Source organism: Diadema setosum, chromosome 3 (genome assembly GCF_964275005.1).
Source record: "Diadema setosum chromosome 3, eeDiaSeto1, whole genome shotgun sequence".
Taxonomy (NCBI): Eukaryota; Metazoa; Echinodermata; class Echinoidea; order Diadematoida; family Diadematidae; genus Diadema; species Diadema setosum.
Genome location: NC_092687.1, coordinates 418,932 through 491,020, shown reverse-complemented (window position 1 = coordinate 491,020; position 72,089 = coordinate 418,932). Strand labels below are relative to the sequence as shown.

Below are 72,089 nucleotides of genomic sequence, written 5' to 3'. Positions count from 1 at the left end.
CGTTTTGCATTTCTTATAGCAACCTGTCGTCTGTAAACAGAATTTGCCTTATACCTAATGTTTGCAATTTTTCTCAATATTTTCTTACGCCTTTCTCTGAATGAAGCATCGTTACTATATCTAGCTTTCCTCATTTTCTTCAACCTTTCTCTGAATAAAGCATTGTTCTGATACTTAGCTTTCCTCATTTTCTTTAACTTTTCTCTGAATAAAGCATTGTTCTGATACTTAGCTTTCCTCATTTTCTTTAACTTTTCTCTGAATAAAGCATTGTTCTGATACTTAGCTTTCCTCATTTTCTTTAACTTTTCTCTGAATAAAGCATTGTTCTGATACTTAGCTTTTCTCATTTTCTTTAATTTTTCTCTGAATAAAGCATTGTTCTGATACTTAGCTTTCCTCATTTTCTTTAACTTTTCTCTGAATAAAGCATTGTTCTGATACTTAGCTTTCCTCATTTCCTTAAGCCTTTCTCTTAATGAAACACTGTTTTTATATTTGGCTTTCATCTTTGCACTCATCAATTTCTTAACATTTTCTCTGTACCTGGGATCCAAGCAATACTTGTCTTTCTGCCTCACTCTGGCTTGCTTTTTTTTCTCACTCCTGTATGTACATGTGGGGTTGTCATACTTTTCTTTCTGTCTCTCCTTCACTTTCTTTTTCTTTTCTAACCTGTGATTTATATCTGTTTGATATCTTACTCTCTTTGCAGCTGCATTTTTAAGTTTTCGGAGTAGGAAAGGCTGATCATCTGGTAGAATTTCTGTTTGTAATTGCTTTCGGTCACTTTTCGCCTTTTCCCTCTGTGCTCTCATTCGATCTCTATTTTTTTGTCTGGTAACATTAGCATTCCTTTTTCTTCTCTGATTTTTCCTTTTTGTAGTTCGCATAGTAGTTTTAACATCTTCAGATTCCTCAGTGTGCCTACTCATTTTAACTGCAGGTTCCATGTCATCCTCTAATACTTGATCATTCAAAAAATTGATTTGACAACCATTGACTTGTTTCATAACCTTCCTCCTTGTTGTGAGTTTTCTCTTTCTTGTCACAGGTGTTTCCATATCAGTAGTGTTTTGTGGTCTTGACAAGTTTTGGGATGAACTTGATGTTTGGATCCTTGGACACACAGATTCTACAACATCGTAATGATTGCCATTTGTGTGTTGCAAGTAAATACCCCTTTGTGATGTAACAATTCCAAACTGAAGTTTGCTTGCGCCAAATAATTTCCATTTTGAAAAGTTTTCTTCATATATGTAAATATCAGTATCTAGTAGATTTGATAAGGCCATTATTTCCAATTCTGTAGCCCATGTGCCATTGTTGAATACTCTTTCCTTTGCGATGTATTTCACAATATCTGTGTATCCTGATCTTAAAAGGCTTACATATTCTTGCCTGTTTTGTAAAATATGCATAACTATTGCTTTTCGAATATCACGGTGTGAATCTTCCTTGCCACATATGACATATGATATAGCTCTGTAAAAGCAATTTCCATCACCAGTAATTCTATAAATAGTCAATGGTTGTGACAGGATAGTAATATCACCCGTTTCTACCATATCTTTTTGCATATCATTACTGCTACATTTGTCATTAACCTTTATGCCACATTTGCAACAAAACCTCTCTCTATCAGATTTATTTACTGGTCTGTACATGAGACTAATCTCTTTTATTTCTCCTACTTGTTTCACCTGAGATGCATCAATGTTGGCATTTACTGTCTGTTCACATGTGTTTTGTAATGGAATTTGTGTTTCTTGCAAATTTGATACCATTATTTGTTTGGACATCATTTTCTTCACTCTAACACTGCATTTCTTTAATGTCAGGTTTTTAGTAATCTTAGATGATTCATCATGACTTTCCTTCTTGTTTTCCACACTTGTATCTGAATTCGCATGAAATACAGGTAATTTGTCATCCAAAGTACTAGATTGAACAGTAGTTACACTTTCCACTGCGTCAAAATGATTGCCTCCAGTGAACAGAATATATATGCCTCTCTCAGTTGTTACTTTGTTGTAGTACCCAGGTTTTCTTGCAGACAATATCTGCCAATTTTCTGTTCGATCATCATACACATATATATCACGATCTAGCATATGTGCCATTGAACTAATATCAGTATGACAAGCCCATGTTCCTAAATCCATCAATTTCTCTTGAAGTACAAAGTCCCTGACACTCTGATATTTCACTGTGTCTATTATATTTTCAAATAAATCACCCTTTTCCAGTAAATGTGCCGCATTGGATTTCCTGAGCGTGAAATGGTTTCTTTCGCTGCCAGTAACTACATGAGCAATACTTCTGTAAAAGCAGTTGCCATCACCCATAACTCTCTTGATATTTACAGGCTTCCCAATACACAAACTTTCACTTCTATCCTCCATTGATTCATTGGCAGTACCACTGTAACTGACATTCAGATTATTGCACAAACACTGCTTGTCTTCGTATGTAATCGGTACAAATTTGAAATTTCGATCTCTTCTTTCTGTTGTCTTCTCAACTGAAACAAATTCAACTTCATTCTCATTTCCATAGTCATCACTGAATACATTTACTCTGTTTTCCTCTGTTTCATTTCCAGTCTTACAGCTATCACTGTTAATTCCTTTAACACGATCACAATGTTTTGAAATGTTGCTATTTTGATCATTTGTATTCCTACATGCAGTGATTACTGAGTTTGAATTCTTGGAACCACTAGTTGTCAATGCATTTTTCTTAGAATTGGATTCTAATACCAGGCCGGTTAGTTCAAACTGAGTACTACGTAAATCACATGCCATTGATTTTGCCAAATTCAAACAGTGTACCTGTATACCTTGCCATGATGAAATGCTAAGCAAGACACTGTATCCATCTTGTACCAAGTATCCATTATGACTTCTGGAATGAGAATCAAATACATAATAACCATTGTCATGTGTAATGATTGCAAATGTACTCTCAGCAAAATTCATAAGACATGCATCATATCTGCACAGTTCTTGTTCTAATGCTTGGCTCAATGACAAAGCACCAAAATTGGACAAATTGTTTTGATTTCCATCCAACACACCATATTTTGATTCAGCATAGGTTATTTGAAAGTTTTCATCCATAATATGAAGTTCCTTGGGTAATTCATCTATCATTACAAGCTCTTCATTCACTGGTGAATCCTTCTTTATGTAATAATACAACTCATTGCCAAGTGTCAGAATCTGATCAAGATCACGAGGTCTCATTTCGATTCCATTCTTTGTTTGGATGTAGAGAACTGCCACAAGGGAATTACATGCACATTGTTTGCCAGCAGTGTAACCGAATCGTTGATCACCTTGATTAAAATTTCCTTGCGCAATTGTTTTGGTCATAGGATATGATTGCCTTCTGCCACATTCAGAACTTGAGAGTGAAACAGGCTTACAGACATGTTCTTCAGTCTCTGAATCACTTGCAGCTGGTTCATCATCTAATACATGTACTGTCGATTCCTGTACATCATATGAATTATGGTGGTCAGCACTTTCAGCAGAATCAACATTCATTACTGTGCAGTCAGATGGATTAGTAGTTTTTCCACATTCAGGCACGAATAGTGATTCACTACAAACTTGAGCACACATGTTATGTGTAGCTGAAACAGGTCTGTGACATGGAGAGTGAACACTTACATCTGTACTCGAATTCACAGGAAAGAATTCCTTCACTAGTACTTTTCTGTCACTTTCAACATCTTTTGTTTCACTGTAACATGGGTTCAGTTCATGCACATTGTGGATTCTGTCACATTTCACTTTGGATATATCATTTGAGCCTGTTATGTCTCTACTTGTGGATTCACTGTCCATGTGGTCAAATGCATTCATACACAACTTTTCATTCTTTGCTACATGTTCACTTTCAGGAATGTCAAGTTTGACCATTCCACTATCACGCACCTGTGAATCAGCATTTTGTACCGGTAGCACACTTTGTCTGTTGATCTTTGTGAAACGACCTTTCTTTCTTGCTTGCCGTGCAATTCCACCTCCATAGAGCCTGCTCACATTCCAAACTTCTTTTTCAATGTCTGTGGAAGGGACAGAGGCACATGTAGTCTGATCACCATGCGATACGCAACATTCATTAGTCATATTCGCAGTGCTTTTAGCCACATCAGCCCAACTTCTCTGTGCTTTTGCATAGATTTGCTCAGTGTATTTTGCCATAACATGAGGTGACTGAACACACTTTGAATATATATTCAATACAGATTCAGTATATACCTGCAGACTATCATTTCGTTCTGTGTCCAAGTTTGAAATCACATTTTGCTTCACATGTTTACCAGGTTCTTTTTCCTTTGTTTCTACTTTTGATTTCCTGCCCATGGTGGCCTTGGCTCTTTTCTGTTTTTCAAGATAGTAGGCTTTCATTGCTCTGCCAATGTAAGTAACACCAGGTTCAAGAATCATACCATTTACTGACCTCACTGAGCTCTTGTTATTGGTCTTGGTCTTGGGATTGTCAGTCATTGTTTGGGATGTCATCACTTTTGCCTTCTCAATCACTTTTGCCTTCCTTGATTTCACAGTTGTCCAACCATCATCAACTGCGGTTTCTAATGGCTGAAACTCACTCTTGGACAGATTTGTCATGAATGTCGAATCTGATTCAACTCTTTCACAAACTGCTCTTTTCTTAACAGACAAATTTGACATTTCTGGAATTCCAACTTTGTTCTTTCTTTTCACATACCTCTTTTTCAGTCTCTTGGTTGGTTTCTTTTTCTGATTGCTCTTGCATGATGAATGTGAAACATCAACACCAAAATCTTCAACTCCAACGTCTTCAAGAAGCTCATATCTATTGAAATGACAGGGAATGCCAATTCTGTCAAAGATGCGATGGGCAACATTATTGCTTCCACATGCAGAACATATCCAAATCAACCTTACAACACACAGTCTAGCATCAGAAATGGTTCCTGTACACATCACATGAAACTGCTTGCCACAACCCTCACATAGTACTTTGCTTTCATCTTCATTGATCACATTGCAACATGCATCACATTCACTGACCTCTACATTTCTCATCAAGTCACAACTATGGAGGATATCTAGGATATCACCAATAACAGTCTTGAATTCACTTACTTCCATTGTCAAACTACAGGGTTCGAATCTATAAAAGTAGGTACCTATTACCAAATAAATGTATATCAATCAACTATTCAATCAATACAGATATATTCCTTGAATTGATCACTATACTTATATGAATCACGTCTTCTCCACTAGTATTACAATTGATAGCAAAACTGTCAATTTGTACTGCCTTGAAAGTTGTACTAATATATAACTGTGTACTGTATTTCACTGTACAATTAAATGTACAAATAAATGTACTTCCAATAAGGCTGTGACACTGATCCTTATAATGTTTCTACCAACAGGTGGCGCTCTTTGTCTACCAAGAAAAAATATCTGTGCAATGTGTGTGTTGTTTAATTTCAGCAAACTATGCCTTTATCTTGAGATTATGCTTTTTGCAACAAAGGTTTGTATTTTACCAATTATACTTTTACCTTTATTGCACAATAAATGTGTTTCTCTTAAGATACGGCTTTTTGCAACAAAGACTTCTATTTCACCAATTATTCTTTGTCTTCACTGACAATTATTTAAAGCCTGTAAATATAACTGTAATGTTTCTGTCTCGAGATGGCTCCCTTTGCAATAAAAGTATGTCTTTCACCAATTGTGCTTTTGCATTCACAGCCCAACAAATTCAAAAATCCCCTGAAGGTGCAATATTGTCCCTCCCTTCGGCGTTGACTACATAAGTATGATGCTTTTGTCTGTAGATGGCACTCTTCAAATACTTTTTACAGAATTAACAATTAACTAAAATATATGACTCACTTTCACGCTTTTTAAATTATATTTTTACTTAAAAATTTGACTATACCTCTCGTCTCACCTCACACAGCTGCTACTCACACATTTGACAATTCCTTCAAAATTTAAAGTTCTAGCTATTACTCTTGTCAACTGTAGCTGAATTATTTGCTGCAACTCTCAATGCAGAATATTTCAAATATTAAATAACCTTTGAAGGTGCAATATTCTTGACTACCCCTGTAACATTTACTAGAAAACTATAATACTGTTGTTTCAAGATGGCGCTCTTCAAGTATTGACTATATACAATGTAATTCTTTCCAGTTCTTTCAAGGTCTTTCTTCCAAGTTATCTCAAGTTTCTGACTCTCTGATTCTGATTTTGACTCTTTCAAGTTCTTTCAAAAATTTTCAAGTTCTTTTAACTTTTTTCAATGTCTTTCAAATCTTTTCAAAGCCTTTCAAATTTTTTTCAATGTCTTTCAACCTATCTGCCACAGCTCTGTTAACTTACCAACTACCTTCAAAGTGCTAGGACTATTGACATGAGCTGCCAACACACTTATCGATTGTGAATTTCTTTGATTCTGATTCTGACTCTCCCTGACTCTGATTCTAATTATCTTTGATTCTGATTCTCTTTGATTCTGATTGTGACTCTCCTTGATTCTGACTCTCTTTGATTCTGAATCTGTCTTTCTGGGATCCTGATTCTGATTCTCTTTGACTCTGATTCTCACTCTCTATGATTCTGATTCTGACTCTTTCAAGTTCTTTCAACTTTTTTCAAAGTCTTTCAAGTCTTTTCAATATCTTTCAAGTTTATTCAATCTCATTCAAGTTTTTTCAATGTTTTCCAACCTATCTGTCACAGCTCTGCTTGACTCACCAACTAGCTTCAAAGTGCTACGAATAACTGACCTGAACTGCCAACAAATAGACTATTTGATTCTGATTTTCTTTGATTCTGATTCTGACTCTCTTTGATTCTGATTTTGATTCACTTTGATTCTGATTCTGATTCTCTTTGATTCTGATTCTGAGTCTCTGATTCTCATTGACAATCTTTGATTGACACTCTTTGATTGACACTCTTTGATTCTGATTCTGACTCTCTTGCTGTTTACCACAACTCTTCTTGACTCACCAACTAGCTACAAAGTGCTAGAGGCTTATTGTCATGAGATGCCAATAAACAGACTTTAGGATGACAATATAAATGAGATTCTCGATGGAAAATCAAATGAAAGCAATTCTCAAAGACTCAAGATCTTGAGTATTGAGGGTGAAGGTGAAATGGTATGAGATGGTATGTAAAATGAAGATGATTGAACAGATGACATGTACTGAAAACGACAAACACATGTACAAACACACCTTTCACAAACAGAAACAGAAATCTCCTTCCAGAGCAACCAGTACCTGTCAAAATACATACAAAAGAAAATGGTAACCGCAAACAAAATTTTACAAAATGCTCAAGAAAAAACCCCCAAAGAAATTGGAAGTTTGGAATGCATATGTTTCCCTTCAAGATTATTAATCACATATCATTCTAAACTTGCTTGTTAAAGGTATTAGCCCACATTTGTAAACCTGCAGCAATTCGTCTCATAGTTTCAATAGCATGGAGTTTGGGTATGATTGCAGTAACACCTGTGCAAAATTTCGTTCCAATTAGTCCAATACTTTCATAAAAATAAATGAAAATGCACCGTAATCCGTATGCATGCGTATAACGCTCGCTAGCTCCGGTCCACGTACGTGTTACATGTACATTGTACGTAGCTATAGCCCGCGCTCGTAATTCGATTTTGGGTCTCGTTGACCCATTTCGAAAATTGATTTTAAAACGATGATTTTCTCTCTTTTATCGAATGGTATAGACAAAGAGCAACAGGTGAGGTATGTTACTGTTATAACTTGTACTTGAAGTCATATTGGACCTGTTTTATGCAGTTTTGATTTTCGTGGGTTTGCAAATGTGGGCTAGTACCTTTAAAGGGGATGCCAGTAACTGATCAATGGAAATCAACAGAATTGCTCAGGATGATTGTTCCAATTCATGTGGGATTCATTTAACATTATATTACTGTCTGAAAACTGTTTACTTCAAAATAATCTCATATTCAAGTAATGTCCAGTTTAATGTTTATACCATAACATGCCCATACAGTGACGAGCATTAAACTGTACATTACTTTAATATGACACTGTTCTGAAGCAAAACATTTTTACTCAACAATAGACCATACTCATAAATGAACCCCACAAGAATTGAAACAATCATCCCCAAGCAATCCACCAATTCCCATTAATCCCACACTAGCCATCCTCTTTAACTAATAAATGCAGCAATCTCTAACCTTCAAATTTGACCATGCACCAGTATAACTTACAATTTTATCTTCCTATTTATACCTGTTTCCAACCAAGTAACACTTCCAATAACCATTTAAATAAACTCTGCAGATATTTATAAATCTAGCAAATTGTGTAACAACCTAACAATAAATGTATATACCATTACCAAAAACCAACAATAGACAATTACTCCCTTTGGGAAGATACAATGTTGCACAATGCCACTTAACACTAAGACCAATCACACACTCGACACACATATTCCTTTCTGCTAAACAAGAGATCGTATAGTCTCAAGTCACGATACATTACCAGTATATTGTATTTCAAACCAACCATAGGACCCTAATGCATCTTGCAACTACAGTGTAACCTGATAACTGGTAAAATAAAGCACAACTGATAAATGCACGAAAGTATGTACACCATTAAAATCCAAATCACTGTGTCATTTCACCCATCCACCACCACCCCTGTGCAAATCTGCACTATTAGTACATTAAAATTATAGTTACAGCTCACTATTCCAAAGGTTCATAATTTCGAAAACTCGTTAATCCAAAAAAGTGATGAGGTTTCTTACTAAAAAGGTCCATTAATCCGAAAAATGAAATAAGGTTCGTTAAACTGAAGGCTCGTTAATACGAAAAATGAAACAATGCTCTTAATTCCAAAGATTTGTTACAGACCGCATATCATGTCAAAAAAAAAAAAAAAAAAAAAACCTTCGGAATAACAAACCGTATTTCAGTTTCAAATAAACAAACCTTCAAATATCGAACCCTATTTCACTTTCAAGTAAATAGCGCTTCAGAACAGCAAGCCCTTTTCCATTTTTGGATTAATGAACCTTCAGAATATCAAACCATCAGAATAACGCCACAAATGTTTGGATTAACTGACCCTTTTTCATTCCCAGATTAACAAACCTCTAATTACAAGGAATTTGTGTGTTTCGGATTATCGACCCTTCACAATAACAATGCCTCTGAATAACAAACCACCGAAATAATTAAAAGCACCCACAGATACTGATATCCTGACAATAGTTTACTGGTACTCATTCCCTTCCCTTTCTAAAATACACAATCTGCCTCTACAGCAATCAGACTAAATGGCACTCTGCAATAAGCGATTAAAGATAATATAAAGCTTTGGTACCTCAAAAGTTTCCCTGAATTTCCGTGTCTTACTTACTATTTCAGGTTAAAGTACCTTTCATATAACTAACACTGTCAGACTTAATCGCCTCAAAAGTGCTCTCATGTCTTAGTAACCATGCAATAATGGTTTTGTACCAGAGCCGCCGCCGTACGGCAGCAAAGTAGTACACATACTGTACAAAACCACTATTGCATAACTCCAACCAACACCATGCAGCCCCATACAAAACATGTGTACACATAGCTAACTACGACCAGCAGCCCCATACACATAGCGTAATGGGGCTTCACAATGAAGCAACCAGGATCATGACAGATTTAGTATTGCGGATAAATATCAACGTAAAATCCAAAAATTTGTTCAATTTGAAGAATTACCAATTAAGTTGAAGTATTGAGAACAGCCTTCGATCAACATATGGTTCTGTCAAAAGTCCCTTTCTGTTTAAATTAATGACTGAATGTGACTCGGTCAAGAGGACCTTGGAAGAGCTACTGTACATACACTGAATACCTCGACCAGAGGATACACACACATCATATGCACACAAATTTCAAAACCATAAACGGATAAGATGTTTGTGTGTGCATGTGCTAGCCATCAATTCAGTGTATGTAACTCTGCCAAGGTCCTCTTGACCGAGTTACATTCAATCACCAATTCAAACACAAAGAGACTATTGGCATAATCACATGTTGCCCGAAGCCTATTCAAATACTTAATTGCTACATCTTCAAATTGAATAAACTTTTGGGTTTTAAGTTGATATTTACCCACGATACTAAACCTGTCATGATCCTGAATGCTACAATGCAAATTCTCACTACGCTATGCGTATGGGGCTGCTGGTCGCTATGCGTATGGGGCTGCTGGACGCTATGCATATGGGGCTGCTGGTCACAGTTAAATACATGATTACTGAGACATGAGAGCACTTTGGGGCAAGTAACTCACACAGTGTCAATTATATGAAAGGTACTGGTACTTTAGCCTGAAACACAAAAATTCAGAAAACTTTGAAGGTACCAAAACTATATATTATCTATAAAGTCACCCTTCTAAAGGGAATAATTTGCCGAACAACACGTTACCAATATCCTCTGTCCAAGGTCCACCACAGATCCAAACTACTAGTACACTGTTGATACACCAGGGATTCTGAAGCAAAAAAAAAAGTATCATTTTATCATATAATAAAATATGCAGGCTTTCTTCCTTTAATAAATATGTACAAACACTGTTACTGTTTCATTATAATGTAGCGTAGGCAATGGTCACAGTTACCAATACAGCAAAACTGAAAATGGAAAAGAGGTAGAAAATACAGTCCCAAAACATCATGAACACTAATACTAAACAGTCCTAGATGTACAAAACTTAACAAAGACTATAGAAGCTACCGCTAAAACTGGACTAAGAGGGCATACTCTTGCAACTTTGCAGGCAAACAGGTGTAGTATGCCATGGAGCCCCACATGGCCATGGAGCCCAATGGCGCTCATTTTAGTAATAATAACACAAGCTTCTTAACACGTGAGTCTATGCCAATAGAACAAACTCTACCTTCCACTCTAGCTGATTCAATTTCTTCATTTTAGAAGGCATGCACACAGAGATGAAACTGTGCTTCAGCAGAAACAATATCTGTCAATATGTTTAAACATTTTTGAAATACAGCTGCAACGTCATTTAAAATTTACAGTAACTTAACTTCTTCCAAGTTTGTGTTTCAGCCAACAAACTATGTCTAACGTTAGAAGTTCTACCTCTTTCTCTTTTAGACCAACTTTACTAGCACCTACCCTAGCTCAAACTTTAATTGTTGGACTGCATACTCCAAAATAAAGTTACAAACTAGTAAATGACACTTCTTCAATTACATTTCATGATTAGGAATGATACTTGAACTGTATGTCAAAACATACTCCTACTCCTACAGTCGTTGTTGTATTAGTCTACAACTGTTCCCCTGTATGCCCCGTAAAAAAGAAAAATGAAAGGGAGACAAAAAAAGCACTGCTACACGTATCACTAACATTAGTGTCAACTGTTGGTCTTTATTAAATTTAGGAGTATAGATTAAGACTTTTAACCAACATTACTAAGTATGACCAAGGGTTACCATGGTTACTGCGACCAGCCCCATAGGCTATGCGTAGAGTCTATATATGGGGCTGCTGGTACTTATGGTCACAGTTAGACCAAGGGTTGCAGGTGGGACTGGACACGTACATGGAATCACTTTGAAGGGCAAATCCAACGATTTACCAGGTTAATTCCCACGACGTTTTCAGAGTATGTTGTCTAGTATATGAGGAGTCTATAACAAGTCTGTAGGCAAAGGGTGCACACTCTATATAAAATAGGTAAGTTTTCATGCGCAAACTTACGTGTCCGGAAACCCACCCCCCATCATCATACTAAATTTTGTACAGTGCACTGCCGCTACAACGAACACGGTTATAACAAAATTTCGTTATAACGAAGTAAACTTTCTGGTCCCCAAAATATCACCATCAAAGTCTATGGTACAAAGTTCATTATAACAAACACGGTTATAGTGAAACTTCCATTATAACGAAGTCTTTTCCAAGCGCCACAGACAAAGAAAATCAAAAGAAATGTGCTCCGTTATAACGAAATGTGAATTGCTTTCGAAAATACATAGCACAACAAGCATGATTTATAGCGTCTCTGCATGTGTGAACGCTTCACACCACTGTGTGTTCGCGCTCCTTGTGTCACGCACAGTTTCTGAGGGGAACTTTACTTAGTTTATTATTGTATTTACAGTTATCGACATACTCGTGAAATAGGCCACACCACTGCTTGTCCGTACTAAAGTAATATATACTACGGCGGCTCATCTAACCTTATTTATACTCGTGAATTTAGCCCCCTTGTAGCGTTCATTGGTAGGTAAGCACAGCAGTGGGGCTTCCCTCCACAGTATAATAGTATACTCGTGAATGCGGCCCCAACAAACACAATTTACGCAAAACTGATACAGCGGTGGGGCCGATTTCCACAGCATACACTACAGTTGTAGCACCTTTCGCCCTCCCTCTCTTCCCAAAAGCCAGGACTTCCTAATGTCCCTCTACTAATTTAACGGCCAATTTAAACATAAAGTACAACCCTATCTAACCCCTAACCCTAACCCTGTTAACCCTATGCCCTAAGCCTAACGTTACGTCCTACCGTTGCTTGCTAACGCATGGGAACACGCACACTGCGATGGGGCCTATTTCACGATTTTGCCCAGTTATCCCACCACATTTCAGTTTTAACATAGCTTTCCACTGTATGATGAGTATTCAGCAAACAGAATTTGATATATATACACGTGGTTTCCCTGTTTTCGATATGTATCGTATTTGTTCGGTTATAACGAAATTTCGTTACAACGAAAGAAAACTGCCGGTCCCGAGCACTTCGTTATAACGACGGGAGTGCACTGTATTTCAAAGGGAACGTATAGAACCTAGTTTTGGTTGAGACCTAATTTCAGGTTTCTAATATTTTTTGGTGAGATAATGAGAAATCTCTTATGAAATATGAAAGACCATGTAATTCTATGGGGTTACGCCATTTCCTGACCCACTTCATCTGACACACTCTTTCTGACACACTTTTTTTGCCATTCATTTTGTACACGGGGCAGTTTTCATGAGACGGCCTCTGTTGTTGGCAACTGTGCTAATGAATATTCATCAGCCTTGCGATAATTTTTTCATAATAAGTCACTCGGTCTGATTCTGTGTCTGTGATTGGCTTTTAGCTATTGACTTACGCGTGATATCGATCTTCTCAAGGGGGTCCATGACGATATCTGATTACCAGTGTGCGTGTGTGTATTGAATTGCGTTTTAGTGCCAGTGAGTGTGGCATAACTTCTGCAGGTTTCCTGTCCATTTCTCTCTCTTTTTCTCTCTTTTGCTTTCGTATCATCTTATCTCTGTTATTCTTAGAGTACAATCGTACTACCACAAGTGTTTTCCCCCATTTTTTGAAGTGATTATCTCGTTTGCAACAATTTAGAGGTGAGTTTTAGTTCGAGTGTTTGTTGAGTTTTTTGATTGAACACGATGTAGATTATCTACGTGTGTGCGAGAACATTCATGGTACCCACTCGTTTGTTTCCGTGTGCATTTTTACCGTACAGTGTCTTCATCGTTCGTCTTCCAAGCAGCGAGTTTTCACCCTAGTTTTCCTCAACGTAGTTTTTTACCTCAATTTTTCTTTTTTTTTTTTTTTTTTTGCGGTGCAAGATGTTCAGTGTATTTTTTCTACGGTAAAATGCCATCGTTGATGATCTCCGTGTATTCATTACTAGTTTTCCACCTCCGTTTCATTTTGTGTACAACTAACATTGATCTAAAGTCTAACGTAGTTAGCTACAAAGTCTGCGATGTCTGTATGCTGATGTGTTTTTGTGAGCTGGGAGTGACTATGGTGGGAATGATATTCAGGGTTTTGCTGTGGTTGAGATGATAGTGATGATGATCATAATGATTCTGGTGATGATATACGAACCCTATTGATGATGCAATTTATTTCGTGTGACCATGACGTTGATCATTGATGATGGCGAGAACGACACGAGAAGCCTAGCCTAGGCCAAGGACGAGAGTGACACTGTCCACGGGGGCTGTTGCTCGCTCATGCACAGGAGTGGTCTAGACCTAGAGACCTGCATTTAATCAGTTTTTTTTTTAACCTTTTGGTTGTTCACTTGGGTTAATGCTCCAAAAATTCGTTTCTCTAAAGAAACTCAACCAAAAGCTTGACAATAAGGTTGCCTCAGGGCTATTCTTTAGTAAATATTAGATCTAAATGGCGATGCTAATTTAGTTTTCATTTTAAGAACTCGATTATATCCCATTTTCTTTGCTCATTTTTCAAATGATAAATCATTTAGAACTGTAAATTTACTTAAATTCTGATGTACTGCATTCACCATTGTAAAAATCAATAAAAAAGAGCCCGCTGAGCAGGTGTTTCATTCTATCCTTTTCATTTCCTTCCTATCGTGTTGGTTTCCTTCCTGTCACTTCCTTCTTTGACCCTGGACGGAAGAAAAAAAAATCCCATCTTGCCATGTAAAGACAGAACACATACCATCATGAAATATTATGACATTAGAATAGTTTTAAAAGATTATGTAAGTCATCAAAATTCTTGTGTGTGAAAATAGATAATAAATAAAAGGTGATTTCTTACAAAGCAGTTCTTTCAAATGTCCAACAGCCTCAGAACAGCTTCGATAATGAAGCTAGTGAAATCTCATAACTATCGTGGCAACAAGTGATATTGATAGGAAATTCTGACAAAAACTGTCACAACATTTGATGTTTAAATTTGTCTAGTTTTATTGGATTAGGTCATGAAACTATAAATGCCACCGATAAAATCACAATCGCTCTCAATTTGAACAGAGGCAGTAGGGTAGGAATGACTCGGCAAACAGCTGATTATTTATGCGTCGTATCCATGGGCAACTGCGGGGTAACTGGAAGAAGACGCACGAAGTTTAGACTTGAGTCAAGAACTATTATTTATTATCAATTTTTTATTCAAAACATTTTTTTTTCTTTGGATTTCAAAAAAAAGGTCAAAATATTTCATATTACGCTTCTTAAATGTATTATGAATATAAATATGAAGAATTTTTATCGTGATTTCATGAAGAATTAGAATTATTATGAATATATAAATACTAGACGGGCTGAACAATGAAGTCTAATTTTGCCCCAAGAATTTGCAGCCCACCGTACGTGCTGGTGGTGCATTCCTAGCGTTCTTGCCGCACTCTCCTAGCCACGTGCAAGCATGCATGCAACAGTCACCAACAGTCACATAGAGTACATGTTTAGCTACTTCACCGATCTCACTCCTGATCTCTTGCAAATAAAACCTTTACAAGTGTAGAAAATTCTCTCGAAACTAAGCCAGACATGAATTTGGAACATACATTACAGTGTCAAGACCTTTTCAGTGGACTTTGTTTTCGCTATTTGTCTGTTTAGCTCTCGAATGTACGACTTCTTACGTCCGATTTGTTTTTTACCTCACCACGTGGTACTGTTTTTTCAGCCCCATGCTTCCTCCATATGCACACATGTTGTAAACACACACAAGCCACCGGCACCGCGATCGAAGTTTGAGCGATAGCGATAACATGTGTGGAGCAGACATGCGGATTTCAGCACAGATGAGTAGTTGAACGTATCACGATTGTAAAACAAATATTTTTCTATGTCTCTGCCAATTTGAATTAGGTTATCTAATCATAGATGGATTACGATTTTATTCTAAAATAGATTAGCTATGGCAAGAATTTGCTTACATGAGAGTTATTTGATAACATTGCAAAATAAAACCCCCGTCATTGAATGGAATGTTCCAGAGCTATCTCGGGGTAGGGGGGGGGGGGGTTGGGAACATGAATACCCTTCGCGTGTAGATCGCGCCGTAGGGAAGATCGCGCCCAAGTTCACTGCCGACTTACTAGGCAGGCACGAAGATTACTAGTACACAGAGGGCCCGTACGTGGATGGGTTAAGCAGCTGAAAAAAAAAAAGGTACTGGAAGCCCACGTAGTAGCAAGGCCTACACGTGGATGAGGTTAGAAATTGCCGCGCGCCTCCAGCTCACCAGCTCCTGGCCGCCTCTTATTGGCCGGCCTTGAGCGCGACGTTCGACAAGCCATACCATAGTCTTGAATATTCATTAGCACAGTAGCCAATAACAGACGCCGTCTCATGAAAACTGCCCCGTGTACAAAGTGAATGGCAAAAAAAGTGTGTCAGAAAGAGTGTGTCAGATAAAGTGGGTCAGGAAATGGCGTAACCCAATTCTATGAGGAATTCAACATTTATTAGATGAAAATTGGTTTTGAAATGGCTGAGATATCAAACAAAAAGAGCGATTCTAATAAAGTGTGGGACCCACACTTTATTACAATCACTTTGTCTTACTTTGTTTTTGAATGTTTCAGTCACTCCAAACCCGATTTTCATTAAATAAACTTTGAATTCCTCTTAAAATGGTATGCTCTGTACTATATCATAAGAGTTTTCTTGGTATCTCACAAAAAAGTTAGAAGCCCAATTCTCATCTCCACCAATACTGTACCTTCCCTTTAATATGACTCATGGACTAGGTCTATACCAACATGACAGCTTACGTAATATACCCCCTCTAGCGGTCTATGTATTAAAGGCACAATTTACCTTTTGCATATGAAACAAAAACCCAGCATTAGTGCTTTAAAATAGTTCTAAGATGTGATTTAGGGATAGAAACAACCACTGTAAAAATTTGAATCAATGTAATCGATGTCAAGTGTTGTTAAATACACAAAATATAAACAATAGTTATAATAAAAATGTTTCCAGACTAAAGCGTATACAGTTACGGTTTATTGAGAAAAACACTGATATCTCCTTATATTTTAGGCTTTATTGCAAAAATTTTATATGGTAGGATGTTTTATGATACAACAGACCTACACTTATGAATCAAATGTGATATCTTGAACATTTTTGAAATCACTGCTCCCAAAGGTAAACTGGACCTTTAACTAAAATAATAATGGCGTCCATATTTCGCCAATGAGCCTACGTTACTACTAACCCGATCCGAAATTTCGCCAGTACGCCCAAGGTTTCGTTAGAGCCTTTATAGACTGATCAGCCTTCACGGTATAGTCAACTCTAGCGTACCTTACTAGGATCTATACTCATTGACATTGGAACTTCGCGCGCTACTGTACTTTCGCACCTGTTTGTCAAACGACCCCAAACATGCACAAACTCACCCTGGTTATTCATTAACCTAAAATACTTCCATCTGAGCCTCCAAAGTCGAATGCCAATATATGTTAAGCTCTTTCACTTTCAGCGTTTTCAAGTGTCGGAAAATCAGTGGAAAATCTTGATCACTATTCGCTGGAATTGCTGCTCCGCTCTGTACACAGGCACAATTACGAATTGGTCTGAATGTGGACGTCCACCAAAGAGATTTTTCTCCTGATCCTCGCAGTCACTGGGGAAAATCTCTTTGACGTCCACACAGCGACTTCCTCTATGGTGTCGTTGAAAAGCTAATTTTTTTCCCCTGTCCTCGGTTGCAGCTTCATGGCGGCGGTTGAAAGAGCGCGTGCGCGAGTGTATGCTGTCACTTATATCTTACTCTTCCATTTCTCTCTTTAAATTCTTCTTTTAATTTCAGGTAGAATGTATTCCCCCTTCCATCCTAGCAATCACTTCTTTGTGATATTTTTCTTCTCTATATTTCTCAATTTCCACTTTAACTCAACTGTATAAATCTACTTTCTGCCTATTTTCTGTTTCCTTCATGGGTTGATTTTCCCTCCAACTACGAGGGCCTTATCCTCTCTATCCCCTCCAATCTTTTTCTTACATGTCGTTCTAATAATTCTTTTCCCCCTTTATTTCGTTTTCAATCTGTATAATTCCTTCTTGTCTTCATATTCATCTTTGCTCTCATCCAGGTTTGATTCATCTTTGCTTTCAATTTGTATTTCTGTGTACCGTAGTAATTGCTTTCCCCTTTTCTTTTAATGAACTTTCCATTTTGTAAACCTTACAATTTATCTTTTGTGGGTTTAACTTTTTGAAAAACTCGCCTGCTAAGTTAACTTTTCTTTTATTTCCTTTCCCCCTTTTCCTAACACTTCCCGAAATTAAAGACCTGACTCCCTTTTCTAAATGGTACCAAACATCACTGACATAGGACTTCATTAGTGTATAAGGAAATGTGTACCATAGATGGCAAATCTGACTCGGTCTTACCTAAATGAGAATCCAAACATCACACGGCCAATGTCCACTAAACAAAGATAGACCGGTATGGTCACGCCTACTGGGATCAGGAGACGCAAATCATTGATTTCCGAACAGATCGGATCACCTAATTTGTCAGTGGTGACAAATTCTAAGTCTAGTTAGGTGATCCGAGTATCCTCTCGGATCACCTATTGTATCTGTACGGATTCTTTCTTCTTCTTCTTCTTCTTCTTCTTCTTCTTTATTTCTTTCTCCTCAAATGTTGTGCAGCGGTTAACTCAAAAAGTCATTCACCTATCACTTCTAAACTGATACCATATATGTATCATGTCATAAGGACGACAGATCTAATGTATCACTGTGATCAGTCAACCATGACGTCACTATGACGTCATTATCTGAAAACACGTTCACATTCGTATCTCATTAATGGAATGGATTTTCTCAATGAAATTTACATATCATATAGTTCAAGTCAAGTTCTATTGATATATTTCATAAAATTTAGTCAAGTTCATAGTAAACGAGCGCGTACGCGCGCGTTGAAATTTTGACATGCTCCAATCGAGCTCAAAATTGTTTTGCACACGTTTCAGGTCATTTGGAGTATTTCAGAAAAAATCGACGGACGCGTACGCGCGCGCGCATATACGCACGCACAGCTCATATGCAATAGAAATTTCCCGTTTTTTTACACGTATCGGATGTCTGAAATGTCAAGGAATGTTTCTACCAAGTTTCAAGTCAATCCGACTCAATATGACGTCATACGGGCCCGTCAAAGTTGAAATTCCGCGCGCGCGTCAATGGCGATATACAGTGCAACAATGCCAAAAAACCGCCAAATTTAAATCCGATTTTACTCGTCAGGATGGACGGTGACCCCCCATTTTCTTTACATATTTTGAAAGCTGATGAGTTATACATATCATTTCATGGGTTGGCGATACTGAAAAAATGATTAAAAGATATCAAATTTCTTAATAAAGTAAAAAAAGTAAATTTTCAAAATGACGTCATCAAAATTCAAGTTCACTCGAGCGTATCTCACTTATCCTTTGCCGATTTTCACCTAACTTTCAGTATGTTGTAGCTTATTTAATGTTCTTTCATATTTATAATTACAAAGTTTTGATTGGATGACGTCATCACCTCATAAAAATGGATTGAAAGTATCCTTGTAAAATTTGACCAGTTTACGTGTTATTTCTATGGGAGAGCAGTTTTTCTGGAAGTGAAAATTGACATGACTATCTTTTTCGAGCGCTAGCTCACTTATGCTTCGGTGAATTTTTACCAGATTTTAATATGTTGTAGCTGAGACTTTGGGCTATCGTAAGTGTGCCTTCGTTTTTTCATATGATGTCGGGATCACGTCAAAAAACTTACTTGGAATTAAAATTTATCTTCGATGTATTGAAATATTTCTTTCTTTTTGCAACGTTATGTGCAATAACTCAAGAAAAACATACCCTATCACCACCATATTTGCACATGTTTAGTTCATGTCACGAACATTATTTCATAAACTAACAACGACATGATCAGACGCCATCTTGGGTATGTAAATTAGGGTCAAACGTCATAGATGTTTCATCCTGTATCTTGGTGAATACATGTCCTATCTTTCCCATATTTTGCACACGTAAAGACCATGTTACAGGGATCATTTCATAAAATAACCACTTTTTGCTCAGATGCCATCTTGTCTGTGCAAAGTGGGGTCAAAGGTCATATGTACTTCTTTTTCTATTTTCGCTATGACGTGTTATCTCTATGGGAGGGAATTTTTTAGATGTGAAAATTGACATGACTCTCTTTATCGAGCACTATCTTACTGATGCTTCGGTGAATTTCTCTCAGATTTTATTATGTTGTAGCTGAGACTTTGCACTATCACGACTCGAATCATTGATTAAAAAAGAAATCGGATCACCTTAATTTGTCAGTGATGACAAATTACAATCTCTAGTTCTTCTTCTTTATTTCTCCTCAAAAGTTGTGCAGAGGTTAGCTCAGAAAGTGCAATGCCTATCAATTTCAAAATTATACCATGTATGCATCATGTCCCAAAGACGACAAATCTAATGTATCACTGTGATCAGTCGACCGTGACGTCACTATGACGTCATTATATGAAAACACATTCTCAATCATATCTCATTAATGGAAAAGAATTTTTCAATGAAATTTACGTCACATATATTTCAAGTTATGCGAATTCTGCTCATGTTCTCAAAATTCATATTTTCTCTTAAAACGTGCGCGTACGCGCGCGTTAAAATATTTGTATGCTCCAATCGAGCTCAAATTTTTTTTGCACACGTTTCAGACCATTTGGAGCATTTTTTGAAAAATTGAAAAAATCGGACGGACGCGTACGCGCGCGCACATATGCGCACACACAGCTCATATGCAATTGAAATTTCCCGTTTTTTCACACGGATCGGATGTCTGAAATGTCAAGGAATATTTATACCAAGTTTCAAGTCAATCCGACTCAATATGACGTCATACGGGCCCGTCAAAGTTGAAATTCCGCGCGCGCGTCAATGGCGATATACAGTGCAACTATGCCAAAAAACTGCCAATTTTAAATCCGATTTTACTCGTCAGGATGGACGGTGACCCCCCATTTTCTTTACATATTTTGAAAGCTGATAAGTTGTACATGTCATTTCATGGGGTGGTAATGCTGACAAAATGATTAAAAGATAGCAAATTTCTTAATAAAGTAAAAAAAGTGAATTTTCAAAATGACGTCATCAAATTTCAAGTTTATTCGAGCATATCTCACTAGTCCTTTGTCAATTTTCACCCAGATTTCAGTATGTTGTAGCTTATTTAATGTTCTTACAAACATAAAATAACAAAAATTTGATTGGATAACGGTATCACCTCGTAAAAATGGATTGAAAGTAATCTTGTCAAATTTGACCAGTTTACGTGTTATCTCTATGGGAGTGCAGTTTTTCTGGAAATGAAAATTGACATGACTATCTTTATCGAGCACTAGCTCATTTACCCTTCGATAAATTTCTCCCAGATTTTAATATGTTGTAGCTGAGACTTTACGCTACCGTAAGTGTGCCCTTCATTTTTTCATACGCTGTCGGGATCACGTCAAAATTTTTGGTTGAAATTCAGGCTTATCTTCGATGTGTTGAGATATTTCTTTCTTTCTGCAACTTTCTTTGCAATAACTCAAGAAAAACGGCCTCTATCACTTCCATATTTTGGACATGTTAAGTTCATGTCACGTAAATCATTTCATAAAATAACAACTACTTGATCAGACATCATCTTGGGTATGTAAATTAGGGTCAAAGGTCATAAGTGTTTCATCCTGTATCTTAGTGAATACATGTTCTATCTTTCCCATATTTTGCACACGCAAAGACCGTATTACAAGGATCATTTCACAAAATAACTACTTTTTACTCAGATGCCATCTTGTCTGTGCAAATTGAGGTCAAAGGTCATATGTACTTCTTTTTGTAACTTCGTTATGACGTGTTATCTCTATGGGAGGGAATTTTTTTAAATGTGAAAATTGACATGATTGTCTTTATCGAGCACTAGCTCACTTGACCTTCGGTGAATTTCTCCCAGATTTTAATATGTTGTAGCTGAGACTTTACGCTACCGATAATGTGCCCTTCGTTTTTTCATACGTTGTCGGCATCACGATAAAAAACTTGGTTGAAATTAACGCTTATCTTCTATGTATTGAGGTATTTCTTTCTTTCTGCAACTTTCTTTGCAATAACTCAAGAAAAACACGCCCTATCACCCCCATATTTTGCACATGTTTAGTTCATGTCACGTACATTATTTGATGAAATAACAACTACTAGATCGGACATCATCTTGGATATGTAAATTAGGGTCAAAGGTCATAAATGTTTCATCTTGTATCTTGGTGAATACCTGCCTTATCTTTCCCATATTTTACACACGTATAGACGATGTCGCGAGAATCATTTCACAAAATAACCACTATTTCATCAGATGCAATCTTGGGAGTGCAAAGGTGGGTCAAAGGTCATATGTACTTGTTGCTGTTTCTTCGTTATAGTGTATGCAGAATTTGGTACCAAACATGGCAAATATGACTCCCTTTGCTAAATGAGAATGCAAACATCACACGGCCAATGTCTCTAAACACAGATGGAACTTGTATGGTCATGCCTATTGCAATAAGGACTCGAATCATTGATTAAAAAAAATCGGATCACCTTAATTTGTCAGTGATGACAAATTACAATCTCTAGTTAGGTGATCCGAGTATCCTCTCGGATCACCTTCTGTTTCTGTACGGATTCTTTCTTCTTCTTTTTCTTATTTCTCCCCAAAAATTGTGCATCGATTAGCTTAGAAAGTCCTCTTCCTATCAATTTCAAACTTATACCATACATGTATCGCCTCCCAAAGACGGCAATCGAACTAAAATCAAAGTGATCAGTCGACCGTGACGTCACTATGACGTCATTATATGAAAACACATTCTCAATCATATCTCATTAATGAAATGGAATTTTTCAATGAAATTTACGTCACATATATTTCAAGTCAAGCGCATTCTACTCATATTCTCAAAATTCATCTATACCTTAAAACGTGCGCGTACGCGCGCATTGAAATATTTGTATGTTCAAATCGAGCTCAAATTTTTTTTGCACACGTTTCAGACCATTTAGAGCATTTTTTGAAAAATTGAAAAAATTGGACGGACGCGTACGCGCGCGCGCATATACGCACGCACAGCTCATATGCAATAGAAATTTCCCGTTTTTTCACACTTATCGGCTGCCTGATATGTCAAGGAGTATTTCTACCAACTTTCAAGTCAATCCGACTCAATATGACGTCATACGGGCCCGTCAAAGTTGAAATTACGCGCGCGCGTCAATGGCGATCTACAGTGCAACAATGCCAAAAATCCGCCAATTTTAAATCCGATTTTACTCGTCAGGATGGACGGTGACCCCCCATTTTCTTTACATATTCTGAAAGCTGATGAGTTGTACATGTCATTTCATGGGTTGGCGATGCTGGAAAAATGATTAAAAGATATCAAATTTGTTAATGAAATAAAAAAAGTAAATTTTCAAAATGACGTCATCAAATTACAAGTTCACTCGAGTGTATCTCACTTTTCCTTGGCTAATTTTCACCCAGATTTCAGTATGTTGTAGCTTATGAAATGGTCTTTCATTAATGTAAAAACAACATTTTGATTGGATGACGTTATCGCCTCGTAAAAATGGATTGAAAGTATGCTTGTAAGATTTGACCAGTTTACGTGTTATCTCTATGGGAGAGCAGTTTTTCTGGCAGTGAACATTGACATGACTATCTTTTTCGAGCACTAGCTCTCTAATGCTTCGGTGAATTTTTACCAGATTTTAGTATGTTATAGCTGAGACTTTGGGCTATCGCAAGTGTGCCCTCCATTTTTTCATACGACGTCGGCATCACGTCGAAAAACTTGGTTGAAAATGACACGCGGCTTCGATGCAGTGTCATTTTGCTTAATACACAGGGCCTATGGAGCATGAAATAGGTCATTGCATAGCGCATCCGACTCGTAATCCTAAGGTCCCTGGTTCGAGGCTCACCCCTGCCAATATTTTTTTTTTCAAACACTTTTTTTCTTCTTTTTCTTTAGTTAATCTTAATCTCCCTTCCTAACTTTATCTTTCTCTGATTTGTTTATGCTTCTCCTTCAAATTTCTAAAAAATAAAAATTTTTTCTTTATTTTTCTCTCTTTCTACTACTTTCTGTGCAATATATGAACAACAATGGTTATCAATCCCATATTTTGCACATGTTTAGTTCATGTCACGTACATCATTTCATAAAATAACAACTATTTGATCAGACACCATCTTGGGTATGTAAATTAGGGTCAAAGGTCATAAGTGTGTCACCCTGTATCTTGGTGAATACCTGTCCTATCTTTCCCATATTTTGCACACGCAAAGACCATGTTACAAGGATCAGTTCACAAAATAACCACTTTTTGCTCAGATGTCATCTTGTCTGTGCAAATTGGGGTCAAAGGTCATATGTACTTCTTTCTTTATCTTCGTTATGACGTGTTACCTCTATGGGAGGGAATTTTTCTAGATGTGAAAATTGACATGATTGTGTTTATTGAGCACTAGCTCACTTACTCTTCGGTGAATTCCTCCCAGATTTTAACATGTTGTACTTGAGACTTCGCACTATAGCTAGTGTGCTCTTTGTTTTTCATACGAAGACAGAATCATGTCAAAAAACGTGGTTGAAATAAGCTTATCTGCGATGTGTCGAGATATTTTTTTCTTTTTGCAACTTCCTTTGCAAAAACTCAAGAAAAAATACCCTACCACCCCCATATCTAGTATATATTTAGTTCATGTCACGTTCATTATTTCATAAAATAATAGATATATAATGTACTCTCAAATGAACCCCACAAGGATTGGAACAATCATCCCCCTGCGTTCCCACTGATCAGTTACTAGCCATCCCCTTGGCCTTTAAATATCATTCTTCCCCCAGTACGTTTCATTATAAGCATGTTCACTTTTGTGGTTTGGTCTCAAATCATATCTAGCTGTGGATGGTATACATACACTCTTCCAAATTTAAGTTCTGCTCCATTCTGAGTTCATCTTTACTCCATGTACTGTTTAACTTTCTAGACACGTTTCAGAAAGTGGAGCTTTGCAAATAACATAATAGCCTCAGAAATCACAATCTTTTTTTTTTTTTTTTTTTTTTTTTTGGCTACACATGTAGTGCATGTGTATGCAGATTGGAACGAACTCTTGCATGCCTCGCATGCAAGCATGATTAAGAGTGGTGCAGAATTGATAGGTAAGGACAACGTTTGTGATAGGGATACATGTGTTGTATGGGATGTAACGAAGTCATTGGTTGGGAACAATAATTATTTCATTTAAGTGCGGACAAATACCCTGTAATTCTTATACAGTTGTACCTGGCATGTCCAGTGAACACACACACACACACACACACACACACACACACACACACACACAACTGTTTCAGAAACCTAAGAAACAGCTTTATCAATAAGTATAAAACCCTTCATACTGTTCTCACTCTTCTCCCTCACATTAATCCCATGATCAAGTGTTGACATTAGTAAAGTGAGAGCTGATGTAGGACACTTGTGTAGCATATCAATGTCACGATGCATTCTTTCACTGCACACAAAATCTCAATTACAATACAGTGTAAGAGTCTGCTTCTTATTCCTATTTTAAATGGTGTGACCACATAAAGCAAATGTCTCTACAGTCATGTACAGCAATGTGTTCCATTTGCGTATGCTTTCGAGTAAATTTTGTAATAGAGATCATCTCTTTGAGTAGCCATTGTGTGTGGTTGAATGTCATCATGTGATGTTCATTAGGCGTTGTACTTGCTGCAACAAAAATGAGGCTAAAGCAATCATCGGTTTTAGGTCACTGGTTACACAGAATTTATTCCTCTTTCTTTAGATACACAGGCGCGGTGGAGCACCCCAATTATCTCTCAGAAATCCATCGGCAGCCGAGCCTCATTTGCATAAAGTAGACAACATGTACTCGCATAGTTGAGAAAAAGTAAACAACTTCTCAAGCTAATAACAATTTAAGGAAACCTATTTTCGGATTAAAATTGAGTTAGTTTGAATTTGAAAACATGTCCGAATATGCACATATAACATATTAAAGGATTTGACAATAATAAAATGTGCAATTTTAGCGAAAACCTGGCGAGCAAAATTACCAAAAATATGCCTCGAAAATCATCCTAAAATTCACGAAGTGTGATTGCGGAACCAAAGCGCCATTCAAACAAAGTACACCGAAATTTATTTATCTGCTTGCATTTTAAATGTCATGCTGAATATTCCCGGCCATGGTTGTGTCGGAAAAAAACAGAAGGTGATGTCAAAAATGACACGAACGCAAAGCGTACAGGTCGGTCCCATGTATATATAATCGCGTGACTGTAGCGTTGCATGTCACAGCACACACAACGCTTTGCTGCATGCAGCGTGCGCGGCAGCAGCTCAGCTGCAGTCACCGCCGTGCGACACTCAGTAAAATTGACTGCGTCACATGCAAACCAACAATGAGCACGAAATCCTGAATCTCACGTACCACGCATGCCCAATATTACGGGAAAAGAAATGACGTCATTTTCAATTGTTTCATTTACTACAATTTTCTATTCCAAACCCTGTAGAAACATGTTGATTTCTCAAAAAGTACAGGTGGAACCAAGCGAAAACTTTCAACATATATGGATTGAGGCCTGATAAACTTATGTTGCCAATTTCGGACACATTGGAGCCCGGCCATAGTCTAGTCGGAAAAAAACAGAGAGCATGTTTTGCGAGAGGTGATTTTCAAAACGCTTTAATATCTCAAGTTCTAGTGCAGCAAATTTCATAATTTTTTCATCAAAAGGAAGGTTTTTAAAAACTTAGATAGTGTGGGAAGTTTGAGTTTACCAGTGGCACGCATAGCGGCACAAGGAGAAGGTAAAGATATGACTTTTTCATGCACACAGTTTCGGGCAGCCGTGGATGCCCGTTGGAAATTCAAATAGAACGGGGCGATAATGAGATGCAAATTGGGGTGCTCCACCGCGCCTGTACATACAATGTACAAATTTGAATACCTATGATCTTTGGGCATGCACACTGGCAGCAAGGGCGCATCCAGGAATTCCTTAAAGGGGCGCTTTTACAAAACAAAATGGGGGAGGTGCACGTCCCTTTCAATTTTTCCATTTTATTTCTTTTTGTTTAAACAAATAATACAGAGCAGGTCGCATGCCCGATGTGCTCTACCATACGCCCTCCCCCCCCCCCTTTCCTTTTTGGAACTGTCACTGAACAGGTGTATCACACAAACTATAGCACTTGCATAAGCATATATTTGTATGTCATTCTTTTGACAATGAGTCACTGTACAAGACATTACCTCAGTATTTCTTTTTATCATCAAAGCATAAAGAATTACTGGCCTCACTTGTGGCCACCTTGAAGAAACTGACTTCACTGTCTGTGAGGTTCAATGAGGGTGGTCAATACCTACCATACTCTTGGTATCACTCATTTATTTTATAACACATTGTGTTAGGGAGGTTAACTTGGCTAACGAACCATCATAACCACTAAAAATACCCAGACTCTCAAACAAGGTGTTTGGTCGATCTCAGTCATCTTGTCGAACTCCTTATTTACATATTCGTCCGCGGAACAATAAAGTGCCTAGAAATGATAGTACAATGCACATGTATCTGTAACACTTCCCCCCTAAAAGAGTGCATTTAACGTTTCCAACACAAATGGACTCTTACCTTGGCACAATATTTTGGAACAGTATTGTACATTCCTCTTCCAATTCACTCTTGTAAATGCATGAGTTAACCATGGTCGTATTGTTAATAGAACATAAACAAAGTATGCTATGGTTACATCATCATCACAACCTGTGATAAAACATGTACGACTTTAGTACCATTCAACATGTGCCAATGTAACACTGTCATGAGTTACTGCTGCTTGTTAATTACAGCATACTGGAATTGCATGTAATTGAGCAACACTGAATACTGCAATGTCATGTCATGCATACAAACAATGCACATTCTAACAAAGTTACATGGTTTCATCATTAGAACATATTTGTACAAAGAAATCAGTTTTATACTGTCATATCAAATGATTAACCTGTGTACAAAGATTATAAACACATCATCTCTTCTACAAGCAACTGCATATAATCCAACTAATGTAATCATATTACATACAACCAAAATATCATATTCCACATGTGACCTGCATATGTACCTGTAACTGTTGTGTCAGCATCTATTGAAACTGTCGAAACATCAACAAATGTCACACATGTACCTACTTCATGTTTGTGAAAACTTTCCTGTCAACATACAAGACACCAAGAGTATGATCTGCCTGACAAGGCATCAAATGTACCTGAATGAGATATCCTTGATGATAACCTGTGTGTACAAACAAGTGAGTGTATACCTATTTACATCCCGGTATAACACAGTCAGCTTAAATATACGCTGGTTGGTATGTTGGATTAATTGTGAAATACTGGACACCTTTATCAAGGCAATGATTGAGCTATAACAATGAGCAATAGCTATTTACATGTATAACTATATGATTTCTGTACCTAATACTGTAAAAGTGGTTTCTCTGCAGTGGTTTTGGTTGTTACTCCCACCCCACCTTCCCAAACATTCCGCTGATGAACACCATTTGCTCTGTAGTTGGCTGCATGGTCAGGCAAGCTCATGATTTTAACAATCCTATTCACAACCGAACCGTCTGTAACAATCCTTTTTACCCCTCCCTTCATGTTTGTGTACATTCATTGAAGCATGAAGGCGATTGTTACCTGCCAACTTGGGCAGGTGTTGGGAAAGCTAACTGGCTCCTTATTTATTTTCTATCTATCTAGGAAAAATGGAAGCATATTTCCAAATTAAGTTTTCTCGAGCAGGCGTTGATCATTTTTTATGCCTGGGATATCATATGAAAGGAAAAAGAATGGATATTACTGATATAATTTTATTTTTTGCTAAAGATTGCTGAAAAAGTCTGAAAACTTCATCCAAAGTCGCTATTTGCTCGTGCAAATGAAAATTTAGAAGCATTACTGTCTATTGTTCTAACTCAGTCATGCACGAATTTTAAACAATGAGTTGTGCATCAAATGAAAGAAGAAAAGTTTATCTTTCCATTGATATATATCTCATAAAGAAAATGTATGATGTCGATAGTAAAAAAGTGCATTGAAATCCGGTTTCATTTTTCCTGGGACATGCTGTACAAACAGCAACACTACCTGTTTGAAGTTATATTACTAACAACTCACATTCTTGACAACTGTTGATGGCTATCCTAAGTTAACACAGCCTTCATAATGTCTTCTTTTGGAAAGTGACTCAAAGTACAAATATAGCTTGCTGTGTTTCCGTATTAACACAAACATGTCTGAAAATACTTCCATGTTGTTATTTACACACTCAAAGTGCCATTCATGCTGTTGGCATCACGATTATAGTGTATGCAACATACATACATATTGATGTACACACTGTCCTATGTACCTGCAAGAACAAAATTACATCTGTTTAAAGTGTTACAAACATAAAATACATTTGCACAATTGTTGCATCTGGCAATGAGACAAAATATTGAGATGTCTCAATTAAGCATGAGAAAGGGTGTCTGTGACAATGCTTTCCTTTCCGCGAATGTGCTTAATGTCAAGGTTATACTCCTGTAGGTTTAAACTCCATCGCATCAGTCTCTGGTTTTTGTTTCTCATTCTGTTGACGAATGTCAGTGGGTTGTGGTCAGTCCATACAACCGGTTGAGTTGTGCTGCCCACATACACATCAAAATGGCTGAGCGAAAGAATTAACGCTAGGGTCTCCTTCTCAACAGTAAGAATACTTCCGCTGGTGGGCGTTGAACTTCTTTGAGAAGTAGCAGACTGGTCTGTCCACTCCATCGTCATCAGCTTGCATCAACATGGCGCCTCCTCTGACATCGCTGGCATCGACAGCTAGGCTGAAGCCTTTCTTGAAGTCTGGCGCTGCCAATACAGGACCACTCGACAGGATTGCCTTCACTTGGTCAAACGCAGACTGGCATGTGGCTGACCACTGGAACTTCACATTCTTCTGCAGGAGATCAGCCAAGGGTGCCACAACATCTGAGAAGTTATGGCAGAAGCGACGGTAGTATCCAGCCATGCCCATGTATTTCATCAGCTCCTTCCTCGTCTTGGGAACAGGGACATCTTGGACTGCTCCTACCACATACATGACTGGCTTTGCACTATCACCTGCACTTCTTTGAACATACTTCTGTAAAAGAAACATGACCAGAAAGATTTCAGAAAACTGAATAACTCAAAACAATTTTGTACATACATTCTTGAATGGACTGCATTTCATAAAACTTTAGAATACACATTCTATTGAGATAATTACAATGAGTAGCTGAACACTGAGTAAGATTGAGCATGTCTTTTTCAAAAGTTACAGTGTCTATCTAACAAGATATTGTTTATCTATATATATATATATATATATATATATATATATATATATATAAATGTGATAGGGGAAGAAAAAAAAAACTTACCTCTTAAGACAGTTGGATGAAAGCATGGACATGTCAGGCACAGACACAGACCAGTTCAACCTTCATCAGGCAAAGGAAAGCCATAAAAATATTAGATGCAATAGTCCAGGATTAAGGTGTTATTTCATCAGTTCCTTGCATTACAATGGCTGGCAAAGACTAATAAATCATAGCAATCAAGTAATTCAAAAGCTGTGCTATACACATGTACCACATACATGATAGATTGGTATCCTGTGCTATACATGATCAGTCAAAGGTGTCACTCTGTGTACCGGCAGTTTTACATGCATGAAGTATTCATTAATATACATTACAACACATGAATGCACATCAGGATTTTGCACAAGGTACACAATTCTTTTAACATTACCTTCTTTCCATTGATTTTCTTCTGCTCTTTATACTTATCATACTATAAAACAAGCTGTTCCTTAGAAGCATTTGATTTTCTGAATAAATAGAGGAGCCTACATTACACTTTTGAAATGATCATAATGGAAAATCAAGTTTCAAAAAGTGAAAACAATAATTCTATGGGCAATGCTATATTTCTTTTCTACATCAGTTGTTATGTCTCTTCTTTGTCGGTTCTATTTCATTTCTATTCCTGTTTAATTTGGTTTGATACACTTAAGTTTAGGATTAGTGTATCTATCGATCATTTCTGCAATGCTACAATTTTTGTCTCTTTCTTTCACCTTGTCATGCATTACCAAAAAAGGAATAAATCAAGAAAAATCAGTCATATTATGTCTTGTCTATTCAGTTGTTTTGAAGTTAGTCTTGTCACTTTTTGTCTTGTAATGCTACTATTTTCTTTCACTAGACTTGTTTACGTTGTTCAGGTCACGTTTCATATTCAGAAGCATACAACGCTGTATTTTTGGTGCATCCCTCAATTCTTTGCACTTTTGCTCATTGCATATTATTTCACTTTAATCACCTTGAATAGACATTGTAATGGACAAGTGTACATGTATCAATGGATAATGGTTCTGGCTGTAATTATTGTTGTATACTCTACTCATCTCACATTGTTCTGTTTACCTTATTCTGTATTACAAAATGAAATATAATTTGTATATATATATATATATATATATATATATATATATGTATATATTATGAAAATACATCCTAAGTGATTTGAGTATTCATTGTATGTGAAATTACTTTGAATACACAATGTTACTCATAAAAAGAAAATTCATTAAACCTGAATTCTAATAGCCTCATGATAACTGTAGTAGAGTGGAATAACTTCAGTGTGAAGTGCATCAATACCTATGCTATATACATGATCAATCAATGTGTCACCTTCTGTAGTAGCATCAAGTACATGTTGTTGATATCCATAAGAACACATCAATTTATGTACACATGAATCACTTGAACCTTGTCTGAGATTTTCATTGAAGTCACCAATAACTATGCATTTTGTACTTCTTTGTTGCAATTCTATGAGTAATCTCTTCAGTTTCTCACAAAATTGTTTCTTGTCATATCTGGGAGGTCTATATATCACTGAAATGAGAAATGAAGGACAAGTTATGGCAAATGTAATATATTCTAGATTATTGACATGTAAATCCAGCCTACTAATAGATTTGATTTTACTATACACTGCAACTCCACCATGTGCTTGATTTCTCAGTGTAGAAAATAAGGGACTTTCATCTGAATAAGATTTTGACCGAGGCTGATTGTACATTTTAAACTGATCTAAATTCACATCAAAAATGTCATCATTAAGCCAAGTTTCAGTTAAACAAATAATATCAGAATTTCCAAATAGGAAATTTGATTGCATATCTTTGAAATGTGCTTTAAGACCTTGAATGTTATGTAACATTATATTCATACTTGCAATAAAGACATCTTTGTCAATGTTCTTTTCATCGACAAATGTTGGCATGTTCTCCAAGCTTTCTTTAACAGCTGGATTGCAATACATAACTTTTGGATCAAAATCTTCAATTGTTAGTCCACATAATGATGTAACACGGCTCAGAGCTACATATGCTTGTCCGGGCAAAAATATATTTTTCAGAGAAACGACAGCTTTTTCCATCGTCATGCCTTGTACTTTATGTATGGTGCATGCGTATGCTAATTTCAAGGGAAATTGTTTCCTAGTATATTTTTTCCCAATTGATTCCTGTTGCCTTTCTATTGACTGAGTTCCTACTTTTTCGTTGTCAAATTTTACCAGCACACTTGTAGGTCGTGCATTTTCATTTACTCTTACTATGTCAGTTACAGTGCCAATGCAGCCATTTGACAAGCCTTTGGTCACATTCACATTTTTGATAAGCATCACTCTAGAATTTTCAGCAATCCAAAGATATGCTGGCAAAGAAGCTTTAGTACATCTCCGTGGTTTGTCACATGTGTTGTTTTTACCCTCATCACTGAGTTCAGAATCTTCTGCATCAATACATATGATATTTGTGCATTTCTTGTGAAGCATTATTTTATTCCAGTCATTTACTTGTTTGTTTGAAGAATATATATGCAATGCATCCTCACACTGTTCTCCAGTTTGGCATGATTGAAGAACTGCTATATCATCACCAGATAATTCATCTTTCTTTTCCTTTATCCTTAATTTGTTCAAAAGAACAGCAAACTTTGCATCATCCTTTTGTCTCATTATTTCATCCAAGTTAATTATAGAGAAGTTGTCTGTCCATAAAGAACTTTGCAGTGTATCTTTATACAAAGGAATACCTTTTACTGGGGGTAACTGATAGAAATCTCCAACTGCAATAACTGAAACTTTTCCAAATGGCGCATCATCACGTGTCTGCTTTATCTGCCTTAAACGTCCATGTATATACCACAATAGCTTCTGATCAACCATTGATATTTCATCGATTATTAGTATCTGCAGTTGACCCAGCTGATTACGTAGATGACTTATCTTTTCTTCTCCAAGCGGTTGGTATGGTAGTGTAGCAGAAATGGGTATGGACAGAGCATTATGAATAGTACTACCATCAATGTTGTAAGCTGCAATTCCAGTTGGAGCTACTTTCATAATTGAAATATCATCTGGATTATGCATCATTCTGCTAAGAATTCTTGTCCCTTCATTACATATGCATTTCACAAGATGACTTTTTCCTGTTCCAGCACCACCTGTCACAAATATCTGAAATGGTGTAGGTTCTTTTCCGTTAACTCTGTCAAGACACCATTGTCGTATTTTGTAGAACACTTTTTGCTGCTTGCTATTTATAGTTCTTAATAAGACATTACTGTCTTCTCTCGAAATGCTACATGATCGAAATTCTATGCCGTATGACTCTTTCTCCTGAGATTTAGACTCAAGATCTGGGATTCTAAATTCATTGTCAGCATCTTCAACTTCTTCATGGATTTTAGCTGTTTCATGTCTTTCAATTTCTGTTTCTGGACAGAGTAATCCCCATGCATCTTCTTGTGGACCAAATTTCTCAAGATATTCTTGTGCTTGATCAATTATATCAGCATTTTTTTCAAACTGTCTGAGATTTTCATTAACAATACTTTTGACACTTTCCAGGTTCTTATTATACATTCGTACAGATCCAGTTTCGTAAAATTCCTGATATGTCAAAAATTGATTAGGTTTTAACTGTTTATCAGTGCGGAATGGCAAATATAGTTGCAGTATACTCTGATAATATTTTTCTGGGCTTACAGTCGGTGAAAAACGAGGATATCTCACTACAGCATCACTGGTTCTTGTTCGTTTTTGCACATAGCCCAGCTGATCTCTCAATTTGAACACATTCTGTTTCTGTTTCTTACCCTTCATATCAGATTCACTGAGTAGTCTATACTTTGAACAAAATGTGGCTAAACACATATTTTCAAATTCAAAACCATCAGGTCGGGCTTTATATTTATCAATTCTGTTTGGCATCCATGGACTCCTATCATCATCGTCTCGTCTGCTTTGAATAACACTCAATGGTAAACTCATTCTCACAGGGTTTGGTCCAACAGGTATAAACTCTACTTTTCTTGAGCATTCTTTCAATCTCAGGCTACAAACACGATACACACTTTCTTGCGCTGAAACTTCACGGTTTTGCATATACACATGTCCTATTTCTTTCATACTTTTTCGAGCATCTTCATTGCCCTCTTTCATTTCACTTTCTGCATTTTTCAAGAGCAAACTCATCTCTCTTTCTGCTTTTGACATGTATGACACGACATAAACAATGCAGGCATACTCATTTGTTATATACTGCAAATCCATATTGGCATTCCAAGCTTTGAGTAAGAATGGATTATATTGATTCACCCATATATCTTTTGGATCTCTTCTCATGACTATATCTTCTTTTGTAGCTACAGCATTATAGGCATCTTCAAATTCCTTTTGAGACATCCCAAGAACTTCAAAGAGCTGTCTAGCATTATCACATTTCCCTTCCATACATGATGAATTCTTTACTGTAGACAGAATATCTTGAGCTTCATCAGTAACTTCTGGATTATCATCAAGCTTCACAACAAATGTTTTCTCAGAAGGTGGTCTTGGAAAATTAAATCTACAGGCAGTTCCCTTTTTCTTGCACGATTTTGAATGTTTCTTTGAGTGAAGCTGAACATTCTTCACTATTTCATAGAGTTCCTCATCTTCATCCTCACATGGAATGTTGCAGGAAATGTATTTATCAACAAAATCTGTGACAGCTTCATCTTTGTCGATACCCAAATTAGGTGCATTTTCAACCCAGAATAAACAGTGTGTGTGTGGAGATCCTCTTTGTTGAAATTCAATTCTATAGAAGTAGTCAATTATCTTGCCAATAGGTGCTGCCTCAGAAAGAATCACTTTGTTCAAGAATGCATGAAAGCGTTTATCAAACATACGAGCTACTGTCACTGGATTTGACTTTAATAAATTACACTTATCTGTCCAATCTAGATCATTTGCTTTTCTTCTATCACCTTGTTGATTTAGCAATGTATTAATAACTTCAGGCCATCTCATTTCAGCTGATGAAAATGATGCAAACCATGTAGGCTTTCCAAGTTGTCTAACCATTGCTAAAACATCTTTCTGTGTAGATTGCCAGTATGGAGGTGTTCCCCGTATTTGTTTCAGAAATTTGTATCCTTTATTCGAATCCAGTATCTCACGAACCTTTCTTCCATCTTTGAGATCTGAACATTGCATCGATGTGGGATTATCTATTTCCTCTGAGCTTTTTCTGACAGCTATAGAAACATTAGAAAGTATTTGTTGCAGTTCATAGATACACTGAGCATAGAAGATATATTCTGTATTTTTTGCAAATCTGTTGTCTACATGCATCAGACGATTATGTAAATAACGACCAAGTGTTACGTCAATGTACCTAGTATCATGAAATGTTGGCTGGCCTGTTGGAAATAGAGCAGGAAAACATTTTGCCTCATTACTTTTATCCATCAACAGTGATACAGGACTGTTCTTTTCACAAGGTGCACAACATATAATATCGAAAAATTGATCAAGCACTTCTTGCCTCATATCAACCTTCTGTAAACATGTGTTTAACTGAATTCCCTTTAACCGTCCAACTTGATCGTCCTCTACATCATCGTCATCATCATTAATTTCACTCGAATCCAATGGTTTAACACAAGCTGCTTGACTATTTTTCTCTGATAAATCAGAGCTCCATTCATTATCTATAGCAATATCAGAATACCACTTATTATTTTTCCTCAAATATTCCAATGCAGCTAGCACATTCTTTTTCTTGACATACTGATATTCATAATGTCCTTTATACGACAGTTTCCTCTTCAGTTTTACACGAATAAATTGATCATCAGTCTCTGGTCGAGGTAATATCTTTACAGTTTCATCTGTGCGTGAAGGTACACAAACTGTTGGGCCATGTACTCCATACTGTCCTCCTTTAGGTAGGTTCAAAATTTTCATAAATGGAATGTTTAGTGCAATCAAATGCGTTTCCAACTGATTCAGAATTTCAAGTTCGGCAGGAATAGCATGTAATTCTAAGTTATTTCTGCTAGCTTCAGAAGGCATATTACCAGCTAACAATTTCCTGTGGCAAGTGTAACAAATCCATAAAGAATTTCTTGGTGACTTTACTATTTGACAGTCAACATCACAGTCATCACTGCATGTATGCAAGTACTCCTCTTTTAAACATTTTGAATCATTATATTTTGCCTTCATGCACTTCAATACTTGATTTCTGAATAATAATTTCAAACATACACAACATACAAATTCAGGGCCGTGTGAAATTATTTCCCTAAATTTTTTCAAAACATGATCACAATTTCTCATATTCATTTTTTCTCGCTTTTTTTGTTTCACGTTTCTCAACGCAACCTGCTGTCTGTACACAGAATTCGTCTTGTACTTGATATTTGAAATTTTTCTCATAATTTCCTTACGCCTCTCTCTAAATGATGCATTGTTTTGATATCTAGCTCTCCTCAGTTTCTTAAGCCTCTCTCGGAATAAAGCATTGCTTTGATATCTAGCTTTCCTCAGTTTCTTAAGCCTCTCTCGGAATAAAGCATTGTTTTGATATCTAGCTTTCCTCAGTTTCTTAAGCCTCTCTCGGAATAAAGCATTGCTTTGATATTTAGCATTCCTCAGTTCCTTAAGCCTCTCTCGGAATAAAGCATTGCTTTGATATCTAGCTCTCCTCAATTTCTTAAGCCTTTCTCTGAATGTGGGATCCAAGGAGTACTTGTCTTTTTGTCTCTTCTTAATTTTCTTGTTCTTTTCTAACCTGTAAGTTACATCTGTTTGATATTTTACTTTCTTTGCAGCTGCTTTTTTAAGTTTGCGGGATAGATAAGGCTGATCATCTGATAAAAACTCTGTTTCTAACTGCTTTTGCTCATTTTTTTTCTTTTCTCTCTGTGCTCTCATTCGATCTCTATTTTTTTGTCGAGTAACATTAACATTCCTTTTTTTCCTTTGTTTTTTCTTTTTTGTAGTCTGCATAGTAGTTTTAACTTCTTCAGATTCTTCAGCGTGCCTACTCATTTTAACTGCAGGTTCCATGTCATCCTCCAATACTTCATTGTTGAATACATTGATTTGACAATCACTGACAGGTTTTGCAACTTTCCTCTTTGTTGTGCGTTTTCTCTTTCTTGTCACAGGTGCTTCCATATCAGTAATATTTTGTGATCTTGACAGCTTTTGATATGAACTTGATTTTTGGATCATTGAACATACAGATTCTACGACATCGTAATGATTGCCATTTGTGTGTTGCAAGTAAATACCTCTTTGTGATGTGATAATTCCAAACTGAAGTTTGCTCGCACCAAATAATTTCCATTTTGAACCGTAATTTTCATATATATAAATATCAGTATCTAGTAAATTTGATAAGGCCATTATTTCCAATTCTGTAGCCCATGTGCCATTGTTGAGTACTCTTTCCTTTCCAATGTATTCTACAATATCTGTGTATCCTGATCTTAAAAGGCTTACATAATCTTCCTTGTTTTGTAAAATATGCTTAATTATACAACACATGTATGGAATCTTGCCATCTGATTGGATGAATGCGGGTCACATGACATTCAGAGGAATCAGCTATCCAACGCTCACTCTCAATGGCAGTGCAATAGTCAACTATTGAACGGTACAAGCGAGCCGACAGTGCAATAGACCGTAGGACACACTGAACTTGTGTATCGTACACTAGCTAGCTGGCATTATACGCGCACCCGTAGGGTTTGCGCTGCATGCGCCAGCCCAGTGGGCCAGCACGCAACCGGTTCACCACCAGTCCACCATATATGCGTACTCACGTACGGCCATGCCACTACTACCGGTCGGCGGTATACGTTATCATGGCTACGTAACCTACCTCTTCTCACCCGAGCTTTGTTCTCGTCTCTGATGAGGATCTCAGCGCATTGCTAATCATGAGTGAAGTGCAGCAGCAAATACTAAGAAAGTGGTCTAATACAGTATGCTTTAAATAGTGGTAAGCAAACTCTCTAGCCCTATTATACAGGGTTTAGTTAGACCGTTTTTCAAGACCTACCAGAGATCGAGCCAGTGGCAGTACCGTACATTACGTATAGCTATAGTATAGGCATACTAGTAACGTTAGGCGTAGGCTTTCGCATAGTTCTCGACCTACTTATTTAGGGTTAAAGCATATCTATTTTGGTCTAGACTCTAGACCATGCCTAAATATTTCGATATCATGTGTTGTATAAAACAAATATTCAATGTTTATCATTCGTGCGACGGTACCGAATATTACATTCGGTGCAAGTTTAACCGTTCTATTCAACTCCGCTTCGCGTCGTTGAATAGAACGGTTAAACTTGCACGCTCATGTAATATTCGGAACCATCGCACTCATAAACATTGAATATTTGTATACTATTGCTTTTCGAAGATCACTGTGTGAATCTTCCTTGCCACATATGACATATGATATAGCTCTGTAAAAGCAATTTCCATCACCAGTAATTCTATAGATAGTCAATGGTTGTGACAGGATAGTAATATCATCCCTTTCCACCATATCTTTTTGCATATCATTACTGCTACATTTGTCATTAACCTTTATACCTAATTTGCAACAAAGCTTCTCTCTATCAGATTTATTCACAGGTCTGTACATGAGATCAATCTTTTTTATTTCTCCCACTTGCTTCACCTCAGATGCATCAATATCGGCATTTACTGTCTCATCACATGTGTTTTGCAATGGAATTTGTGTCTCTTGCAGGTTTGATACCATTATTTGTTTTTGTGTCATTTTCCTCATTCTAACACTACATTTCTTTAATGTTAGGGTTTTAGTAATCTCACATGATAAATCATGACTTTCCTTCTTATTTTCTACACTTCTATCTGAATTCACATGGAATACAGGTAATTTCCCATTCAAAGTACTAGACAGAACAGTAGTTACACTTTCCACTGCGTCAAAATGATTGCCTCCAGTGAACAGAATATATATGCCTCTCTCAGTTGTTACTTTGTTGTAGTATCCAGGCTTCCTTGCAGACAGTATTTGCCAATTTTCTGTTCGATCATCATACACATATATATCACGATCTAGCATATGTGCCATTGAACTAATATCAGTGTGACCAGCCCATGTTCCTAAATCCATTAATTTCTCTTGAAGGACAAAGTCCCTGACACTCTGATATTTCACTGTGTCTATTACATTTTTAAATAAATCACCCGTTTCCAGTAAATGTGCCACATTGGATTTCCTGAGCATGAAATGGTTTCTTTCGCTGCCAGTAACTACATGAGCAATACTTCGGTAAAAGCAGTTGCCATCACCCATAACTCTCTTGATATTTACAGGTTTCCCAATATACAAACTTTCATTTCTATCCCCCATTGATTCGTTAGCAGTACCACTGTAACTGAAATTCAATTTATTGCACAAAGACTGCTTGTCTACGTACGTAATCGGCACAAATTTGAAATTTCGATCTCTTCTTTCTGTTGTCCTCTCAACTGAAACAAATTCAACTTCATTCTCATTTCCATAGTCATCACTGTTTACATTTACTCTGTTTTTCTTTGTTTCATTTTGAGTCTTACAGCTATCACTGCTAATTCCTCTAACATGATCACCATGTTTTGAAATGTTGCTATTTTGATCACTTGTATTCCTACATGCAGTATTTACTGAGTTTGTTCTCTTGGAACCACTAGTTGTCAATGCATTTTTCTTAGAATTGGATTCTAATGCCAGACCGGTTAGTTCAAACTGAGTAGTACGTAAATCACATGCCATTGATTTTGCCAAATTCAAGCAGTGTACCTGTATACCTTGCCATGATGAAATGCTAAGCAAGACACTGTATCCATCTTGTACCAAGTATCCATCATGACTTCTGGAATGAGAATCAAATACATAATAACCATTGTCATGTGTAATGATTGCAAATGTACTCTCAGCAAAATTCATAAGACATGCATCATATCTGCACAGTTCTTGTTCTAAGGCTTGGCTCAATGACAAAGCACCAAAATTTGATAAATTGTTTTGATTACCATCCAACACTCCATATTTAGATTCAGCATAGGTTATTTGAAAGTTTTCATCCAGAATATGAAGTTCCTTGGGTAATTCATCTATCATTACAAGCTCTTCATTCAGTGGTGAATCTTTCTTTATGTAATAATACAACTCATTCCCAAGTGTCAGAATCTGATCAAGATCATGAGGTCTCATTTCAATTCCATTCTTTGTTTGGGTGTAGAGAACTGCTACAAGGGAATTACATGCACATTGTTTGCCAGCAGTGTAACCAAATCGTTGATCACCTTGATTAAAATTTCCTTGTGCAATTGTTTTGGTCATAGGATATGATTGCCTTCTACCACATTCAGAACTTGAGAGTGAAACAGGCTTACAGACATGTTCTTCATTCTCTAAATCACTTGCAGCTGGTTCATCATCTAATACATGTACTGTCGATTCCTGTACATCATATGAATTATTGTGGTCAGCACTTTTTGCAGAATCATCATTCATTACTATGCAGTCGGATGGATTAGTAGTTTTTTCACGTTCAGGCAAGAATATCGATTCATTACAAACTTCAGCACATTGTGTAGCTGAAACAGGTCTGTGACATGGAGAGTGAACACTTCCATCTGTACAAGAATTCACAGGGAACAATTCCTTCACTGATATTTGTCTGTCACTTTCAACATCTTTTCTTTCACTGTAACATGGGTTCAGTTCATGCACATTGTGCATTCTGTCACATTTCACTTTGGATGTATCATTCGAGCTTGTGTTGTCTCTACTTGTGGAATCACTGTCCTCGTGGTCAAATGCTTCATTCTTACACAACTTTTCATTCTTTGCTACATGTTCTCCTTCAGGAATGTCAGGTTTGACCTTTCCATTATCACACACCTGTGAGTCAGCATTTTGTACAGGTAGCACACTTTGTCTGTTGATCTTTGTGAAACGACCTTTCTTTCTTGGTTGCCTTGCATTTCCACCTCCATAGAGCCTGTTCACATTCCAAACTTCTTTTTCAATGTCTGTGCAAGGGACAGAGGCACATGTAGTCTGATCACCATTCGGTATGCAACATTCATTACTCATATTCGGAGTGCTTTTAGCCACATCAGCCCAACTTCTCTGTGTTTTTGCATAGATTTGCTCAGTGTATTTTGCCATAACATGAGGTGACTGAACACACTTTGAATATACATTCAATACAGATTCAGTATATACCTGCAGACTATCATTTCGTTCTGTGTCCAAGTTTGCATTCACATTTCCCTTCACGAGTTTACCAGGTTCTTTTTGCCTTCTTTCTACTTTTAATTTCTTGCCCTTGCTGGTCTTGGCTCTGTTCTGTTTTTCAAGATAGTAGGCTTTCATTGCTTTGCCAATGTAGGTCACACCAGGTTGGAGAGGCACACCATTTACTGATCTCACTGAGCTCTTGTTAAAGGTCTTGGTCTTGGGATTGTCAGTCATTGTTTGGGATGTTGTCACTTTTGTCTTCCTTGATTTCACAGTTGTCCAACCATCATCAACTGCAGTTTCTAATGGCTGAAATTGGCTCTTGGTCAGATTTGTCCTGAATGTTGAAACCGATTCATTTCTCTCACAATCTGCTCTTTTTTGCACACACACATTTGTCATTTCTGGAATTCCAAGTTTGTCTTTTCTTTTCACATACCTTTTTTTCAGTCTCTTGGTTGGTTTCTTTCTCTGGTTGCTCTTGCATGATGAATGTGAAACATCAATACCAAAATCTTCATCACCAAGGTCTTCGAGAAGCTCGTATCTATTGAAATGATAGGGAATGTCAATTTTGTCAAAGATGCGATGGGCAATATTATTGCTTCCACATGCTGAGCATATCCAAATCAGCCTTGCATCACACAGTTTAGCCTCAGAAATGGTTCCTGTACACATCACATGAAACTGCTTGCCACAATCCTCACATGGTACTCTGCTTTCATTTTCATTGATCACATTGCAACATGCATCACATTCACTGACCTCTAGATTTCTCAAGTCACAACTATGGAGGATATCTAGGATATCACCAATAACATTCTTGAATTCACTTGCTTCCATTGTCAAACTACAGGGCTTCGAGACTTTGAAAGCAGGTACCTATTACCAAATAAATATATATCAATCAACTGTTCAATCAATATAAATTCCTTGAATCACTATACTTATATATGAATCACGTCTACTCCACTTTAATATTGCGATTGATATCAAAATGGTCAATTGTACTGCCTTAAAAGTTGTACTAATATATGTGTACTGTATTTCACTGTAATATATGTACATGTACTTCCAATCACGCTGTGATACCAGTCCTTATAATGCTTCTACCAACAGGTGGTGCTTTTTGTCTACCGAAAAAAATATTTGTGCAATGTTTGTGTTGTTTAATTTGTTTATACCAACAGGTGTCGCTTTTTGTCTACCAAGTATTAATATATTATATTATAATTGTAGTACTCACTCCTTTGCTTTTAATATCTTTGTGTACACTGATCTTGCTACCAGAAGACTCGTGATTGTTTTTTGTTTTTGTTTTTTACAGCAAGACCTTCAATATACGATGCTTTACTTGGTGATAGGTTGCATACGAGACTTAACATGAACTTCACTGCAATTCTGTGTAGCTTTTTTTCCCCCCACAAGATGGTTCTCTTTATGTTTGTATTGCCAACAGTGTTTTCTTTCCCGCAAGCACACTTTATGTGAACATTAGATTCCCTTCCACTTTTTTTGCTGCACGAAAATACTTTTAAATTAATTCTGAAGTCAGATGTCAGATTTTGAGCTTACTTTCACACCTTACCTAATCAGTGATATTCAGATGTCAGATTTGACTCTTCTCTCCCTTATCTCTTTAATGGAGGTCACACACATTTAAAAGATCACTGGATTCAATTCCAACAGCTACAGGGAACTCACTTACCAATCACTTCTTGATCACTTCTTTTCTCCTTTACTTCAATGTATTTATGTTTTATCAATCAAATAAGCTTCACTTCAATTCCTACTTTATAGAAAAGCTATGCCAATTTCCTTTTACAATATCTGCCTACAGGAATTTCGGCTTCGATTATCTGACTTTTAATTGGAGCAAACTATGCCTTTATCTTGAAATTATGCTCTAATTTGCAATAAAGGTTTGTATTTTACCAATTATGCTACACTGTACTGTCTTTATTGCACAATAATCAATCTTCTTTGTGCGTTTCTCTTAAGATAGGGCTTTTGGCAATAAAGATTTCTATTTCACCAATTATTCTTTGTATTCACCAACAATTATTTCAAGCTTGTGCATAAAAAAAAACTGTAATGTTTCTGCTTTGAGATGGCTCCCTTTGCAATAAAAGTATGTCTTTCACTAATTGTGCTTTTGTATTCACGGCCCAATAATTCTAAATAACAATTGAAGGTGCAATATTATTGTCTCTTCCTTCAACGTTTACTGTGCGACTACAATGCTTTTGTCTGATGATGGCGCTCTTCAATTACATTTTTTTAAAACCTTATTGACAATTAACTAAAATTCCTGACTCAAGATCGTATTTTTCAAATTGTATTTTCACTTCAAATTTTGAGTGTACTTCTTGCCTCGCCTCACAGAATTGCTTCTCACACTTCTGGCAATACCTTCAAAATTTCAACTCCTAGCTATTACTCTTGTCAACTGTAGCTGAATTATTTGCTGCAACTTTCAATGCAAAATATTTCAAATATCAAATAATCCTTGAAAGTGCAATATTGTTGTCTACCCCTGTAACATTTACCACAAAATTAAAATACTGTTGTCTCAAGATGGCGCTCTTCAATTATATAGTATATACATGTAATTCTTTCAAGTTCTTTCACATTCTCTCAAGTTATTTCAAATTTCTGACTCTCTTTGATTCTGATTCTGACTCTTTCAAGTTCTTTCAAAAATTTTCAAATTCTTTTAAGTTTCTTCAATATCTTTCAAGTTTTTTCAATGTCCTTCAATCTATCCGTCACAGTTCTGCTTGACTCACCGACTAGCTTCAGTGCTAGGGCTATTGTCTTGAGCTGCCAACAAATAGAATGTTTGATTCTGATTTTCTTTGATTCTGATTCTGATTCTGACTCTCTTTGATTCTGATTCTAACTCTCTCTGATTCAGTTTTTCTTTGATTCTGATTGACTCTTTTTGATTCTGATTCTCTCTTTGATTCTGATTCTATTTGATTCTGATTTTCTATTTGATTCTGATTTTCTGTTTGATTCTGATTTTCTGTTTGATTCTGATTTTCTGTTTGATTCTGATTTTCTGTTTGATTCTGATTCTCTCTTGCTGTTTCCCACAACTCTTCTTGACTCACCAACTAGCTTCAATGCTAGAGGCTTATTGTTGTGAGTTGCTAATAAACAGACTTTCTTTTGCTGTCTACCACAACTCTTCTTGACTCACCAACTAGCTTCAATGCTAGAGGATTATTGTCGTGAGTTGCCAATAAACAGACTTTATGATGAGATTCTGGATGAAGTTTCAAATGAAAGCTTTTCTCAAAGACTCGAGATCTTGAGTTTTGAGGGTGAAGATGAAATGGTATGAGATGGTATGTAAAATGAAAATGATTGAACAGATGACACGTACTGAAAACGACAAACACATGTACAAACACACCTTAACAATAACGAGCACAAACAGGAATCTCCTTCCACAGCAACCGGTACCTGCCAAAATAAATCACAAAAGAAAATGGTAATCGCAAACAAAATTCTACAAGATGTTCAAAAAAAAAATTGGAAATTTGTAAAGCATTTGTTTTCTTACAAGACCACTAACTATATCTTTCTAAACTTACATGTTTAAAAGAAATGCTAGTAACTCATCAGTGGAAATCTGAAGCAAAATAAGTATCATTTCTAAAATATGCAAATATGCAATATGCATATATAATGTGCAAACATTATTGTTTCAAAAATATAAGAATAATCAATACATACTGTACGTGTAACATTGCAATATGTTTGGTTCTGACACGGACTATCTGTAACAACTAACTTGACCAGCAAGGTTTCATAACACATGACTTATGGATTAGAAATTAAGAGCCATTATACAAACACGCTGTAGTAACATAACATTGGGCCCTAAAAATTTGCTGACCCCCATCTGTGACTTTTAACCTTGTATACTGAGCTTTAACTCTGCAAAAGGACACCTACCAGTAAGGTAATCCGGGAGCGCTCCTTGTTGTAAACTGTCTACAGCGACTACAGTTTATACTGTGGCGTGAGTGCTGTTCGCAGTTGCCACTCACAAGTAGGAAGAACTGAAAATGTAACAGAGATGGACAATACAACTTGAAAATTTAATGAATATTAATAGAACATGTAGACTGTTCTACAATGTAAATACCCGACAGTCCTACGAATCCTAGATGTGCAAAACTTAGCAAAGAGTATAGAAGCTAGCGCTAAAACTAGCAAAGGGCGTTCTCTTATGATTTTGCACTATTAACAGGTGTAGTACGCCATGGAGCCCCACATGCAGCCCAATGGTGGCCATTTTAGTAATAATAAAGTGAATTTCTTAACACGCTAGTCTATGGAACAAACTGTGCCTTCCATTCTGATTCATTTTTCTTCATTTTTAGAAGGCATGCACACAGAAAAAATAGAGATAAAATTGTGCTTCAGACCTCGCAATATGAACAAAGCATATTATCTATCGATATGTTGATTTTTCCCAAAATAATGTCACTTAAAATTTACAACTCAATCTGTAACATTAGTACTTCAAACTTTGTGTTTGAGCCGACAAACATCATCTATCTCTTTCTCTCTTGGGATAACTTTAGTATAGTAGGGGTACCACCTTTCAGCAGGGTACCTTCCCATCGGCACCCTGCATATCATGGCTGTTTGCATATAGAACAAAAAGGTACGTGCGGGATTAAGTGTCATTTAATAGCTATAAAGACAATAAAAACAAAGAAACGAAACTCAAACTCAAAAACAAACTAACCAAGCTAAAAATTACACATCCGCTCAGTGACAACGCATAGCTGCGAAATTCACGTGTATTACCTATATGCTGTGAAATTCAAGTGTATTACCTGTGCTGTGAAATTCATGTGTATTACCTATGGAGGGGAGGGGATACGATCGCAAGGTACCCTTTTTAGCTGCGCGAAGAAAACGGAACGCACGCACTAAAATTGCACTATTTTAAACAGATATTCATAATCAACGAGACGGTCATGACATTCTAAACTGCAGTATTTATATGGCATATTTCAGGTAAGGATTATGCGAATCTGTGTTATATTTCTAAATTAAACACGCTACAGATCCTCTGGGTGACGATAGGTGGTACCCCCAACCCTACTTTGTTTAGTTCAAAACTTTGTGGGACTGCATATTGCATTGCCATTGGAAAATAAATTACATTTCTTCTTCTTCTTCTTCTTCTTCTTCTTCCGATAAAGTGCTGCCCTCAAATGGTCGAGGATGAACGCACTGCGAGAACATGCGCATACGCTGCACCGGGGCAACAGAAATTTGAAATCAGGTGAAAAATATTTACAGGTGCGAGTAAAAATCTCTGGATGAAGAGTTACATCCTACAGAGTTCCCTCAGCGCAGTTTTGAAGGCGATGAGGGATGGGTATGTGGCAGGATCAACAGGCAGGCTGTTCCAGTCCCGGATGGTGCGTGGGAAGAATGAGTTGGCATACGCTGTAGTACTGGTGTGGGGGATAGTGAATCGGGAACAGTGTCCTCTGGTAGATGTTGAGAGCTGGGTCAGGTAAGTCTGCCAATGGATGTCAACCAAGTGATATCTGATCTTATACATCATCAGCAGACGATTTTGGGAGCGACGTTCCTGCAGCGGAGGCCACTTGAGATGATCCAGCATGGCTGTGACGCTGCTAGATCTTTCGAAGTCGCCCGTGACAAATCGAGCTGCACTTCTCTGAACCTGCTCAAGCTTGTGTATGTTCCGTTGTGTGTGCGGATCCCATGAAGTCGCTGCGTATTCGACAGTTGGTCGGATGAATGTTGTGTAGACAAATTGCATTTCATGATTAAACAGAAATGTAGCCCGACCAGACACTGTTACGCTATGCGAAAACAGCGTCTGACACGCACGGCATGCAGCCTCGAAGTGAGGAACCTCAACACAACTACAAAACTTAGGAACATGTATACTTTTCTCCTTTAAACAGAATACTTTACTCACGTTAAATGCTACAGAAGAATAGTTCGCCACACTGGGTCCATGGAGACCACTTGCGATAAGTCCGTGGAACAAATAAATGACACTTTCTGGCGCAATTCCTGACCGCCGGGCTTCGTCGTTGCAGGATTCAAAATGGCGCCTTGACTTATGCGCATGCGTGACCGGATGTGCTCCAGAGCGAGCGCGTGTGCGTTGAAAGTGTCGAACAAACCTTGGCGTCTGCGACACAATAACCCAGTACAGTTTATAGCTGTATACCTTATACTAGTAACCGTGCGTACGCTGCTTGAAAGGGCATTCACATCACGTGACCACCCGATATCTGAGCTTGGCCTGGCGTGAAAGATTGTGTACGGTGTGGACATGCTGGATATGATGATCAATTTCGGTAAGTTTCATTACGTACATTTGAATATATATAGCATCAGATGTAGAGTAAATATTGAAGAGTATACTCGATGAGTTTGAGGTGACAAAAATGATCGTAAGTATCAAAAGTCAAAGCTATCGTGTACGATTACGTCGCCTCTCCTAGTGATTGGTGGTCGCGCGCGTACAGCCCTGTCGCGACGTACCATGTACAGCGACTGGGCTGTGTATAGTTAACAGAAATGATACTTCTGACACTCTGTATGACAAAATAAGTCCCAAAACAAGTACATCGCCTTCCCTGTAATTCTGTATGCCCCCTAGAAAAGACAATGAAATGAAAGGGAAACAAAAATCACTGCTATTTCAATACTAGTACTACTAACATTATTTAGTGATAAAACCATACTAGACCATAGCATAACTGTACACAGCCCAGTCGCTGTACATAGGCACGTATTCGCACAGCGTACTTACAGCGTCTGTTCGATCGAGCTAGTGTTAATTAGGGACTTTTCGATTTGCACGTTGAGCCAGGCGTCACCCTGTTATGACGTAGTTTTTACGTACTGCGCATGCGCGAGTGTCGACCCTCGGCTCATCGCACAAATTATCACCGTCCACCCAAATCGGTTGCGCCGCGCTCAACCCAAGCCAATTATGACGTCATACTTCTCGTGTGATGGACGAAATCGCTCAAAACATCATGCTGAGTTTCTCAAATTCAGCGGTAAGTGCACCCGCTTCCCTGTATATTTAACGAAAAACAAAATATTCAATTACATGTGATGTGATACTTAACAGCAGTACCGCTGATATACAAACTGGAGTCTCGGGTACCTAGTTTCTTTGCCCGATTTCACTCGTCTTGCAATTTGCAACTGCATACCGTAGTCCCACACATAAACTTTCCATGCACTATGGCCTATGCAGTACCCGGTCTGGAAGTTCGGTGCCCTATCAGTATCATGGTGTAGGAGTAGGGATGTGCAGTGCATTATTCTTTTAGCAGTCTTAATACTGAACATGCTGAATAATCTTAACAAGCATTATGTTTTAGAATCCACATAAATAATTCCAGGATGCTTATTTAGCATCTACGATTGTACACAAAGACAAGGACCAACTGCAGTGCAATGAGTGCGCATGATGCATCATGCATGCGTGCATGCACAGATGCATCCATCACATGAGCATGGCAAATTGCCATTATTTTAGTCAGAGTAGAGTAGGCATTAATTTAAAAATCGTGAAATAGGCCCCACCGCAGTGCGCGTGCACCCGTGCGTTAGCAAGCAAGGTTAGGTTAGGGTTAGGGTTTAGAGTTAGGTAGGGTTGTATTTATGGTTAAATTGGCCATTAAATTAGTCAAGGGACATTAGGGAGTCCTTCCGAGAATAAAAAGTAGAAGACTAAAGAAAAAACGGGAGAAAGGGAGGACGAAAGATGCTATGCTGTGGAAATCAGCCCCACCGCCGTATGCATCTCGCGTAAACGCCGTTTGGTGGGGCCGCATTCACGAGTATTATACTGTGGAAGAAAGCCCCACCGCCGTGCTTATCTACCGATAAACGCCACACGGTGGGGCTGAATTCACGAGTATAAACAGGCGAGCCGCCGTAGTATTTGTACGGACACGCAGTGGTGGGGCCTATTTCACGAGTATGCCAATTTAATACTGCATTAGCCAATAGCACTGGTCACTATTAGCAGTAAAAGTTTTGTTGGAATGATTAGTAAATCAAGCAGGGTTTGGTTGACAAAGTTAGGGTTAGGTTGGGTTGTATCTATGGTTAAATAATTTAGTCAAGGGACATTAAAAAGTCTAAAGGGAGAAAAGGAGAAAGCGGCACTGCCACTGATCATTCACACGTACATTACTGTTAAATGGCTGTAGAGGTTTGGGCTGCATTTCAGAGTTATACTACATTTTGTATGAAAGAAAGCCCAACCACTGTGTTTGATTACAAGTAAAAGAAAAGTCACAAATTCCACACATGCACCCAATTATTTGGCACAGTGAGATACAGCAGCATCAAGCCAACGGCCATGCTACATGATAGGGCTAGGCCCATACAATGGGCGTGCCGTGGGTTGGCTGGCCTGTTGAACTGTTTCCCAATCCAAAGATGTAAAAAGATGTAAAAGATGTATGAAGACTGCAATACATCTATTTTTTTTTCTTTCATTTATAAACCTCTAATGTAATTTGTATCATATGTATCTTCTCTTTTACAGCCGAGCCAGAGTGCTCCTGCAGCTTTGATTGAACAAGCCTCACCGACAAGTACCAGTACTGCATCTCCAATAGAGCAAGCAAATCCATCACAAGCATCTGCACCTTCAGCTGGAACTGCTGGTTCTTCCGTGTTAAAGATGTTAGTACATTCATGAATAACTTTCGACTTTACAATTGTAGATAATCCATTATAACATTTTATTCTAAAGGATACCTCCAGATGATTTTCAGGCTTTTACATTCGAACAGTTATAAATTGGTCATGCTGGGTACAAAGATTGAAAATCATAGTGATTAGGATAAGGAATAAGAATGTTTTCAAGATTTAAAACAAATCACAATGAACAAGGATGATGACATGATAACCTCGCCATAAGGATGCATTAGTGGGTGCTCAAGGAAGCAGAACAAAAGATGAAAGCATGCATAAATTCTTCACAGCACAGGTGAACTTGTTCAGCAAGCTGTAGTGGATTTACATTGCTACATTTCTGAATTATGTGATTCTATTATGTCATCATTTTTGTTTAATGTATCTTGTTTGGGGTTTTCATAGTATTGGTTTCTCAGTTCAAAGGCCACGATACATTCCACAAATCTATACATGGAGCTGTCGATTAATGTACTACATGATGCAAAATTATGAAAATTGTTTTTGGAATTCTCCTTTCATTCCTGCAGGTCTGAAACAGAAATATGTGTTTAGTACATACGCATGAATTTGAATAAATAATATTTGGAGCAGTAGTTATCATCTTCTACCGGTTGTATAGTTACAGCTGTACTTTACTTTGGGATTATCTTTACTATATTTATGTGGAGTTGAACTTAATGGCTGTATCTAATGTAGAAAATGGAAAATATGCTTAGTTTATGTTCAAAAGTCAACAAACCAAGACCAGAATCTACATACATGAGGTACATTTTCTAAAGAGGGCTAGTATTGGGATAGAGGAGGAAGTGAAAATTCATTGCTTTGATTGTTCTTGTCAAACTACATTTAATTACATAAAATTGATAAATGCACATGTAGAACATGAATGTCTTATTTTCTTCTCTTTTTTTTTTCAAAAGTATATTTCCATATTATTTATGTTATTCTTTTTGTCTTTGTGTTGTTTGGTTTTACACTTGACAGGAATGTAAACTGGACAGAAGAGATGTGCCTTATGTTGTGCAGGGAAGTGGACTTTATAAATCCATTCAAGCACAAACAGCGAACTAAAGAAAGCAGCAAGGCTTGGGAGGACATCACTTCAAATTTGAAGAAGCATGGTCTGAACGTCACGAAACGTGCAGTAAGGGACAAGTACTATAAGTTGAAAGAGAATGTAATGAAGAAAAACAAAACAGAAGAAAAATCAAGTGGGATCGCCCCTGAGCACAATGACACGGAAGCGGAACTGACTCAGATCATCGAGGAGTTGACGGAAGTCGAAAACGACTCGAAGGAGTTACTGACGCAAAAGCAACAACAGGAAGAAAAAAAGCAACTAGATGGGGTGGAAATGCGCAAGAGGGCTCTTGAAAGCTTCACAGAGACGAACAAAAGGTACCAAAAAAAAGAATCAAATTTTGTTGTGTTTTGTTGTGTTGAAGTGATACATGTATACCACGTTACATGTGTATAAAACAGTAAAATGCACATTCTATTCTTGATAAATGTATGTTATGTAAGATTCAACCAATTTGAATATTTATTTTATTTGTTTGTTTGTCGATCTATTCAGCTGTAATATTTGTAGAGAATAGTATAGCAATAATGATAAAGTCTTTTTTATCCAAAATAGCCTCTTCAGTATTGCCACTGGTCTACCAGAGGACCCTGTCTTTATCATTACCCCTAGCATTGCTAGGTACCCATTTATACACCTGAGTTGAGAGGGACATGGTGGGTAAAAACATCTTGTCCAAGGATTTAGGTACTGGGCAGGAATCAAAGTCAGGTCCTGTTTGGGAGTTGGGAGTTTTACACCCTATGTCACAGCACCCCCCCCCCCCCCAAGTACCTTTGTGTGCATAACTATGTGACCCTGCATCACAAAACCAATAAAAAGACATCAGATATGATTTTTTTTTTTTTTTTAGGCTGAATTCTGAAAGAGCAGACCTTGAGCTTCAAAATGAAGTCTAAACTCAACTGAAATGAACTCTCCTATATAACCTATCTAAATATCAGAAAGAAAGCACACACTCTGGCAAAGTGTGAACTGAGAAAAGAGGCTCAGAAGTGTAGGGTCTATTCAAGAACTTAAGCTTCCCCAGCCGTGCTAGCTGTGCAACGAATGGTACCAAAAAAAAAAAAAAAAAATCTGTTAAAAATGCAATTTTTCATTCATTTTACGATCCAAAATTGCAGATTTATGTAAAAGAATTGCTCTTACAGAAAATTTCATAAGAATTGAACTCTTCACCTAAAATCATGATGTTCATTTTTTTTTGTTTTTTTTTGTTTCTGGTTTTTGTGATGCACGGTCATGTGTTCTTAAATAAATGTTTCCTTGGTTATGTAAATTTGGAATAGGATTACTGAATTTTTCACCAAAGCATAATTTGTGTTCTTTAATATTTCAGGACAAACTCTGAAAAGGGAGCAAGGAAAAGGAGGAATACAGGCAGTGATACCACTGAATACCTAATGAAGAAGCTTGAAATGGAGAGAGATCTGAAAGACAGAGAGTTACAGCTGAGAAGAGAGGAAATGGAAAGTAAACGACAAGAAGAGCAGAGAAAGTTGGAGCGAGAAGAAAGAGAAGAAGAAAGGAGGAGACAAGATGACGAAAGAAGGCGCGAAAGAGAGGAAAGAGAGGAAGAAAGGAGGAGGCGCGATGAAGAAAGAAGAAAGGAGAAGGAGGAAAGAGAAGAGGAGAGGAAGAAAAGAGAGGAGGAGAGGAGGATAAGAGAAGACGAAGAGAGGGACAGAAGAATGGACCTGCTCCAACAACAGTTACTCCAGCAGAACGCAGTTATTATGACATTGTTGAAGAATCAGAACAGGGAGTAAAATTTCAAAAGTTGTTGTCATTTCTAAAAGACAGTTCTTGTACAATGTATATGAATGAGCTAACCATGTCATATCCTCACAAATTTCCATCGACATGCACAAAAACATTACAAAAATTCAATGTTTCTGTTATTGAAGTCTGAAACATGACATATTCCTGGTTAAATAACTTCAGAATTAGTGATCAGTTAGATATACGAGGATTTGAGCCTCACATATAATTGCATTTGAATAAAAAACTGGAAATTTCAAAATTTTATGTACAAACTATATGGTAAGTTGTGAGGGAAATGACATGCTCACTTTGCCATATTTGACTGTGCATCACAAAGAAACAAAGTCGCACCCCTTGATTTTACGCGATGACTCAAAATAGGTGAAACCGGTCAACCGTGTCAATTTTTAGTTTTCCATATTTTCTGAAAGAGCTATTCTTCTTCTACATCATTCCTGAATTTGGGATCATAAATTGGATGGGAAAGTGGGTTTTCAGCAGTTTTTCTACAACCCTTTTTTGGCAGAGTAGTGTGATCAGGTTTTTCTCAGAGGCCCCTTTTCGTTTCTTTAAAATCCTTTGCACACTCTTTACTCTCAACTCTCATAACTTTTGAAAGGATAATGCTACTGCTGTGATAGTTGACATTTATCATGAACAGAATGTGTTAATAGAACATGCTCAATTTCAGCTTAATCTAATGATCCCTTCATTGTTGTTGCTACAGTGGTTTACATCATGTTTTTGTCCCATTCACGGAAAAGGTAGCACGGCTTAATGAAGATTAAGCGCTTAAATAGACCCTGTACTTTAGAGCCTCTTTTCTCAGTTGAAACTTTTCCAGAGTGTGTGCTGTCTTATCAATATTTATATAGGTTAGGAGAATCCATTTTGATATGAGTTATACATCATTTTAAAGCTTATAGTCTGCTCTTTCAGAATCTGCCCTCAACTAAAAATCCATGTCTGGCGACTTTTTGTCTGTTCTATGGTGCAGGGTCACATTATGCCTATTCATATTGACTGTTGGAGAACTGTTTCCCCCCAAAATAGCAAAACTTCAAACTGTCAGAACTTCCTTATTTTTTATCAGATTTCAATCCAAGTTATACTGTTGAACTCGTAATACCTTACTCTTCGAGTACAATGATATACTGTATGTACGCATTGAGCATATTCCTATTATTGACTTGCCTTATTTTTTTTTTTTAGATGCTGCATACTGTTGTAATCAGTCTCATGTTATTTCTTTGGTGAAAAAGTTTTATTCTTAGAGGCCACTCAAATAGTATCATTATTTATTCAAGTGTTATCTTTATTGTGCCATAGAAGATATCTTTTTATCTTATTTGTCTACATGTTTTTCTCTTCTCTATAACTGACATCATGAGATAGAGAAAGAGAGAGAAGGAAAAGAACTATGCTGCCAATTCATGCCAATGCAAGTTATGCTTCCATTTAACAGTCTTGCCATCATTACAAATTGTTCTGCGTTTATAACTATAATGTAAGTTCTGTCATGAGGTGCTTAACCAGACAAATCGCCTTCATTACATTGTATGCTTGAACCATTTTATGTAATATTTACAGGATACAATGTATTTATTACACTTTCAAGAGTAACTTGACTTCATGTTTTTGTAAATCTCTAATTGACAATCCTAAACCTATAACCATTTCTAGATACATTATTAAATAAATTTGCAAGTTCAGCAAGATATGTGATGCACTCGAGTATCTAGATCGATGTAGTGTATTTTGTTACATGCCCGGAGTAGAGAAGCATAGCATTTATTTTCTCATCAAGGTGATAGTGCTGCCAATTCATGCCAATGCAGTTTATGCTTCCTTTTAACAGTCTTGCCATCATTACAGATGATTGTTGTATTTACAGTCTTTGCTCATTTCGTTTCATTTTATGATCTAGTGATTACAGATTAGAGTCCTGTCAGGATGTAGTGTAGCTGTAGTGTAATACAATATTGTTTTGTTACAGGCATAAAAAAACAAACAAAAATATGGCAATTACTCTTCCAACAACGTGATCGTGCTGACAATTCATTCCAATACAGTTTGTGCTTTCATTTGAGTCTTTCCAGCATCACAGATGATTGCTGTATTTATAGTTATGATGTTATCTTTTCTCATTTTTTGTTGTTTTATGTTCGAATGATTTCATGATGTTGTGTAGATGTAGTGTAATTTTTCTTTGCTGCATTAAAGGAGTAAAGACCTACATGTATATCATTTATTTTTACAGCAACATGAAAGTGGTCTTTCAACTTTCCAGTAGCATTTTACTTAACATGTCATACAGTATAGGTAAAGTGACAAACAATGTACTATCTCGTGATCAAGTGAAACGAGAAACGGGTGACCAGGGTCTGGTACTATGTACCTACAAGATTTCATTTATCAGTCATATTCATTGTTACTAGATAGAGAACTTACAGTGTATGGTATTCAGGCATATTTACAGTTTAGCCTCTACACTGTTTGTTGTTTGCTGACCTACAGTAGTGTTGTTTTATGATCGAGTGATCTTAGGATGTTGTGTAGATGTAGTTTATTACATTTTTTCTGCATTGAAGAGGTAAGACCCATGGCAGTTATTTTTACAACAAAGTGAAAGTGGTCTTTCAACTTTCCAGTAGCATTTTACATAACCTATAAGATTTCATTTATCAGTCATATTTATGCGTTGTTTACTAGATAGAGAACTTGTACAGTATACTGTATTCAGGCATATTAACAGTTCAGCCTCTATACTGGGTTGACCTATAGTTAACTTAAAACAAGTATATCTATTTTTGTACGTGTATCTACTTTTGTTACTTATGGGTACTGCTGTCTATTTATTAAATTTTCCATACCATTTGAATTTGCATATGACATTGTTATTATCATTGTTCTGTATGTAACATGGCTACAATTCATGGGCAAATAACAGCTAATAGAAGTGAACAAGAGATGGTTATTAATTTGTGTATAGTGAAACCTTGCCATGAAAACCTTTGGCCCCTGCAAAGTACCTTATTTTTTTATCATGTTTCTTGTTTTACAATGAGAAGTGCATATACATGTACAAGTGATAAAACTAAAGTATTGTATCAGCATTCAACAACTAAAATACCTTATTATAATAAGAGGGTTCAGTTACATTTATGCCAAGGTTTCACTATATACAGTGTATGACTTAATGAGCACTTATTGTACCACTAAATGCAATAAACATTTGTATCACATCCTCATCAAACACAACACTCATTCACCCCAGGCAGAAAAAGAAAATGATATCAACACATGTATGTCAAATTCGTAAGAGCATATATATTTTCTCGTATAGTTGAATGTTATCTGCAAATGTGCATCCATCTCTGAACAAGTTACCGGAAGAGCTAAACACATATTGAATAGGTAAACAATCATTGTAAAACCTTAATAAGTAAATCCATATTTATCTAGATCGTAGGTGGGTCAAAACTTGACAGGAAACTTCTGCCAATTCTGGGATAATTATTTTCATGTTCATTTGTAGTTATAACAGGTTTTGCAACTTAGAGATTCTTGGCAATACATGCCACTCTCTGTTTGTTACTTCCCCCAATTACAGAATTATATATTACAGATTGTAATATATAATATATTATTGTTAATATTAACAATTATTAACAATATATATTGTTGCATATAATATATTTGCATCAACTTTTGTGAAATAGGGAATGGTTGAAACATTTGATGGCAACAAGTACTTACTGTCAGTAGTTACTGTCAGAACCCTATTGATCCTAAAAACTTGAAGCTCTGCCTTTTCAATGACTTTGTTGTACATACAGTGATACACAATACTAGTGATGATGAAAAGAAAAAAGACTGAATGTTGTTTCACATCACACCTTAAGTTTTGTGAAGTATTTCAGAACAGCAGTATTTAGTTCACACATGATATAAATACCTGTTCAAGTAGCCACTGTCCATACTATGTATATAGATAAAGAAGTGAAGTGAGAATGAAGAGAAACACAATCATACCAAATAAGGATGAAACTTGACTTGCAGAAACATCAGCATTTCAAATGTAAACTCCGTTCATGTTTCAAAATATATATGCGACACACGGGCTATAATCATGCTGAACAGCTGAATAGGCTCTATCATGGCATGTCAATTGTCATTACACAAATGACCTTTGATATAAACTCTGAGGTGCTGTACCGTAAGTGAAATCTTGTTGCACAATGGCCTAAGGACCATGAAAATTGCCTTGTTATCAGTTTTGTTGTTGTTGAACTGGGTAAAAAACAAACAAAGAAATACACGAACTGGAAATTGTAATATCACCTTGATTCTGTGATATCCAACTTTTTTAATATTGACGTTTCACTGTAATTGTGTGATACATGTATACTTTATCTCCATAAATCTAAGAAAAATGTTATGAAGTACAAAAAAGTAGCAATTATCATATATCACTCAATCATTTTCATTTTGATGTTCACAAAACCGAGTTATAGTGCCAGGATTTTAAACTTCAAAGAAAAAACCAAATAAAATGACACAGAAACAATATGAAGACTAGTATTTCGTACAATGTACTTGCCTTATCTATGCACTATACACCATAATTATTATTACCAAACAATGTAATCAGTGTTGGAGGCCTACTGTACTTAGCAACTTTCTTTCCCAACTTATTGACTACAAATGAGAAGTTATTTACATTCCCTTCATTTACAGCCGGTTGATAATACTTGTTATGTTTCACATGCCATGAAAATATTGCATTAGTGTTGGTGGATCCAGTCCAAAGAATCTCGAGGTTATGTTCCCGTAGAGACAAGAGTGCGCATTGGTTAGAAGTCCAGATACTAGGTACATTTTGCCGATTGCTGACAAACCGATTTTCTGATTTTTCTTGAAGTCTGTGAATTTGAAGTTATTCACAATGTCCCCAAACAACCATTCCACGCTTACTCGCACACTGCTCATCGACCGATTGTAGGCTTCCTGTTCTGGTGTGATGGCATTCCCTTTGAAGGGACTTTGTAGATGGGCTCGGATGGGATATGCCGGATCCCCGTAGATACATAAAGTGTTGCCGTCCACATCATGAGAGTACTGTTCCAGTTCATGGAGGAGACCAGACTCACGGAGCATGTAGCTGTCATGCCTCCGTCCTTCTATGGGTCCAAACAAGTTGGCGATCATGCCGTTTGCTGCTGATACATTCTGGTATTTTAATGCATGCACGCGTTTGTGCCCATTATAGACGACACGTTGGTTTTCATTTGGGCGACAGATCGGTCTCACTGTCCCGTCCACAAATCCCCAACAGTTGTGCAGAGCTCCACCCTTTTCAGTTACAGCAGCAGCAAACTGGGTCAGGTTTGCTGGGGACAACCATGGCTGATTGAGTGTCCCCAACAAATATGCGTAGTTGTCGTACACAAAATCGATCATGTATTTTGTGATCAAACACAACTGCGGTACACTCCGGCCAAACATCTTGACCAGATCTCCATATCTGCAAGGGTAGGCGAATCGTGCCAGCAAGACGCAAAGTGCCTCCAGTCCATTGACCCTTGTGCCATTCCTACACTGGATGCTTTCGGGAATCTGCAGGACTTCTTTCAGGTGCAAAATGTCGTCCCTCTTGAATCTAATAAAATGATAATTTGAAAGCTTGTGTCTAGACAACTAATTCTAGGTGTATTCATGTTTTCATATTGGGAAAAAGTGATATCGATGTATTTTCTGCAGGGTTGGATATTCAATCAAACAGGTTAGAATCTAGTTCAAATATCAAGACGTTTTGTTATCACACAAATATCACATTTCATTTCTTTTTTGACTTTGATCAAAATTTCAATATGTTGAATTTCCTGTATTCCAATGCTTATAAACTATTGTACTCCACATAGAATTATGTATAGACTGAGTTGATAGTAACGGTCAGACAAAAACTAAGCCATGAAGTTACTTGAAATTATTGTGTAATTCTGTATACAATATAAAAGCTGAAACTCATGTTAATTAATCATGTGGATTATCTTTATCGTTACAAAGTGAGAACAGCCAGAATGTAGACTTCAAATAGACGAATAGTTACATTTAGGACCTTTCATTCACTTGTGCACAGCTCCAAATTATTCACACTCCCGTTAGAAATGTCTAGCTATAGTGCAGTGCACCACCACAGCACCTGTAATACATATTTTATAGGACCTAGACACTAGCACACTACTGCAATTAAGATGGGCTGCGAAGTATAAACCTACTCCGATTCAATTCAATTCAATTCAGTTCAGTTCAATTCATTACGGTATGGTAGCACATATAAGCAGGGAGGTCGACTCACCTCCCTGATATAAGCTAGGGTGTAGTAGAAAATAGCCTACTACAGCTGTACTGTATGTCCCTCGCGAGAGTAACCTGTTTGCTTACCTGAAATATGCTGTACACTCGTCATCGTTGTAAAGCCCGAGATCAAATGCCTCATAAGTGGAGTAATTGAAATCGAGGTTTGCTGGCCTATTGGCGTCATACAAGAGTACAAACTCCTCGTCATCTATCAGTCCGTTTGCGTAACCAAGCAGAACCATTTCTCGAATTCTGTGGAGATTCGCCATGACGATAAAAGTAGACCCTATCTTACTCGGCATTAGCAGACGACAATCTGTTCCCCCATTACATGCTGCTGGCGCGCGCGCGCGGGATTCAAGGGTGCATGACGTCATCACGTTGACCAGACGTGACGCCCGAAATCGAAATGTGTTTTAGCAGCGGCTCAACGTACAGACGTGACGCCTTGACGTACGGTTGCGCTCGGCGGCACGTCCTTCTCGTTCACCCAATCGAAAACTCCCTAATAATAGACAGTTGACTGAGTTGTTCTATAGTGATGATCATGATGATCACGTAATATACGCCCTCTATCGGTCTCTTAGTTACCCAAGATGGCATCCGTATTTATTTTACTGGAGCCCACCGAATAGTGTAGTTACACGCAATCGCGAGAGTACAAAGCCCTCTTACTGAGTCTTAGTCTTAGATTGTGCCCTATAATGTCAACTCTTACCGTAGCTTATTAGAACTTAGGCTTCCTAATAATTCTATAACAAATCATGATATGGCTCTCACCTTGCCCATTCAGGTAACACGGTCTAACGTTACATTCTACAAAGCCTGGCCTTGCTCATGCTCTACTAACCTGTACGCACTACAACGCACTAGTACTTAGCTGGTGCGTTGGGCGCCTGTGCTGCATGCATAAAGGTGGGGTTAGATACTACATCACGACTATACACATGAAATGTAGTTCTACAGGTCATCGCCATGTCTTTGTTTAGGCATGCCTATGTCTACATACCTACCTGGTATTGGTGAACCAAATCGTCAGTGTCAGACAAAGGTCGTGTACAGACCACTCTTCAATTAGGAAATCAAACGTAGTGTGGTCATATAGAGATTGAATGTCAGAGACGTCGAGATGTCGTGAAAGACAGATCGAACAGTACATGTGGTACTAGTACTAGTGACGACGTGACATGTACACGTACAAGCGCACACAGCGTGCGCTTATACTCTGCTGCGTCATCGGTAAGCCAGAGAGGTAGGCATGCACCCGCATGCACTAGGTGGGCGGTGCGCGCGCTGCTAGCGACCTAGTACACGTACCTTGATGCCATAGAATGCCCGAAAATTCATTGCCTTACCTGTTCATAAAATTGTTCGTTAACTTAGGCTGCTTTCACATAGAAGTATTCGGTATTCGGTATTCGCTATTCGCTATTCGCTATTCGCTATTCGACGCCGAATACACCATCACCCGCACCGTCAACTCACCATCCCATGTAGTGAGGATTTCTTCCTCCTACATCGCAGCAAATCTTATTAACAATTTCTAAACTGCATCAGAATGTCGGTCTACATGCTTATATTTGCTAACGGGCAAATCCAGACCAAAAGTGTCATTATTTCATAAACGAGAGACGGTATACGCTGCACGAAAATCGAACAAGCTCGATTCCCACTTTGCTATACTTTTCGCAGGTATTCGGTACTTTCGAATAGTGCCCTCTTATGAGAACCGGTGTGAGGAAATCCTATCGTTCGATTCAAGCTATTCGCGTGCCCTCGAAAAACGAGCCCGAATACCCGAATAGTATACTTCTATGTGAAAGCAGCCTCACGCACAACTTTACGAACACCCATACTGCACTATGGCAAACTGGGTGTATTTCCTAATCATTGTTAATTTCAATTAAATTCAAATTTACACTTACTAATACTACATGTACAAAGTGGTACAGTACCATTCTTTGGTATATGTGTGTTAATACACGTTTTCACCTAAAGGTATATTTTTGCATCAACGATGATAAAAAATTGAAATACCAGTCTAACTTTGTTAAAACGTTCACACACACACGCACACACGCACATACACACACACACACATAAAAAAAAAAACATTACCACTAATTTATGTTCTTGGCGTTCATAAAGATATACGAAAAATCATGTTGTTGTTTTGCTTTTAGTGCCGTCACAGTCACAATCACAGTATAAGAAAGTGTTCAACAAAGGTCGATCCTAATTATGCACAGGCAGTGTACAGAGCAGAGGAAACATGCCATTAATTTGTCAGGGCTCTCACATGTATGATTAATGTTCGTGACTAACACTGCACTACCCCTATTTTCCTACGTACAGAACTGTCATATTTAACACATGTTTAGTTCATGTCACGTACATTATTTCATAATATAACAACTACTTGATCGGACACCATCTTGGGTACCTGGTATGTAAATTAGGGTCAAAGGTCATAAACGTTTCATCCTGTATCTTGATGAAAGCATGTCCTATATTTCCATATTTTGCACAAGCATAGATCATGTACAAAGAATCATTTAACAAAATAACCACTTTTTGGTCAGATGCCATCTTGGGTACGTGTACAAAGTGGGATCAAAGGTCGAATATACTTCATTCTATATCGTCGTTATAGTGTATACGGAATTTGGCACCAAAGATGGCAGGTCTGACTCGCTTTTCTAAATGAGATTCCAAACGTCGCACGGCGAATGTCCCTAAACACAGATGAAATCTGTATGGTCATGCCTATAATACCGTATTTGTTGCTGTATATTCGTTATCTAGTGTGCACAGAATTTGGTACCGGTACTAAAGATGGCAGATATGACTCCCTTTTCTAAATCAGAATCCAAACATCACACGGCCAATGTCCCTGTTAACACAGATGAAACCTGTTTGGTCATGCCTATTAGGATCGGGACTAAAATCATTGATTTCCAAAAAGATCGGATCACCTAATTTGTCAGTCTTGACAAATTCCAAGTCTAGTTAGGTGATCCGAGTATCCTCTCGGATCACCTATTGTATCTGTACGGATTCTTTCTTCTTCTTTATTTCTTTCTCCTCAAGTGTTGTGCAGAGGTTAACTCAAAAAGTCATTCACCTATCACTTCTAAACTGATACCATATGTGTATCACGTCACAAGGACGACAGATCTAATGTATCACTGTGATCAGTCAACCATGACGTCACTATGACGTCATTATCTGAAATCACGTTCACTTTCGTATTTCATTAATGGAATGGAATTTCTCAATGAAATTTACATATCATATAGTTCAAGTCAAGCTCTATTGCTATATTTCATAAAATTTAGTCACATTCATAGTAAACGAGCGCGTACGCGCGCGTTGAAATTTTAGCATGCTCCAATCGAGCTCAAAATTTTTTTGCACACGTTTCAGGTCATTTGGAGTATTTCAGAAAAAATCGACGGACGCGTACGCGCGCGCGCATATACGCACGCACAGCTCATATGCAATAGAAATTTCCCATTTTTTCACACGTATCGGATGTCTGAAATGTCAAGGAATGTTTCTACCAAGTTTCAAGTCAATCCGACTCAATATGACGTCATACGGGCCCGTCAAAGTTGAAATTCCGCGCGCGCGTCAATGGCGATATACAGTGCAACAATGCCAAAAAACCGCCAAATTTAAATCCGATTTTACTCGTCAGGATGGACGGTGACCCCCCATTTTCTTTACATATTTTGAAAGCTGATGAGTTGTACATATCATTTCATGGGTTGGCGATACTGAAAAAAATGATTAAAAGATATCAAATTTCTTAAAAAAGTAAAAAAGTAAATTTTCAAAATGACGTCATCAAAATTCAAGTTCACTCGAGCGTATCTCACTTATCCTTTGCCGATTTTCACCTAACTTTCAGTATGTTGTAGCTTATTTAATGTTCTTTCATATTTATAATTACAAAGTTTTGATTGGATGACGTCATCACCTCGTAAAAATGGATTGAAAGTATCCTTGTAAAATTTGACCAGTTTACGTGTTATCTCTATGGGAGAGCAGTTTTTCTGGAAGTGAAAATTGATATGACTATCTTTTTCGAGCACTATCTCACTTATGCTTCGGTGAATTTTTCCCAGATTTTAATATGTTGTAGCTGAGACTTTGGGCTATCGTGACTGTGCCCTTCGTTTTTTCATACGATGTCGGGATCACGTCAAAAAACTTACTTGAAATTAAAGTTTATCTTCGATGTATTGAAATATTTCTTTCTTTTTGCAACGTTATGTGCAATAACTCAAGAAAAACATACCCTATCACCACCATATTTTGCACATGTTTAGTTCATGTTACGTACATTATTTCATAAAATAACAATGACTTGATCAGACGCCATCTTGGGTATGTAAATTAGGGTCAAAGGTCATAGATGTTTCATCCTGTATCTTGGTGAATACATGTCCTATCTTTCCCATATTTTGCACACGTAAAGACCATGATACAGGAATCATTTCATAAAATAACCACTTTTTGCTCAGATGCCATCTTGTCTGTGCAAAGTGGGGTCAAAGGTCATATGTACTTCTTTTTCTATTTTCGCTATGACGTGTTATCTCTATGGGAGGGAATTTTTTAGATGTGAAAATTGACATGACTCTCTTTATCGAGCACTATCTTACTTATGCTTCGGTGAATTTCTCTCAGATTTTAGTATGTTGTAGCTGAGACTTTGCACTATCAGGACTCGAATCATTGATTAAAAAAGAAATCGGATCACCTTAATTTGTCAGTGATTACAAATTACAATCTCTAGTTAGGTGATCCGAGTATCCTCTCGGATCACCTTCTGTATCTGTACGGATTCTTTGTTTTTCTTCTTCTTCTTTATTTCTCCTCAAAAGTTGTGCAGAGGTTAGCTCAGAAAGTGCAATGCCTATCAATTTCAAAATTATAGCATGTATGCATCATGTCCCAAAGACGACAAATCTAATGTATCACTGTGATCACTCAACCGTGACGTCACTATGACGTCATTATATGAAAACACATTCTCAATCATATCTCATTAATGGAATGAAATTTTTCAATGAAATTTACGTCACATATATTTCAAGTTATGCGCATTCTGCTCATGTTCTCAAAATTCATATTTTCTCTTAAAACGTGCGCGTACGCGCGCGTTGAAATATTTGTATGCTCCAATCGAGCTCAAAATTTTTTTGCACACGTTTCAGACCATTTGGAGCATTTTTTGAAAAATTGAAAAAATCGGACGGACGCGTACGCGCGCGCGCATATACGCACGCACAGCTCATGTGCAATAGAAATTTCCAGTTTTTTCACTTTGATCGGATGTCTGAAATGTTAAGGAATATTTATACCAAGTTTCAAATCAATGCGACTCAATATGACGTCATACGGGCCCGTCAAAGTTGAAATTCCGCGCGCGCGTCAATGGCGATATACAGTGCAACTATGCCAAAAAACTGCTAATTTTAAATTCGATTTTACTCGTCAGGATGGACGGTGACCCCCCATTTTCTTTACATATTTTGAAAGCTGATGAGTTGTACATGTCATTTCATGGGGTGGCAATGCTGACAAAATGATTAAAAGATAGCAAATTTCTTAATAGAGTAAAAAAAGTAAATTTTCAAAATGACGTCATCAAATTTCAAGTTCATTCGAGCGTATCTCACTAGTCCTTTGTCAATTTTCACCCAGATTTCAGTATGTTGTAGCTTATTTAATGTTCTTTCAAGTATAAAATTGCAAAATTTTGATTGGATAACGATATCACCTCGTAAAAATGGATTGAATGTAACCTTGTCAAATTTGACCAGTTTACGTGTTATCTCTATGGGAGTGCAGTTTTTCTGGAAATGAAAATTAACATGACTATCTTTATCGAGCACTAGCTCACTTACCCTTCGATAAATTTCTCCCAGATTTTAATATGTTGTAGCTGAGACTTTACGCTACCGTAAGTGTGCCCTTTGTTTTTTCATACGATGTCGGGATCACGTCAAAAATTTTGGTTGAAATTCAGGCTTATCTTCGATGTATTGAGATATTTCTTTCTTTCTGCAACTTTCTTTGCAATAACTCAAGAAAAACACGCCCTATCACTTTTATATTTTGCACATGTTTAGTTCATGTCACGTACATTATTTCATAAAATAACAACTACTTGATCGGACACCATCTTGGGTATGTAAATTAGGGTCAAAGGTCATAAATGTTTCATCCTGTATCTTGGTGAATACATGTCCTATCTTTCCCATATTTTGCAAACGCAAAGACCATGTTACAAGGATCATTTCACAAAATAACCACTTTTTACTCAGATGCCATCTTGTCTGTGTAAATTGACGTCAAAGGTCATATGTACTTCTTTTTGTATCTTCGTTATGACGTGTTATCTCTATGGGAGGGAATATTTTGAAATGTGAAAATTGACATGATTGTCTTTATCGAGCACTAGCTCACTTACCCTTCGGTGAATTTCTCCCAGATTTTAATATGTTGTAGCTGAGACTTTGCGCTATCGTTAAATTTGATATGTTTCTTCATACGATGTCTTGATCACGATAAAAAACTTGGTTGAAATTAAAGCTTATCTTCTATGTATTGAGATATTTCTTTCTTTCTGCAACTTTCTTTGCAATAACTCAAGAAAAACACGCCCTATCACCCCCATATTCTGCACATGTTTAGTTTATGTCACGTACATTATTTCATAAAATAACAACTACTTGATCGGACAACATCTTGGGTATGTAAATTAGGGTCAAAGGTCATAAATGTTTCATCTTGTATCTTGGCGAATACCTGTCCTATCTTTCCCATATTTTGCACACGTATAGACGATGTCGCAAGAATCATTTTACAAAATTACCACTTTTTCCTCAGATGCCATCTTGGGAGTGTAAAGGTGGGTCAAAGGTCATATGTATTTGTTGTTGTATCTTCGTTATCTAGTGTATACGGAATTTGGTACCAAAGATGGCAGATATGACTCCCTTTTCTAAACGAGAATTCAAACATCACACGGCCAACGTTTTTAACAACAGACGAAACCTGTATGGTCATGCCTATTGCGATCAGGACTCGAATCATTGATGAAAAAAAAAATCGGATCACCTTAATTTGTCAGTAATGACAAATTACAATCTCTAGTTAGGTGATCCGAGCATCCTCTCGGATCACCTTCTGTTTCTGTACGGATTCTTTCTTCTTCTTTTTATTTCTCCCCAAAAGTTGTGCATCGATTAGCTCAGAAAGTCCTCTTCCTATCAATTTCAAACTTATACCATATATGTATCGTCTCCCAAAGACGGCAATCGAACTAAAATCAAAGTGATCAGTCAACCGTGACGTCACTATGACGTCATTATATGAAAACACATTCTCAATCATATCTCATTAATCGAATGGAATTTTTCAATGAAATTTACGTCACATATATTTCAAGATATGCGCATTCTACTCATATTCTCAAAATTCATATTTTCTCTTAAAACGCGCCCGTACGCGCGCGTTGAAATATTTGTATGCTCAAATCGAGCTCAAATTTTTTTTGCACACGTTTCAGACCATTTGGAGCATTTTTTGAAAAATTGAAAAAATCGGACGGACGCGTACGCGCGCGCACATTTACGCATGCACAGCTCATATGCAACTGAAATTTCCCGTTTTTTTACGTTTATCGGATGCCTGAAATGTCAAGGAATATTTCTACCAAGTTTCAAGTCAATCCAACTCAATATGACGTCATACGGGCCCGTCAAAGTTGAAATTCCGCGCGCGCGTCAATGGCGATATACAGTGCAACAATGCCAAAAAACTGCCAATTTTAAATCCGATTTTTCTCGTCAGGATGGACGGTGACCCCCAATTTTCTTTACATATTCTGAAAGATGATGAGTTGTACATGTCATTTCATGGGTTGGTGATGCTGGAAAAATGATTAAAAGATATCAAATTTCTTAATAAAATAAAAAGAGTAAATTTTCAAAATGACGTCATCAAATTACAAGTTCACTCGAGCGTATCTCACCTATCCTTTGCCAAATTACACCCAGATTTCAGTATGTTGTAGCTTATTATATGATCGTTCATTAATATAATAACAACATTTTGATTGGATGACGGCATCACCTCGTAAAAATGGATTAAAAGTAATATTGTCAAATTTGACCAGATTACGTGTTATCTCTATGGGAGGGCAGTTTTTCTGTCAGTGAAAATTGACATGACTCTCTTTTTCGAGCACTAGCTCACTTATGCTTCGGTGAATTTCTCCCAGATTTTAATATGTTGTAGCTGAGACTTTGGGCTATCGTAATGTGCCCTCCATTTTTTCATACGACGTCGGCATCACGTCAAAAAAACTTGGTTGAAAATGGCACGAGGCTTCGATGCAGCGTCATTTTGCTTAATACACAGGGCCTATGGAGAATGAAATAGGTCATTGCGTAGCGCATCCGACTCGTAATCCTAAGGTCCCTGGTTCAAGGCTCACTCCTGCCAATACTTTTTTTATATTTTTTTAAACACTTTTTTCTTCTTTTTCTTTAGTTAATCTTAATCTCCCTTTCCTTACTTTATCTTTTTCTGATTTTTTTATGCTTCTCCTTCAAATTTCTATAAAATAACATAATTTTTTCTTTATTTTTCTTTCTTTCTACTACTTTCTGTGCAATAGATGAACAACAACAATGGCTATCAATCCCATATTTTGCACATGTTTAGTACATGTCACGTACATTATTTCATAAAATAACAACTACTTGATCAGACACCATCTTGGGTATGTAAATTAGGGTCAAAGGTCATAAATGTTTCATCCTGTATCTTGGTGAATACATGTCCTATCTTTCCCATATTTTGCACACGCAAAGACCATGTTACAAGAATCATTTCATAAAATAACTACTTTTTGCTTAGACGCCATCTTGGGTGTGCAAAGTGAGGTCAAAGGTCAAATATACTTCATTCTGTATTTCCGTTAGTGTATACGGAATTCGGTACCAAAGATGCCAGGTCTCACTCCCTTTTCTAAATGAGAATCCAAACATCACACGGCCAATGTCCCGTCAACACAGATGAAACCTGTATGGTCATGAATATTTGGATCAGGACTCAAATCATTGATTTTCGAAGAGATCGGATCACCTAATTTGTCAGTGTTGACAAATTCCGGTTCTAGTTAGGTGATCCGAGTATCCTCTCGGATCACCTTCTGTATCTGTACTGATTCTTTGTTCTTCATATCTTTTTTATTAGGTGATCCGAGTATCCTCTCGGATCACCTTCTGTATCTGTACGGATTCTTTGTTGGTTCTTCTTCTTCTTCTTCTTCTTCTTCTTCTTCTTTATTTCTGGACAAAATTTGTGTAGAGGTTAGCTCAGAAAGTCCTCTTCCTATCAATTTCAAAATTATACCATATATGTATCATGTCCCAAAGACGACAGATCTAATGTATAATAGTGATCAGTCGACCGTGACGTCACTGTGACGTCATTATATGAAAACACATTCTCAATCATATCTCACTAATGGAATAGAGTTTTTCAATGAAATTTACGTCACATATATTTCAAGTTATGCGCATTCTACTCATATTCTCAAAATTCATATTTTCTCTTAAAACGTGCGCGTACGCGCGCGTTGAAATATTTGTATCCTCAAATCGAGCTCAAAATTTTTCTGCACACGTTTCAGACCATTTGGAGCATTTTTTGAAAAATTGAAAAAATCGGACGGACGCGTACGCGCGCGCACATATACGCACGCACAGCTCATATGCAATGAAAATTTCCCGTTTTTTCACTTTGATCGGATGTCTGAAATGTCAAGGAATATTTCTACCAAGTTTCAAGTCAATCCCACTCAAAATGACGTCATACGGGCCCGTCAAAGTTGAAATTCCGCGCGCGCGTCAATGGCGATATACAGTACAACAATGCCAAAAAACCGCCAATTTTAAATCCGATTTTACTCGTCAGGATGGACGGTGACCCCCCATTTTCTTTACATATTCTGAAAGCTGATGAGTTGTACATGTCATTTCATGGGTTGGCAATGCTGGAAAAATGATGAAAAGATACCAAATTTCTTAATAAATCAAAACAAGTAAATTTTCAAAATGACGTCATCAAATTTCAAGTTTACTCGAGCGTATCTCACTTATCCTTAGTCAATTTTCACCCAGATTTCAGTATGCTGTAGCTTATTTAATACTCTATCAGTTTTAATCAATCCAAAATTTCGCTGGAGGAAGTCTTCACCTCGTAAAAATAGATTGAATGTAACCTTGTCAAATTTGATCCATTTGCGAGTTATCTCTATAGGAGTGCAGTTTTTCTTGAAATGAAAATCAACATGACTGTCTTTATCGAGCACTATCTAACTTATCCTACGGTGAATTTCTCCCAGATTTTAATGTGTTAGCTGAGACTTTGCGCTATCGGTAATGTGTCCTCCGTTTTTTTTTTTCATACGACGTCGAAATCACGTCGAAAAACTTTGCTTAAATTAAAGCTTAGCTTCGATGTATTTTCATATTTCTTTCTTTTTGCACATTTCTTTGCAATAACACATGAAAGACATTCCCTAGTACCCCCATATTTTGAACATGTTTAGTTCATGTGACGTACATTATTTTATAAGGTCACAACTACTTGATCGAACACCATCTTGGGTAGGTAAATTAGGGTCAAAGGTCATAAATTTATCATCCTGTATCTTGGTGAATACATGTCCTATCTTTCCAATATTTTGCACACACAAAGACCACGGTACCAAGATCATTTCACAAAATATCCAGTTTTTTCTTAGATGCCATTTTAGCTGTGCAAAGTGGGGTCAATGGTCAAATATACTTCATTATGTATCTTCGTTATAGTGTATACCGACTTTGGTACCAAAGATGGCAGACCTGACTCTCTTTTCTGAATGAGAATCCAAATATCACATGGCCAATGTCCATAACCACAGATGAAACCTTTACGGTCATGCCTATTGGGATCAGGACTCAAATCATTGATTTTCGAAAAGAGTACTAGCTCACTTATCCTTCGGTGAATTTCTCCCAGATTTTAATATGTTGTAGCTGAGACTTTGCGCTATCGTACGTGTCCCCTTTGTTTTTCATACGGTGTCGGGATCACGTCCAAAAACGTGGTTAAAATTAAAAGTTATCTTCGATGTATTTTCATATTTCTTTCTTTCTCCAATTTTCTTTGCAATAACTCAAGAAGAATAGCCCCTATCCCCCCCATATTTTGCACATGTTTAGTTCATGGTACGTACATTATTTCATAAAATAACAACTACTTGATCAGACACCGTCTTGACATGTAAACAAGGGTCAAAGATCATAAATGTTTCATCCTGTATTTTAGTCAATACATGTCCTATCTCTCCCATATGTTGCACACGCAAAGACCATGTCACATCGATCATTTCACAAAGTAATCACTTTTTGTTCAGATGCCATCTTGGCTGTGCAAAGTGGGCTCAATGATCAAATATACTTCATTCTGTATCCTCGTTATAGTGTGACCGGAATTTGGTACCAAAGATGGCAGACCGGACTCTCTTTTCTAAATGAGAATTAAAACATCACACGGTCAATGTCATTAAAGACAGATGAAACCTGTGTGGTCATGCCTATTGCGATCAGGACTCGAATCATCGATTAAAAAAAAATCGGATCACCTAATTTGTCAGTGTTGACAAATTCCAAGTCTAGTGTTAAACTTCCCGTTGTCACAAAAAAGTTCTTTCTCCTCAAATGTTGTGTAGAGGTTAGCTCAGAAAGTCCTCATCCTATCAATGTCAAAATTATACTATATATGTATCATGTCCCAAAGACGACAGATCTAATGAAATCATAGTGATCAGTCAACCGTGACGTTACTATGACGTCATTATATGAAAACACATTCTCATTCATATCTCATTAATGGAATAGAATTTTTAAATGAAATTCACGTCACATATATTTCAAGTCAAGCGAATTCTACTCATATTCTCAAAATTCATATTAACGCTTAAGACGCGCACGTACGCGCGCGTTGAAATATTTGTATGCTCCAATCGAGCTCAAAATTTTTTTGGATACGTTTCAGACCAATTGGGGCATTTTTTGAAAAATTGAAAAAATTGGACGGACGCGTACGCGCGCGCACATATACGCATGCACAGCTCATATGCAATAGAAATTTCCCGTTTTCTCACTTGAATCGGATGTCTGAAATGTCAAGGAATATATCTACCAAGTTTCAAGTCAATCCGACTCAATATGACGTCATAAGGGTCCGTCAAAGTTGAAATTCCGCGCGCGCGTCAATGGCGATATACAGTGCAACTATGCCAAAAAACCGCCAATTTTAAATCCGATTTTACTCGTCAGGATGGACGGTGACCCCCCATTTTCTTTACGTATTCTG

General features: G+C 37.2%; 3 protein-coding genes and 1 long non-coding RNA gene across 4 annotated transcripts; 1 reads left to right on the top strand and 3 right to left on the bottom strand.

The window, feature by feature from the left end:
* Positions 1 to 29,810: 29,810 nt before the first annotated feature.
* On the bottom strand, positions 29,811 to 40,310 carry LOC140246960 (uncharacterized). The gene is made up of 3 exons (XR_011902571.1): positions 40,243 to 40,310; positions 30,435 to 30,494; positions 29,811 to 30,000 (listed from the first exon to the last, which is right to left on the bottom strand). It is a non-coding gene; the product is annotated as an uncharacterized lncRNA (long non-coding RNA).
* Positions 40,311 to 40,773: 463 nt separating this feature from the next.
* Positions 40,774 to 42,681, bottom strand: LOC140226641 (uncharacterized). The gene is made up of 2 exons (XM_072307083.1): positions 41,230 to 42,681; positions 40,774 to 40,808 (listed from the first exon to the last, which is right to left on the bottom strand). Exons 1-2 carry the CDS (start codon positions 42,524 to 42,526, stop codon positions 40,774 to 40,776), a joined length of 1,332 nt encoding a protein of 443 aa, XP_072163184.1. The 5' UTR covers positions 42,527 to 42,681.
* An 8,763-nt stretch (positions 42,682 to 51,444) lies between these two features.
* LOC140246958 (uncharacterized) lies at positions 51,445 to 53,281 on the top strand. The gene is made up of 2 exons (XM_072326271.1): positions 51,445 to 51,829; positions 52,852 to 53,281. Exons 1-2 carry the CDS (start codon positions 51,447 to 51,449, stop codon positions 53,279 to 53,281), a joined length of 813 nt encoding a protein of 270 aa, XP_072182372.1. The 5' UTR covers positions 51,445 to 51,446.
* A 4,759-nt stretch (positions 53,282 to 58,040) lies between these two features.
* Positions 58,041 to 59,908, bottom strand: LOC140226639 (uncharacterized). The gene is made up of 2 exons (XM_072307082.1): positions 59,724 to 59,908; positions 58,041 to 58,938 (listed from the first exon to the last, which is right to left on the bottom strand). The coding sequence occupies exons 1-2, from the start codon at positions 59,906 to 59,908 to the stop codon at positions 58,041 to 58,043; spliced, it is 1,083 nt and encodes a 360-aa protein (XP_072163183.1).
* Between the last annotated feature and the right edge of the window lie 12,181 nt (positions 59,909 to 72,089).

Excerpts from the sequence above, each read along its gene's own strand:
- LOC140226641 (XM_072307083.1), bottom strand. The coding sequence starts at position 42,526 with ATGGAAGCAAGTGAATTCAAGAATGTTATTGGTGATATCCTAGATATC. Across the intron at positions 40,809-41,229 it reads CGAGGACAGTGATTCCACAA|TTCTGAATGTGGTAGAAGGC; the intron begins GTAGAGACAACA and ends TTCACTCTCAAG.
- LOC140246958 (XM_072326271.1), top strand. The coding sequence starts at position 51,447 with ATGTTGTGCAGGGAAGTGGACTTTATAAATCCATTCAAGCACAAACAG. Across the intron at positions 51,830-52,851 it reads TTCACAGAGACGAACAAAAG|GACAAACTCTGAAAAGGGAG; the intron begins GTACCAAAAAAA and ends TTAATATTTCAG.
- LOC140226639 (XM_072307082.1), bottom strand. The coding sequence starts at position 59,908 with ATGGCGAATCTCCACAGAATTCGAGAAATGGTTCTGCTTGGTTACGCA. Across the intron at positions 58,939-59,723 it reads GAGTGTACAGCATATTTCAG|ATTCAAGAGGGACGACATTT; the intron begins GTAAGCAAACAG and ends TCATTTTATTAG.